Source organism: Lytechinus variegatus, chromosome 10 (assembly GCF_018143015.1).
Source record: "Lytechinus variegatus isolate NC3 chromosome 10, Lvar_3.0, whole genome shotgun sequence".
Taxonomy (NCBI): Eukaryota; Metazoa; Echinodermata; class Echinoidea; order Temnopleuroida; family Toxopneustidae; genus Lytechinus; species Lytechinus variegatus.
The window spans coordinates 3,717,166-3,789,254 of record NC_054749.1 but is presented as its reverse complement, the minus strand read 5'-3'; the positions used below and the strand labels follow the sequence as shown (position 1 = coordinate 3,789,254).

Below are 72,089 nucleotides of genomic sequence, written 5' to 3'. Positions count from 1 at the left end.
GTAATGCTTCTGATAATGCTACATGTACTTTCGCATTTTTTCCTAGATTGCAAAAATTGTACAAATACAAATAACCTGGAATTTCACAGCGTTTCAGCAACATTTTGGAATTGCTCCACTATCAAGACCCCACACACCCCCTAATCACTTCACTAGCCTTCATCTACAAACCATGGTTGTCTCTCTGCTGGTGATGAACTATTTATTCCCCCTGGAAATCTTTTAATAAACCTGCCAAATACCATGCATCTCGTGATAGTGTCACACTTGGTTATAATTATCATTGTCCTGGGACAGAGAGAAAAAACACATTCCCTCGTCTCCCCGATGAGCTTTATGATAACACTCTATGGTGTTAACACTGTGCGATATAATGTGCCAGCGAATAACGATGTTGTTACAGTTACTGTAATGTTGTTTGCCCATGTTTTGCTGATGGAGTCTCAAACTGTGATATTTTTAGGGACTTAACGCTTAACGTTTAGAGGACTGGAGCAGGAACGGGTCCAGGATTTTCCAAAGCGGGGGGGGGGGGCACATTTTCCAGAGGAAAAATGGGGGGGGGAGGGACACTTCTGTTTTAACGGCATTTTTACATAACAATTTTTAATTGTGCCTCTCAAAGTGGGAGGGGGCACGGGCCGGCTTTGCTCCCTTCCCCCGGAGCATCGTTCTCTTCTTGAACCAATGCAGCTATGGGTGGAATAGCGCCATAACAATGAGTTCTCGCTCCACCACATACCACGGGATCAAGAACACGGAGTAAATGTATTAAAATGCCCGCCAAATGAAAAAGGACATGAATATTGGTAAACTGGAAAAGCATTTTCGTTCTAAGTTTCGTAGCTGACGAAAAATGGCAAATTTGTCGTTCGTTTTGCTTTACCAATTTTCGACAAAGGTTTTTGGGTTGTATTTTGTTATGAAAGGTATTTGACAATACATTTCCTATGTTCTTGAACCCTCGTACTTTGTTGAGCAAAAACTCCCATCAATTACGGCATTTCGTTGTTTACAGGACGGGAACTTGGTGTTGCCTCGTTCCCTTCGCCGAACCAATGCTATAAGTGGCTGGATGACGCCATGAATGAGCGGGCCTGAATGGGGCAAAAATGTCCAAAGAGCTGGAAATACATCACACCATAGTGACAAGTGAGAATATTTTTTGTTGGGAAATTCTATTACCCCTATAATTATCGTCAATGAAGCTGGAGATTGCATTTATTGTAAATGCCTCTTTCATTCGGTAATCTGTACTGTACATGTATAATCATTTGCCTATAATCATTATACAATGTTTTTCTATACTCATCGGGTATGATTATTAATGTAATTACAATTGACCCATATTTTCTACACGTATTTTTATGTTTTTAGTGAATTTGGAAGTTATTCTCCCGCCTGACTGTACAAATCTTCCAACCACCATTAGTATGCATATACATAAGGTTTAGGGGATAGTTCGTCGTGGCGTCAACCTGGCATTCTGATGATGTGGGTCATTATGACATCATAATAACTCTTACCTGTCAACAATATGTAACGAGCCAAACAAGATACCTGACGAGGTATTAAGGGAGTATGGTAGTTGTCCCGCGTGGGGGATTGGTGGGTTATTAGATACGGGCGAGGGGTTTTCGATGATAGTCAGCGGAGAGGTGGGCCGTCCCCCGGGATGGGTCCGGGTGATGTGAATGGACATCCTGTGTCACGATCGTGGGCAAACAGAACAAGATGAACCGATCAATCTGGCGATGACAATGGCCGGGATAGGGAGGACGGGAGGGAGAATGAAGGCAGTTGTGAGAAGAATATAACGATGGAGAGAGAGAGAAGGTGAGAGAAACGCACTCACTCACACACACCCCCACCCACTCACACACCGATGGAGGGAAGAGGATGAGGGCGGAGAGAGAGAGATGTGAGGTTTGGTGAGAGACTTAAAGTAACATATCATGCATAGGTATATATAATAGACTAAAGTTTTATCAAAATCGGATATAAAAGAGAGAGAGTCATTGAAGTTCTAAGATTTTGCTTAAATCCACGGAACAGAACAGATCAGATGATTTGCAGATGTTCAGAGTAATACATTTCTTTTGCAGTTTATTGTATGATATATCAAATATTTCCATTTTTAATAGGTTGAAGAATAAGGAAGATATTGAAAGAATAAAAAAATTATAATAATGGCGATCTCATGTTTGACTTAAAAAAAAGAAGAAAAAAGTGAGTATGGCGTAAGAGGGTCTTTTGTTCATTAATCGTGATTTGTACTAAAAAAAACCCCTGTAAAATGTTGTTATATAAAGATAAATATATATATATGTATATATATGTGTGTATATATATATATATATATATATATATATATATATATATATATATATATATATATATATATATATATATATATATATATTCGATTAACCTTTCAGTGTTTTCCCCTTTTATACCTTAACTCATTGTTGAGTGGAATTCGGGAGAAATGTCTTTAGGATTATCACATGTAGGTCGGTTTGTCATTATGAATCTATTAAACAACATTCCATGTGTTCCATAAATCTGTTCGTGTCAAGTTACGACTTGAAGGCACAGGTCGCATGACTGAAACATGTTCTTCGGTGTTAAGTCAGCATAGTATGATCACAAGAAAAAGGTTACTAGTAATGTGTGAAGTTACTGACGAACAACTTAATGAAACACCCGCACAAAAGTACAGAGCACTGATTGAAATTTATCTTTGTGTGCACGAGTATATGGGGACTGTGTGTGTGTATTTGTGTGTGAGAGTTTGTAATTAATTACTTATAGGAACAGTTTCTTAAATTTACCACTTCATCCGGGGACTTGGTACGACCAGGGACGTTCCCGGTCTACAACACCGTGCCAATCTAATCAGCGTCTTTTCAAACCGGTTCATAGTAAACTCACGATTTATATAAAAAAAATTCCGTTCGGCTACTTAAACTAAAGTTGTGTATGTAGGGCGATTGGAAGTGTCCCCGGTTTCCGAACTTTGCTCATGTATGTCCGAAAATCATCCCATATTAATAGTGGATTGAATTAAAAATTTCGAGTATATGAGACCTCAAACACATGTCCCCACTTTGGCGATTAATGATAAGTGAGTCCCCGATTGTCAAATTACAAGGCTACGTATGGGAGAGAGAGAGATTGTTTGTGTGTGTGTGTGTGTTTATGGGTGAATATTAAGATACTCAGAATATTTGAACGCCTATGATTATGCTGGTGTGGTCCATCGTCTTTCTCTAAAAACTTGATGGTTCGAGCTATGCTGAGAATAGATAGTATGTAGTACTAATTATTGAAAATATGAGTTTGGTCAACAATTTGTAACAGATAATAAAGAAAAAAGAACGGGAAAGGGACTTGAAGTTGTATGGGAATCACAATACCATGGGATGGAATGAAATTCGTTTAACAATTAAAAAATTGACGTTGGAATGTCTTCAGGAACGGTATTGTTTCCAACAGCCTACACCACGTGTAAGGAACAATTGAATTATTCCCTATTACCCCCAATGAACTATATTTCAAATGTCAATTTATTCTTTGGGTATTATTAATCTGCAATATGGATTTATAAAAGTATTTTGGTGAAAGCTTAAAAGGCTAAAATTGAAGTATCGTGAGTATAAAGTTCACCAAAATAAATTAAGTTTTTGATATTTCCAATATTAAAACTAAATAAGGTATTCATATGAATTATTAATATTCGGTGTAATAATTATTATTGTGCGATCAATACAGTTTGAGTTTTTATTCCAAGAGAGAACAAATAAAAATGTCTGCATGTAAGAAGGGTGCGGCGCCAAGATATTTTACTATAAAGGGTCGGACAAGACGATCAAATTTTGACGTTATATTTTTCTTAATTGAGTTATAGCATGTATATAAGAGTATCAATATTATAGAGTTAACAACTCTGACCTCTCATTTTATACTCGTCTCCCTTAAAAAAAATCCCTTATTATTTTTCTCATCTTTTATTCACTACTCGAAAACTGAAAGGTGGCGATCGCCCCTGCCCTGCCCTGGACACAAGCCTTCGTCACTTTTCTGTCCCCCTTCTGCTCTATCTATTTTTCTCTCTCACACACACCATTTTTCAGCAAACAACAGAAAATAAACGCAATGTATAGCTTTTTTATATTTCAAAATGCATTTCATTTTTATTCACGTTTTCTTATGTTTCTTCCTTCACTGGATGATAAATAGAATAGATTTGATATTTTCTCCTTTTCCCATGATACAGAAGTTATTACATCTCACAAAAACACAGAAGTGGAATGTACAACAATACTCTAATCATCATATGAATGAGACAATGGATATACATTTAGTGCAGCTTCGATAACAACAAATGAGAATGTCTTTGAAATAGGAATACTCATATGAATATGAAAGAAATTCTAAAGGTTCGACGAACTTAATACTCAGAAAGAAAGCTAATAACGTCTACAATTTGAAACATTGACTAAAGTAACACTTCACAATAAGCCAATTCGTAATTAGCTCTAGATCAATTTTTCGCAAGTGACCTTTTCCCTTTTTTCAATTGGATATGAAATTAGTTTATTTATTATTGAATATTGTTTATTTTTTCTCGAAAGAAGATGTTATGCCACTTTGCCTGGTATCCGAGGAACCGCTTTGCCTGGTATCCGAGGAACCGCTTCGTAGACCAGGGGCCCGTAACATGAAACTTAGCAATGATCGTAGAACATTTTCTACGATTAATTCCATTGACTACAATGTACAATCAATCGTGAAAATCAAGCGTACGATTAATCGCTAACCTCTTCGTTACGGGACTCGGGTGGTACACCTAATTAAAGCCCCTTTCAAAATTGACGTACGACCATTTGCGACCTTTTGGTCGCGCGACAGGCTACAACAGGCATGCTCGTATTGTGCTCTTGTGATCACATGCGAGTGGTTTGATATCAGTCTCCATAGTTGCACGACTGATTGCATAGTCGTGATAATCGACGTGAGACAATGCGATTGCTCGTACGTTTGAATGAAACCAGTGCAAGTGTTGGATTTTGAACATGTTCAAAGTTCAGATGAGACCAATCACGACCTCCTCAAGTTCGTGCGATCGTCTACAACGACCGCGAGTGCTTGCAAGACACCAAGAGATCGATCGTGCAACAAGAAAAAAAAACTGTTGCAGGCGGTCGTAAAATGGTCGTACGTCAATAAATTGTGAAAGGGGTTATACAAATTCGGTATTATTTGAACTGTTGACAGATTGCAAACATGGTTGAACGCTGTTATTTTTAAAATGGGATCGAAACACATTTTGAAATAATATATCAATGATCATGCCAATCTCAGTGATTTAAAAAAAACACCATTCGTGTTCACGGCTAATGGCCTCCTGTTCACAAAAAAATGTGATTACAAAATTTCTATTATGCTACGAGAACCATCAGCCAAAGGTCTCTTACATTTCCATGTCGTTCTATTAATTTGAGAACGATACGGTGGTTTTGGTACTCAAGCAGTGTTATCCTTCTATTGTCTTCATTATTTTATCATGTAAAGTTTACAAGGTCAAGTTTATAACTCGTATACTATTTCCAGTTTCCATGCATCATTAGCTGGTAATGATTTGGACCCGTTTAATGGCAATTTACTACAACTCAAGAATATATCAAAACCTCGCTTTTGAACCTCCAGAGCAAAATATGTTCATCATTCTTCACTAAACCTTCGTTTAATAACACACGGGAACACGATTACTGCCTATTAAAGCGTACATAACTTGCGTACTTGATGATATTTTTTTTGGAACTATGCTTATAATTTCAAGATGTAAATTTAGTATGGTTACATTCTTCTTTACAGTTAATGATTATTTGTATGTGAAAAGAAGCTATTCAGTTTCAATTTGTTGGTGTTTAGTATGCAAGTCTATGTATAACTCCTCTATTATTATTTATCTTTTTGTGCTATTAATTGGCTTTTTTCGGAAGGCCAAAAATGCAAATTTCACTTTCAATGGGTGGTGTATCAGCCTTAATTCTGGCGGAGTGAATAATTGATACCAGACTCCTGATACAATCATGTTTCAATCATGTCAATTCTTTATAAGATGTGTCTTTATCCGTTGTGGTTTCTTACAAAATCCGAATAAATGGATTTAAGGTGTTGATCCAAAATACTAATTGCTTTGTGTGATTTATTTTTAGATGTAGTTAAGGCCCATATTCTGAAGTCAGCTTTAAGTTAGACTATAGTCTAAGTCTTATCTGAAATTATGGAAGGCTATGAGTGTAAAAAAAAATGTTTGAACTTTAATGCTCAATTATTAATGTGTTTATTAGGATGCTTTCAATGGTTAAATGGTGAAGAAGTCTGTTGTAATTAGCATTTCAAGATTTTTCTCTACGATTTGAATGCCAAATGTGATGATATATTGATCATCTAATTGTAGAAATTGATGTTGCATTTGGCATTCCATAGTTAAACCACAACTTTACACTACGGTTTAAGTCAAACCAGACTTCATAATACGAGCCATAATGTTGGGTCTATTTTAAAACGTATTACACAGATTCCCGATTGAATAACTTTTTTTAAATTCTAACCAGAGGCCAGTCACACAATGTTGACAAACTTCAAAATTTTCAAAATATATTATGATTAGATGACACCATGTCGTTAAAGATTTTAAACATACAGAATTTGTCTTGATTGTCCAATGCTATATATAGTGATTGATATTAAACCTCTCTGCCACGGTGCCTATATATATCACACAATGTTATGACTGCTTTACAATCTGCGTTAGGGTTTCTTTTGCAAGTGTGACATAATGATCGATATTCCGTGGCTTGTTGAATAACATACAAGAAATTGCCTTTCCTCGTGAGAATCAAAGGAAAACAAAACCGTCGGATTTAGAAAACAGCCGCAACCAACACCTACAAATTAATTCCTCCTTTGCGATGACCTTTCAACATGGCGGTCTCGTTTTCAAATTTAGCTAGACATGAACTTTACAAATAACTATTTTTACACCACAACATCGTATTATTATTCATTTCTTCTCCTTGCTACGTACGTCTCATCCTCATTGAAATACAGAGAAGGTCACGAGGATGCAGTAAACAGATAAGGAACGAAACTCCAGGGGAGATTCTTTTCTCACTTCTGTCAAAAGGTCGAAGAGTTCTCATTCTGGCCAAATTTACACATCTGCTGTCTAGGAGGAAAGCGTCTTTCCCCATGGGGTGCATGTACAGTTGAAATGTCAAAGTCATGAAAGTCGGAACCATTCCATATTCTCTTTAACAATATCACAGAATGTCGAAGGCGCCAACGCTATTCACACGATTTTTAACAAAAATATAGAGTTATTAGTTTGACGGGTAAATTTGATTTTCAGAAAATGCAATTTGTAACAAAGACACAAAACATGGAAGAAAATGACAACGCTAAAAGAAATGCATTTCTGATATCACTTGACGAAACAAGCATACCTACTTGAGCAATGTGGAATCTAGTGCGAAATTATTAAGCGGGAAAAAGCAATTCGTAAATGATAGTCAAGGAATCCGTAATTTGAACCACAGTTTTTCATCTCCTACCCCCAAAACCTTATTTCCCCCGATGAATCTTGCAACTCGAAGGAATATTCTTTCAAATACACCTTTAGCGACATAGAACGAAAACTAATTTACGGCCTCGAGTGCCAATATAATACCCATTCGATTCCAAGCAAAATGAGAATTATTTTTCGCTAACCTTCTGCATTGGGGCGTCATTTTGGAAATGAGAAAATAGTTATAGGACGCTTGCTGCATCCAAGGGAATCGGCAGATGGGTAGTCGTAAAAATGACGAAGCCCTCGAAACGATTAAAGAATAAGATACAGCCAGCTACATGGGTTTCCGCGGGGTCTGCTTCCTTTCAGCCGTTGAAACTTTATCCGTAAATAGCCGTCCGATTCGAGGCAATGCCTCGCTCTAATCTGGTGTTACTTGACAGCTTTGTGATAATTAGCTGAAATCAATACCTCAATCTTACCACCGTGTTCTTTCGGACTTCTAATAACTTGGAGGCGTAATTTGGCTCAACCAGCCTGTTCGCGTAAATCACATTTTCTCAACGTCAGTAGCAGGGAATAACAAATTTTTGCTTAAAAAGAAGCAACATGTTCTTCGTCACCGCGAGTTATTTGGATACCCTCTGAAACATATTTTGAAATAATACATCATCCGATAATACTCGCACAATTAACTGAATATCTGTTACATCACCAGACCTTTGTCTGATATGTTTAAGCGAACATCTAAAAGGGACTACGCTTGCAAGTGAATATTTGACATGATCAACAAAATCCGTTTCATATTGGGTTTCATTTTCAAAAATACGATTTTTTTTGTATTCTCTAAGATTTGTTATTTGGATAAAATCTACGATAACTTTTACACATCAATCTAAATTCAACATAATTCAGTATGAACATTTTCATACAGTATCATTAATCAAATGAGATGTACAATACTAATACTGGTCGGTCACGTGACACGGACGGGATGCATTGATTGGTTATAGTTTGTCACAAATATTTCAAGTGAAATTAAGACAAAAGGAAGGATAGAGAGAGAGAGAGAGAACATGAAAAACGAGGTTTATGGTCAGATAAAATAGAATCGTAGTTTTAGTATGTGGAATGTGAACAGATTTTTCACGGTGGAGAGGATCGACAATAATATTGTTACAAATAAAAGAAGGGGGAAACAGACGGTATAAAATCTGAATCATTACACAACACCGATATTATTGCTGAATTCTGTGAGATCCTATCCAACTTCTCCCTTCTTATACCCTTAACAGACTTTATCCAAAACATGTTCATTGTAGCAAAGCCGGAATATAAATATAAAATCTACATCTTAATCATTAGGTCAGTATTGTTAAAGCATTCAAGCAATTATTAAAATAGTGCAAATTCAAAAGAGTATTTATTGTGAATATGATACAGATAGCTAGGACAGTTGCTGGAAGGAGAGGGATTTCATGGCAGTTACTCTCAATTTGAACAAAATGTTGTGTTAAATAAAAATACATTTTAAAGGGTTTCACATTTTCCTGCATAATTCAAATGGTATGAAGGGCATTGGTAATCATTATCCGTACCCAATATCTGCATATCAGCAGGTGGTTTCACTATAATAATGGTGCATGATCAGACTATTGCAGTGTAAATTACATCCTCCTTTGTCACTAAGTATAAGAGATGAATATTAAATCAACAGCACCAAAATAAAGCAGTGTCATGTCGCTCCGACCAATTTAATAGTGGAGATAAAATATTTTTAGTTCAGAACCATTAAATCTCTTTGCCAATACCAATATCCGAAATGAACATCTAAATGGGATCCAATCCCGGCTTTCGAATGGAAAAATATCGTCATAATTTGAATTGATTAGGTTTGTTATTATCATTTACGGTGCTCTCAAGATTGCATCGCCTAGACGAGCGTTTCCAGCTATTCTTTTGCTCCTCCTCCCTTCCTCTGTAAGTATAGAATCCATTAGACCTATTCATATGGCCATCCTTATAACGTAAACCAATGCACGATTCTACCCCGAACTACATCCATCTTCATCATTCACCTATCCTGGTAATGTTCGGACTAAATTTCCAAGCGAGCGTTTCGTAAACAAAACTACTCTTTGCCAATTTCAAACGGTCCATGCCCAATTTTATTTTAATGTCTTGTGCATATCAATAAATATTGTGTCGTCATTGCTTTGAAAGCTCATTTCGGGTACGGCTTGCCCAGAACGAATACTGCGCATGCTGAGTGTTGCTAGATACATACATTCTACTGAGTGCCTTCTCTAAGTTTTCAACATGTGAATTTACTGGTTGTAAAACTTATTCACTGCGGTACAGAATATCTTAATGAGGTAAAAAGCATCGAACTTGTATAACATCAAAGGTATGCGTTGTATGCTCCTCAAATAATCAATCGAACACGACTTATGCATTTTGTGACATTTAAATTATTTCACACCACTCTCCACAGATAGTATTGCAAAATTAAGTTACCGACGAAAACATCTATTCTGGTAATAAACTTAACTGCGCTTAATGTCTGCATAGCTTTCATGAAGAAGGAAAAAATGGGATGATGATCAAAATAATCTTTAATTGCTCGTAATGGTGATTCAGCTTTACCATGGCGACTAGGGATCACAAGAACAAGGAAATAGAATAAGGTGACTGAGCTAGAGGTGTCTCATATATAGGTACCATTCAAATTAAAGGAAAACACAATATGAACTTAAAAATCGGTATGGTAATGACGTCCCTCGGTCCCAATTAGTCTTCGGTGTCTCATGAAAATACCTTGTCAGAGAAAATTGTCCGAAAAAGAATAAAGAGTATGTATGTACATGTGAGATTCGATTACAGAATATGCAATCTATGTACACTTCGACAATAAATGAACTATTATCTAACCTTCTGGAACACTGTCCATCTCACTCAAGAAATAGTTTGTACACATAACAATATAAACCTCCGGATTACTCGACTCCCGAAGATATACATGTAAAGATTTAGGTTCGATCGTCAAAATCTTCAGAAAAATATATTTCGAAATCTTTGGAGTGCACACATAGATTATTGTCAAAACGTGTAAAAATACAGTTGATGTACAGATGTGTCTTGACGTGACTCGAGTCCAACTGACATCTTCTGCACTTGAGATGACTTGATAAACAAACCGTAGTGGGACCTTCGTTTGATTCACATCGAGTCTGTAGGCAGCTCCCCATCATATAATAATTTTAGAGAACAGTTCATACCACTAAAAAATGCTGGCATATACTCGTGATTGAAAAAGCCACTGATATCCATTCTCGTGCTTTTCATATATATGAATATAAAATGTGTAAGTGCCAATGAGGAACCTGCAGCGGGGCAAGGTTTTCACAATTTGATGTACCTTGCTTTTAACGCAGTAGTACGCCATCACCGGTAGTTTTATCTGGTGGAACTGTTGTCGGCATCGCTCACGTTCGTCTCTTGTGCTATATGTATAACATTTTGACCAAAGACTAATGCGGTCGGCTGGGGTATCCTAGCAAAATAGATCTTTTGAACGGAGGTCTGTACCTGTTGAATTTTGCCAGCCTTCCATCTGAAGCTGTATCCCTCCATTACGGCAGTGACATATTTCTTCACATGGTGTGTGGAACGAAAGTATTAAGTTTTTTTAATGATAAATGAGAAGAAGTGTCCAAATGTCGCATTTAGTATTCGGTCCTTTTTAACGACCTTCAAGAACCGGGTCTTGCGTATCGTCCTTGACTGCTTATTATGCACAGACAATATTGAATCCAATCAGCTTTTGAACTAGCTCCATCCGACTCTAACCACTTTAAGAGCAATTCAGATCAATACGGGATGATTAATTGATATTCGGTTGTCATACCGGATAATTAACCCTTGTGATTGCGTCAAAGGAGATATGATTTCTTGACTAAATGTTTTAAATGGGATCCCTCTTGTTTAAGCCTTAGACGCCTTATTTTTGCTATTTTGTTTTGTTGTATTTTTTGTGAGTTATACGAGAAACAGACTGAGTGAATTATTTCTTAGTGTTTTCTTTTAAACCATTCTCCGCAAGAATACATATCACAAGGTGCCACAGTCAATAATTGAAAGGACTAAAAAGTTTTATATTTCTACTTTGAGTTGTTCCTCGAGCTCGTCATTAAGATCATCAGTACCAAGAAGTTGGGCGGCCGCAGCACTGGCTGCCTCTGTAGTTGGCTGCTCGTCAAGTAAAAAGTCTATATCATTGTTGTTATCTCCGATGATTTGCAACGCGCTGGTAATGTCGATTCCGTGCTCTGTTGATAAACGGTCGAGGTCTGCTTTAAGTCCAACTACCATATCAGACAGTGCTAAAATATAATTCTTGGCTAGAGTCAGAGTTTCAATTTTGGACAGTTTCCGTTCCGCGCGTACGTGCGGAATAATATTGCGCAAGTTCTGGAAGGCATCGTTAAGTGTGTGCATGCGCATGCGTTCTCGCTCGTTGCTTTCTAACCGACGAACGTTCCTTTCACGCGCGCTGACTCCTTTTCGCCGCCGTGTTCCGCTACCGCTTTTCCGACCGCTTTTTGACCGCTTTGCACCAGATTCTTCCATGAGGGACCCCGTCGAGGATTCACATTCCCCTGACCCATCGTTTGATCCGTCCTCTGTAGAGTTAGTCCGACTCAATTGTCGCTTTTGTCCTCTGCGTTTTTTCGAGCTCGTTTTATTGCTTGGCATCCCAGCGGATTCTGCGCACCATGCTTCTACGTTCGGCGGCGAATGGTCGACGATATCGAACTGACTCCACGACATCGTCCCTTTCATCTATGTATCTTTCTCACCAACAAATCAAGTGCGAATTCCTAGTTTCACGATTTCAAAGTGAATCGGAGCTAAAAGCAATTCAACAGATAACCGTCAGCAGAGCTTTGTGGTCCAGACAGCAGGCATGAAGAGTTCGGTAATCAAGCGTGTTGGTGTATCCGGCAATAGTCCATCCGGTGAATATCCTCTATGATGTTCTCAAGTTGACGAAATCTGAAACGAAAAGAAGCAAAAATTATATATTAGCAACTTCGCAATAATAAAAGAAGATGTACATCGTCTAACAATATACCAACTCTTCAAATGAAGATAAATGATGATTTATAAATTGTCATTTCACTTTTGTATGACACTGTATGATAAACTTACTATATCGTTTTAAATGAATGTTAACGGGAAATTAAGGTAATTACATGATCAATCCATCATTTTAAAGTTAAAAGTCATTCACAATCAAAAGCTTATTTACACGAGATTCTGTTTAACATGGTTTTTCGTTACCAAGCTTATGTCAAGTTTTATCCCTCCCCATTGTAGGATTCTCCTAAAATACTTTGATGTGCCCCTTTCCCTTCTTCTGAACTGCTTTAGGAACACGAGATTTTTCCTTCCAATTCTACCGGTATACTGCTCACTTATAATTTATATTTTTTATCATGTATATCACTGTATCACACAGGTATATGTGCGTACATTTCCAGGCTGCATTTGCAAACTTAAAAAAAAAAAATGAATGCGATGCTGAATATATTACGGATTATGCATATAGAGTATTAGAATCATCGACTGGACCTTTGCAGAGAAAACTAAGTAAACACAGCATGCGATACATTGGGTGTGCAAACACTGAAAAAGGTTGTCATATTGGGTATCGTGAGAGGCGTAACACATGGCGAAGAAAACGGAAACACAACTTCAAATATCCGCCATCAGTCAACATTCAGTCAAGAAGCCATTGGGAATGTGAACATAATGGGAGACAAAATGATTGTAGAGATCTTATGAAACGTTTAAATTGTATCATATCGCACCGTTGCGGTTCTCTTGCCCTGTAGTTTTGATAATAAACATTTCAGTTTGATGAGATTATGGGGCGCAATATTCATTCCAACCGTTATTTACAAGAGGTAAACATACTCAAATGAAGTATTAGCACCGGAGAACATTGTAAAACAAATGTTTTGGTGACCTGGTGACAGTTCCCATCTTCCCAGCGTATATTTGACTGAGAATAATACTGCATATTTTCTTGAACATAGATTACCGAAGTATCTAGCTACAATAATAAGGGGGATGGTCATAAATATTGATGTGTTCTAGGTGCACGATGTAGTAGACAAACCACGAAAAACATCCTATTTGACTGAATACAACAAGCGTGCATTTCCAATCAAGTTTCCGACCCATCATTTATACGCATTGATGACTAAAAAGAAACAATGAAGAAACAAAATTTTCCATTTTCTTTTTGAGTAGACACTTGTGATCGCCTGATATTTTTTTTTCTTTCTTTCTTTCTTTTTTCTTTCTTTTTTTCTATCTTTCTCATCCATCTATGAATAGCGATTACGGATATTATTCCACCTCATCAGGCATGTTTAATATTCAATGAGTACGTGTCCATTTCGCAATATGTCTGGGCCCATCAGTTTATGATTCATTCATGTCCAGTGCGCTATTAGTTTAATTGGTGTCACGGACTCTTGATCAGTATGATACACCGGATAATTACTGAGGGAAATAGTAATGACCAATGCCCTGGTAACGGGTGATATCCAGTGATATTGTACTTATAGTGATCAAAGGCAACCGATGAAATTATTAAGTTGGTGTCATAGACACTGATCGGATTGCTATACAGTGCGTATCAAAAAAAAGTTTACACTTTGAAAAAGCCCTGGGAATAAAAATACATACAAGATGTGGGTAATTTTTTCACATATAATATTTGGTTTGGGTCTCATCTATCCAATGGAAGTAAACGTTTAGACAGAATGTTACAATTGAGTGAGTATTGTCCATTTTTGTAAAGCTCGCAGAAATCTGTTTGCGCAGAAATGCTCGTTTTCACACTGTGTCAAGGGGAAAGAGCGAAATCAAACCTACCCTTCAACACATTTCTCATACATTTCCCTTGCACTTTTAGTCAGAAGAAATAAAACGGATACATTCAAGCATTCTGTAACAAGTTTGCCACCCAAGTTAAAATTTCAACACTTAGTAAACACATCCTTTACCCTTTTTGTGCCAGCTGGATCTGAGGACATAACTAAATCTGAACAAAAGTTTATATCAGACATCTCCATCAATTTTTTACTAAGTTTTTATCATTTAAAGTAGGTTTACATTTCATTTTCATTTAATACTTGTATCTCCACATTTTCCCTAACTTGACAATGATTAACAAAATTAAAATCAAGCCCAAGCCATTTCATGTAAATCACAGCTCAGTGTAAAGCAAATATCGTCACGATGGCCTCGGTGTGTGGGGGAGTAGGGTGGGGCGCAATGCACTCTTCGAAGTGTTTTGGGCAAGGAAACAAGTTTGAAAAGGTAAAAGATATCTTCGAATCAATTTTACTAGCTAAATTCCACGTGTTCTTCATTATTAATGTCTTCTTTTATTCGCATAACTATTTCAGAGTTCTGCACAAATCATTTTCCACTAACTTTTTATATGTAAGTGGTGCTCACTCAAGCGGAAATATTTTTCGTCAGTTATATCGTCATTTGCTGAAATGGAGCTGTACCAATGTTAAAATGTGGAAAAATCTTCAGGATATTACAAATGTATAATTTTACAGGATTTTTTCTAAGTGTAAACTTTTTTTTGATACGCACTGTATATATGTAAATGCATATAAATTTACCATCGCTGCAGGGGAACTAAACAAACCGAAATGGAAGTAGAAGGCCTATTGACTAAAATAGCATCATGAAGCTATAAGCATAAATCAAATATAGTCAATATCTTAAGCTTAATACATGGATGCATTACTATTGTAAAAAGCTTGCTTTTCATAATTGGAACTTTGGAAATTTTACTAAAAACTTAAGTAAGAGACGTCATGAATTGTCTTTTTCAAAATTCCAGCATTTTCATGACAATATCTCGGTAGAGTTTGATAGAATACATCCACACACCAAATTTGACCTTAATTAGTTAATGATAGCCCTATAATTTCATTGTAACGCCATCTTCGGTATATTTCATGCTGATAGAATGTATAATTTTCAAGTGAGTTTAACACATTTTGAGACAAAGGTATCACAGAATTTTACAATGTTTAGTATGATTTTTAAACAATAAATGACCTTGGATTTTACCAAGCATAATTTGCACGCAATAATTTTGAGAGAAAGAATGTCATTTTTATGTTGTCCAATAATTATTACTTGTATATTGATTATGAGCACGTAATGATAGTTTTCTTTAACATAGCCAAGGTACTTTAAGTGTACTTTATCTGGAATGGATGGAATGCCATTATAAAATTCGAAAAACTAACATCACAATGTAATCACGAAAATGTTGTTAACTTTTAAAATTTCTTGTTATAATCATGTTTTGATGGAGTTTTAAAATTATTTTATTTCATCATTTCAAAATCAAGACGGTCCTTACTAAACAAAAGAACAAGCTCATCCAAAGTAAATTGATGTTTTGTAAAATGTCCAGAGTTTACAGCGATTCTCGTACAGGCGTACGGTTCATAACCAAACTTAAATTTACAATGTTTGATTGGATTGTGCAGAAATAACATGAGCTTTAATATTTCAGAAGTAAGTCTTGCTTCCAGTATGCGGGTTGGCTTCCGTCATGCTATTACAGTCTAGCTGAGTTGATCGATGCATTGAAGCGCATGTTTCCGTATTATGACTCGATTTATCATTGATGACGCTTGAGGTTGGTTAGTGGGGAAGAAGGGAAATAAAATCACATTCAGCACATTAAAGACTGGGTTGCTGACACGATAAGAAGACTTAGGAAGATGGCCTTGGGGTTTCAATAACGATCCACCAATGGGAAGGTAATAAGATGATGTCAGCGCAGAATGAGACTTTAAAGGTATCTTATCTTGTTTATTTGACAAGGCAAATGAGGTCTCGCATTTTCACACACACACACACACAATCAAATTACGGCTTATTGCTTAGAGTAGGTATGGGAATCTAATCTCAATATAAAAATGGTCGAATTACGTCAGATATGCAACATAACACCTGAGGTCCGTTTTATAAAGACTTAGGCTAATAGTACCTTTGAAATTATGGTAACGAACCTCGAAGATTGACATATGACTGACTGATGAGCCCCGTTACTATAAAAGTTACCATGATTTCAAAACTCATACAATTGCAAGTCGTTTAAGACACGAGCCGCAGGTGTCGATTCCATGAAAAGTGTGTTGTCTTAGTAAAAACAAATTCTATTTTGAGCTAATCAGCAGTGGATAACAGAACTTGGCTTTTGATCTCTAGGATCGTTGTTCAGACGCAAGTTTTAGTGGCAGGTGCTTTACAAAGACATGCTGTTCTTTACGAACTTGGGCAATAGTTGGTGTAAATTGTCCCTGCCTATAAAACCGTGTCAATGAAGTAAATAAACTAATGGTAGAGTGTTGGGGCTTTCCCTCTTGATCGATAGCGCTAAATATCTTAAAGGGTTATTCATGATTTTGGAAGAAGAAAGTTCGTTAAGCCATGCACTACCATTACTGGATCCCACTAGACGTGCTTATTTCTAAAATGAAATCTATACATTCCTGCATGATTTTTATTTACCTTCAATTCCTGCTTTCATTCTATCTCTCTCTTACTTGTGGACAGCCTATTAGAAACTTGAATTTCCTTTATGATAAATTTCACATATATGCAGAAACTGGCACCAAAAAGCTGTAACCCCATTCTCCGTTTTCCAGAACGGCTTCAGGTTACAAAAACAACCGAATAGTTCTTTCAAATTTGAAAGACGTTTTTCCTATTTTCTGTTTGTGACAATATTTTAACCAAGCGAATTTTGGATGTCTTGGGTAATTTGATACGTGGGCATATATATCTGTTGGAAGTGACTAAAAATAGAGGAAGTCAGATGGAAATGCGGCTGAAATTAGAGCGTGGTTGGCGATTGAAGCAAGCCACGGAGCTTAGTGACAGGAGAGTGTAGTGCATTGATCAGTAGGAAACAGCAGCTATCCTGTTTCATTTTTCACCCTCCCGAGTCCATTTCCCTCCGGGGATGGGCATCGATTGGTCCACGGCACTTTACCACACATTATTCACCTAAATCCGAATGCAGCTGTTTTCATAAACACGATAGGGATTCTTTTCCTATTCCAAAGTGGTTTTAATCGCTCATTTTTCAATTTCCTCAACTCGGAGGATCTGCGCTTTGAAACGAGAAAGAGAAATTCCCTGTCAGTAAAAAGAAAAATATATCAAGAATATTCTTCCGCTTTGCAAGGATGTTACTCACAATTTATAAGTGATACTATATTCTACTATCTGATATCTCACATTCAAAAATACTCTTTCGTAAAACTGAATTAATTACTTCACGATAAAATTATGTGAAAAAGGATTGTCAATTGTGCTCATACGTGTTGATTGTTGATTTAATGCTATAATTATGGATATTTTACATGCATACTCTCTATCATAGTTTTGTTCAATTAAAGTGATTTTTGAAACTTATTTTCTTTATATGTTGCATTAAGATCATCAATACTATTTTCGGATTATCAATGTATTGATGATGAATTGATTTATGTTGTAATGTATCTTCCTTTTGTGTTTTTGTTAATCACTATTGTCACCAAAAACAGAACCTTGTAAATACGATACTGATTCGTGCTACCCTGTACAAATAATAAAATAGATATTCATTCAGCAAGAAATACATCTACCCGTCTAACGTGAGGTAAATTCTTCAAAAAAAGATGTGAACTTTATAGTCGGGGGCAAACATAGGAACGCCTTAATGATAATAATAAGTATTTTAATGCGCACTTTCTAATGGATCATTACTCAAGGCGCTACATATTAGATAAACAAAAACATTGGAAATAATCACAATTAAAATCATCAAACATAACATTCATATGAGGAAAAAACATGGCTTTCACTAATATGATTTTAACTAACAAAAAAGATGGATATGCGTGCAATTCAAGTACCCTACACTGTTGATAAATAAAGATTTATATGAATAGATGAATAGATTTAAGAAGTAAATTCGAGATTCAAGACATCCTGTGGCAGGTTTCGTTCGAAGATCTCAGAGGATTAGTATGTCATTCTTGAAATGGGATATTGTGGCCTGAAAGATTGTACCCTTAAAAAATAACTCTATTTACGTCTAAAGTAGATGTGAAAACACTGCGAGATAAGTGTGTGGACATCGAGGGGGATTGTGTTCGTGCGTGAGTATGTGTGTACGTGTTGGAATGGGTGTATTGGTCTGCGAGAGTGTGTGTGAGGGCGTGTGTTTGTATTTGAAAGGACATGTCGGGATGCAGAGACTAATGGGGTTGTTGCAAGAAATTTGCGATCAATTGCAAGTCAGTATTTGGTCCCTAAATCAATCATATGTCTTGCAATTAATTGCAAATTCATGATTGATTGCAGATCTGCTCCTTGAAACAAGGTGTGAAATCTGATTTGCTCTAGCTAACGTTGATCTATCAGTTTAAAAAACACAACATAATATTTGCAATTGATTGCAAATATTTTCTTACAACACCCTCTAAAACGTCTGCGACCGCGACTAGAGACATAAACGTTTGGGATTCCCGACCATAGCACATTTTTGCTAGATATTCTAGCATCTACATGTACATCAAAAAAATCTTTTACAAAACAATGAATATGTGAAAGATATACTTACATTATACCATAGGTGCAATGTGTGAAAGTGTTGTGTTTTTGCAATCGTTAGTCATTAATAGACTGCAAATGCCACACACAAAGATAAGACAATTAATGAGAAAGAGATACAGTGAGATAAAGTTATGGAGATAAGTAGAAGACAAACAGGACGAAACAACAGCTAATAGATTTTCGAATTGACAAAATACATTAACTTTCTCAAGAAGTTGTTTTTGCGAGGGCGTCTTCAAATTTACGAAACAGGCAACGAAAGAAAAGAAATGGTCCAATTTCTTTGGGAGAGAGTTTGTGATTTGTAACCATAATCCTTGAAAAAGGTTTTGGGCATTTGAAGAGCTTTGGTGAAGACGTGTAAGGATTGTCAATATAAAAAAAGAACGAATCTATTTCGAAGACTCTCTGTCACCTCATATATATACTGTATGTTTGATACATCTCTCTTCTCCTGTTATTTCCATACTTTATACCTCTTTCTTTTTTATTTTTCTGTCAGCGTGGTGATATTTCTCGTTTTGAACGTTAAGGTTCATATTACCTATCTCTGATGCCCAATATCACTGTTTCTGTAGCTATCTCATGTTTGTTTTCTTTCTTTCAAATCAAGATATCTAATTTAGCTGTCACTGTCTGGTATCCCATTTTTTTCTTCCATCCTCTACACTGTTTAACACAGCGTTATTCCACATCATTCTCAACCTGTATGCGACTGTAGACCATCCCTTTCTCATGCCATCTCCCTGTCTTTGTCCCTATCACTCTCTATCTCTTTCTCTCTTTCTCTGACTTTCTTTCTGTCTGACCTCAGTGGATTATAGGAAGGAAGATGACGTCGTTGGGTGTAGCATGCATGATCGACGATGTAGACAATGGTTCTCAGAAGAGGACTTGAAAGGGGGAAGGGTTCTAAAGAAATTAAAGGTATTCTACAACCTTTATACATGTCCTAAGACAATGATAAAAAAGAAAGTGTTTTGTTGTTGAAAGTTTAAGAATTATTTTTTATCTTTAATCCCCATTTATCTTCATCATCATATCATCATCTCACAGCATAATAAAATATCATTTGAAACTTGTTGATCTTTCCTCGAAATAGACACGTTTTGGATGTCATAATGGACCCCTGAGGATATAGGGATATCTGTCTTTGTTGTATTTTGTTGTATTCTCCATTTGGATATAAACTGGGCCATTCATCTGATATCCCACTTAAATATCATCACTTATCCTTGTTTATTGTAGTTAATCCGAGAACCTCGATAGACCGAGATTGTGTTTGCTCGCCAAAACCAACCATAATGTCCCTATCGAATCGTGGTCGATGCAACGGGAATACGATCGTGCAGTCGAGAAAACAAATCTTGTCCAGTTAGGGAGATTTCCTTAGGGGTTTTGATTTGGTCGCCCATGCATTTTTGATGAAAGAGAACTTAAAGCGAAAGTATAACGTTGTGATAGAATCATGAAATGACTGTCTAGACCCCCATTCATTCATATTGCAAAGCAGACGTGGAAACAGGGGGATAAACTTTCAATTTCTTAAAATTTTATTATTCTACGTCCAAAATTACTTTACTTTAGCATCCTTTATTGTGTAAAACGTTAAATTATGTTACCTAGATATTATAAACCCCGAATAATTAGGAGCAAAGATACCAGGATATAACTATGTCCCTGTCAATATATGAAAATTATCCAATATATTGCTGATTCAGCTTAATCCAAAATGCATTTGATTTTAAAAGCTTCATTTTTTTTTACCAGTATGAAAGCAAAATAAATAGAAATCGATGACATTAATCTGTGAAATCGCAAAGTCATTAATACATTGATATTTTAATTTAAAATTGTATATTTTGTGAGATGGTGATACTAAATCTGTTATATCGTAATCAAGATATTAAGCATTTCATCAATGAATAGCATAAAAATTTAAACAGTTTATCATTTTTATTCATCCCTTCTAATATCTTAAGCGAGCTGCCAGAGGAATGGGTGGGATTCGCCTGTCTTTTCCAACAATATATGGATTAATCATCGCTAGAAATAAACAAATCCATTAATAATTGCTGTTCCGAAATTAAGTGCATTTTGAAAAATTATTAAGTATATTCTTAAAATAATTCCAATCCTGCAAGAAAACTCAGCGAAAGCTTCTTTAAAAATGACGAACGCGCCGACAGGCTGCAGCGAACTCGGCGACGATGACGCGCTGCAGCACGAGTCGGTCATCGTCAGGACCAACCGGGTCCCTTCGATCAGCATTCGCCGGTACCGCTCTTCGTCACGCCCGGGGTGAAACACAAGAGATGATGAATTATTCACCGCGACCAAAATGTCAGTGGTAAGGCGATCGCTACGCTACCCGTGCGGAGTGGCAAAATCAGCGAGTTAGCTGAAAGTTTATTCCGCAAGTGCTAGAATAAGACGCGAAAAAAATATAGAAAACTGACGTTCGAAGTCAGTAATGGAACACCCCCTAAATGGTTGAAATAATTCAATGAATAACGCCACTGACTTGTGCATAGCATACAGAGTGACGTCCGAACGGAAGAGGGGATGAGAGGGTGATTGTGTGTGAGTGTGTGTGTGTGGGAGACAGAGAGAAACAGAGAGAGAGAGAGAGAGAGAGGGGGGGGGCGAGAAAGGGGTAGATGGAAGGGGAGGGGAGAAGGGGTGTTTGTAAATTAAAAAAAAAAACGGGCAGAAATCATTTTGAGAGTTCTTAGAGCTGGTAACTCTTCTGAAAAAAAAACCCAGCGAGCCAAGGTTAGGTTTAAAGATACTTCCAATGACATGCATTAATGACTAGTACTATAACCGAATTTATTAATCAACCCATGCCCCCCTCACTCTACCCCCTGAATATTCAAATTCTGAACGTCTTCTCTTCCCTCCTCTCCAGCAAATACATGCATGCTCATCTCTTGTCACACCTACGGCTTTATTAATGTATACATAATTTACATGCATGTCATTACGCAACTTGTTAATTTTCTCACTCAGTGTTTAGAACTGTAGAAAGAACCCGCTTACAGTTACAAAAGACAACCTTGATATTTTGATACCCCACTTCTTACTTTGAGTTAACACGGTCCGGTCAATGTGGTATGTGTGTATGGGGGGGGGGCAGTGTGTGATTGGCGCACAGACTTTTCATCATACGCCGTGAAATTAACATCGCTGTCTTTAAATTGCTCTTGACGAAATTACCTACAGCTGACCTATTGAAGTATTCTAGCATCGATTGAATAATATTTGTTGATGTTGGGTGACACATGTGTTGGTCATTCTATTATTAGATATTATGAGCACAATACGCCAGTGAATTCAATTATCCTACAAAATTTGGATACAAAACTTTTGTATCGAAGTAGTTCTTTATAACAGAATTTTGAAGTAAATCCAAAGGTGATAAACTTAACAACTTTATGCGGCATATCCATTAGAAAGAAACGAATAATTACTTATTAGAATTAAACTCCATAATGATAATGAAAAATGAACGAAATTGCTTCATCTCCACAAGTTGCTTTTTCAGATGCACTGGCTTATATTCACTCATACTATTTTTCCCCTCAAATATTGATGGAAAATGAAATGGAATGCAAGATGAAAGTAAATTGTTTATGATGATGATAATTATCTGAAATAAAGCACTTCAAACGGAACATTAACGTATCGTTATCAATACCGTCGTTTCCATGCTCTATTAACTCAACAAAATTACCTTGACATTTGCTATTACTTTCCGATATCTCATTCTAAGAAAAGATTGGTGGAGGGGGAGCCTATTCAAAGATACCAGACAATAAAGACTATTAAGATATCGATTTCTTTCAGACATTATACCTTGGGTACTGGTGAAAATAATAACCACTGATCAATGAACATATCCTGAATGTGTAAGTAGTTCTTGAAGAAAGATATTACATTATATCGTATCTTCCTCAACAGACCAGGAAATCATGGAAGGATTTGCCAATATTTTTTTTCATTCTTCAAAGCACTCCGATGAGTATCAGTTCATTTATATCAGGATAAACGGCATATTAAAAGCATCGTGATAATAACCATTTGTAGTGAACTGAATGATAAGATAAAAGAAAAAAAACTGTAATGCTTACAAAGATAGCAAGCATTTGCCATATTTTCATAGTCAATTTGAAAAAATGGATGCAATCAACTTCGTAAACCGATCTTGAGGATTGTCAACAGGTGGATTGCAATTTAATGCATATTAAACACAATTGCTTTTATGTCAGGCATACCTCGATAAAGCCTACCCAATCCTATATAATAGTTGTACGGAAGAACTGATTATATTGACCCCAAGGTTAAGTATATTCTTTTATTGTGAGTCATTCCGTCTTCGAACAGTCTGCTCGCAGTAGCCTTTACCCCCTTGACTGGCTAAGATGATGAATATTTCATCTTATTAAACACTGTAGTATCGTCGCTTTCTTTGAAAGGTTAGTGTTCGCTTCGAGCCGCTAGTGATTAGTAATAGAGATTCATCCGATTGGTAGAAAAGAAGAGAGATGTGAGAGAGAAAGAGATTGGAAGAGATTAACAAACATATAAACTGAGGGGGACAGACAGAGATAGACTGAAGGAAAGTGACAAACTGCTAGATAGATAGAAAGAGAAGGGAGACAAGGGAAAGGAGATATACTGCTGATGGAACATCATGCAATAAGTAATAGAGATTTTAAAGAGTTGGCATTTGCAAGAGTCATGGACATTTAGAGCAGTAACCGTTGAATGGCAAAGTTAACATAATTTTAAGTCGAATGGGGATACGAAACGGTATCCCGATTCCGAAATAGACTATTTGAAAGATTCCTGAAGCTATTCCGAAAATAATAGGAGCGATGCATTTTAATGAAATAAAGAATAAAACGGTGGTCACGGGATCACTCAACTTTCCTCGGTTCTATCTCGTCTAGATGCCAACCACCAACTGGTATGAAGCCTTGCATTATGCAATAACATACTCTCACTTTCGATACATGTGCTTGAAGGGTAATGAATCTCCAAGGGAATGCGAGATTGCTGCCGAGTCAACCTTGTACTCGAATTGTTCTAGAAATGCCAAGCGGGAAGGTTTTAAGGTAGTATATCTGGTGTAATATCCTGTGACATCAGTGTGACAGTCGAAGCCGTCTTTTCTCGGTTAATCAACATCAGTTGGATTCCAACTGACATGTTTTCATGCCACCTTATCCTCATCGTCCTTTAAAATGGTCGGATGACTGCTTGCTCCGGATGTTAAATCGGATTTTAGGTTCCCGACTTTGTCGCCGTCCTTACGAAATTCCATCTTAAAATCTCTTCTTAGGCCGTTCCTCTTCCCAGTTATGTCATTACTCTCTTTTTAAAATCTCTTGTAGAAACCATTCTTAAAGAGACGGTAGCTATAGAAACCAATCTTGATAATTTCTCTCGTTTGTGTATCTTGAATAATAACTTTTGTTCCTTGCAGATTTGTATTTTAGGTTCTTCACTTTTATGAATGTTTATTGCTTTGTATCTGACTTTTTCCGTCTCCCATTCCCAACACTTGATTTTATTTCTGTTTTTTTTATTCTTCACCCTTATCGTTTTAAATGGACATTTATTCAGCTCTGTTCAAATTTTGAGAAAAATTCAACTCTCTTTTTTTTTCCTCTGCAATTTTCTCGCCACTGAGTCTGTCTTGCAAATCCAACTTCCACGTTCGTCACCTCATTCTCAAAATCTCCTCCTTATTCCTCCCTCTCTTCACCCTATTATTTCTACTATTCTCTCGTAAAGCATCCCATAAATCACTCCAGAATGTTTGTCAGTCCATTGGGATGGTTTATTTTTAACACTTTCTACATTACCTTTCCTTCGCTATCCTGTCAAGTTCATCTCATTTATATCTCTTCAGCTCATCTTTATTCGCCATGGAAACGGTGTAGTTTGGACCTGCAGTTTTCTTCTGCATGTTATGTGTATGCACGCAGCTACCGTAAATAACGAAAAAAGGGGCGGGAAAGTTTTTATGATGGGGATTCGGGCAAACAGACGTCAGCGTAGGAACGTCAGACAAAGTTTAAAGTAAAACGCTTGGGCTGCAATGCCCGGCAGGAAAACTCGGGCATGTAAATAGCAGGGAGATTCTAACGACCAACTTGTGTCTTAGAGAGTGTTTATTAAAAGCTTTTCCAACGTATTAGTCTACCCTGGAGACACTCTTATTGACGTGCAATCCTTGTTGAATGCCAGTGGAGGGAGGTGATGTGTCTCGGTGCAACTGGTGCTTGCAAAAATACCCCATAAATTAATTTCCGTAAATTGGCAACACGAACCTGTTAACGAGTTTCGTGTCAAATATCCAATCCATCTTCAATTCGGATGTAAATAAAGAATATGTGTTCATTGCATTTTTTTTATGTATGTATGTATGTATGTATATATATATATTGTGTGAAATATCACTACTCATACGCTTCCAACCGGTAAAGGAGACGGGAATAAAACCAGAAATGTTAATTCCTTCAACTTGCTGCGATAATAATGAAACTTGACCGTTTGAAAATTGGCGCTTTATATCAGATCTCAATTCATGGTTCAAATATTATTGAACACAGTTTCTACCTGTATCTTAAAATTTCATCGTATCGAATACAGGAAAAAAATGAAATATTCATTGAAATAATTTCTTTATCAGAATTTTGATTGATATTGATCATATTTTTCGGTCTGATACATACCTTTACTACTCAGAGGCTACTGATGAAAATGTTTATGTTACATTGTTCGAGCCTCAAGCGTCAATCATGAACAAAATTAAAAGTATGTCAATAAGACATTGCTACCTTGACCGTGTTAAATCGTGATGGATAAAAGATGAATGAACTTTACCCTGTTGCTTGTTATGAATAGGCCGATTTTGCTGTACGGTATATACATTTTAAATTTTCCATATATTTCTAACACTAAACCATTATACATGGCTCGCTATAATTTGAGAGAAAAAGCACCACTCCCGTACAAACACTGCAAAACAAGATCGAATTCTGATATTTGAACCTTTCACACGTGCTTCCGAATCTATAGAATTTTCCTTCAGCAAGACGAATATTGTTTCCCGCCATTGCCGCAAAATATACTCCGTGATGATCTCTCCTTTCTCATTCCTAAACTCTCCTTTTTTCTCTCTCCCTTTCACTCAATCTCTCTATTTCTTTCTCTAATACACTCACTCTGCAGCTCTATCTATCCCTATCTACTTATCTAGCTATCTCTCTCCTGTTTCTAGACATCACTCTCTTTATATAAAGATCTATCCTTGTTTCTCACGCTCCTCCCCTCACTCCCTTTCGCTATTTTGATTCAATTTATATCCTTTGTTTCGAAACCCTTTTACAGATTATTTTCCATGACTGTATTTTACTTTGACTATCACTTTCCCCTTCCTTTGCCTTATTTCATCTTACTTATTACTTGTATAGGTATTATGCTTAATTCTCATGACTACTATCACAATACTCTCCATGACTAGGAATTTGTGTCATAATGATCTGTTATTTTCATTTACAAAATCAATCTTTTCTATTTTTATTCTAGGTAATGCCTACCTATCTTCATATATTTACTTACACACTCTTTCTATTGCGAGATCAATATTTCTGTTTAGCTCCATCTGCTGTGTGGTGTCTATTATTTCGATTTTGATCACGAATCATTTGACCTGATTCAAATATTTTAATTGTTTCTTTGTCTTAGTCTCATTTCATAATTCCTACATGTGAGTGGGTGAGTGTGTGTGTGCGTGGTTGTGTGTGTGTGTCTTCCTCTCTGGCGCTTTCCTTCTCTATTTTCTATTTCTCTCAAATGTTTTTTTTTTCATCCTAAATTTAGGTTTGCATTTACAATTCTCTATTTATCAAACGAATGTTCTTTGAGAATACACCCCGGGGTCATATGAACCCATCTTTATATCAACACACACACTCACTCACACCCACACACCCTTGCACACATCTTCACTCTTCCTCTCCCGCTTTCTTTCGATGTCTTTGGAGTCTCTCTCCCTCTCTCTTCTTCTTTCCGATTCTCTCTATTTCTTCCCCTCCTCCTCACAGTCTCCAAACATCCTTACCTGTACCATATCTTCTGTTTCCCATTCCAATTTATCAACGCTTTGTATCTGTGATGTATTCTGTCACATATCGCATTTCATCTCCATCATCTTTGAAATAAAATTTCTAATTTTGTGATTGCAGGAGGCAGTGTAATCTATCTCCCAACCCTCTCCCAGCTCCCCGAATGCAGCCATTTATCATTAATACGTGGTTTCTGATCACGTGATTCCGATGAGGCATTGAACCAAGCTTTGCATTTTAAGGCTACATTTTCAATTTTGGTCCCCATGGTTACATGAATAGCAACGGGGTGCGAAATATTACCACTTCTTATTCCTGATAATTAATATTTTCTTGGTGACTGTTTACAAGTAAACTATATTATTCTGGGTTCTTTTTTTTAACTAGATTTAACTAGATAACCAGAAAGCGAACGTTATCTAAAACGGTGATATTGGAATTAAAAGGACTTATTTTGGAATTGCTTTTGATATGGATATGTATTTATAATATTGCTGCTAGAATATCATATAGCTTACTTTCATATATGCTACATTATAGAAAGCTATAATTCTGTTATTTTTTCGCATTCATTCCGTCAAAGATAATACTTATGTAAATTGATTTTCTCTAAACTGCATTAATACAGTGATACTAAAAATAAATTCATCTAATAAATCTCTCGAATAAAATTCAGTCAGCATATACCATACACATTCTATCTATATTAATCTGTATTATGGAAAATATAATGTCAACTTCGGAGAGAAGGTCATGGGAATAAAGGGGTAATGAATCCGTAATGAAAATTATTGTGTCGATTGACGTAATAAAGTAGTCATTATTTACGAATAAAATTGGCACAACACAGGCATCACTTCGTGAAAACGGTTGGCATAGCACTACACTAGACATGCTATAGGGCTCTTTTTAAAGCCGAAACGTAAATCTCACTTTTGTATTATTTTTTTTTATTCAAAGCATAATAAGTTTACTTTTATTATTCCATATTGTTGATCTTAAATTAATTTAAGTTTAAGGATTGTTATGTTTGCTTTCTGCTTGAAGGGAAATAAAGACATTAGGGAGGGTTAAACCTGCATTGTCGAGAAAGATGGATATTCAAATTCGCAACTTTATTAAAAAACAATGCAATATGACATCGCTCTTGATATAATTTCCATCATTGTCAGTATGGATGCTATTAAGAATTTTCAGCCTCCCCCTTTCTCTCTCACACACACATGCTTACTCGTTCAATATCAATCTGTTTCCCCCTTCTTTCGCCTTTTCGTCTTTAATAACACGTTCTTTAACATTTTTTCCTCCCCTCCGGAGAAAATTCTAACGCCATTGCAAAGATATTGATTCGTTGCAACCGTTTGCATATCACATTTTATAGCACAGAATATGAGCATTTGCTGTATTAATTAACCTTTCATCAGACAATGCAATGTCGGGTTTCAAACATTTATGTAAAAGGGCTTAACAAGATTGTGACGTAAGTCTCAAAGGAAGGCATATAAAATGTCTTGGAAGTCTTTACAAAAATAAAAGAAGTACTGATGCAGCGAAAAAAAAATCGATGTTTTGAAAAGTGGAAATATTCATGGGAAGTATTTTGACGGATGCATTTAAAGTTTCATGCCACCGCTAAGCGTCTCTGTGAGTTCGATATTTCCATAAAGGGATTTGATATCGCCATTTCATGGGTAAATACGTTCTCGTCTGAGAGATGAAAAAATAGATTTTCCTCATAACCAAATCGTATGGGGAATGGTTTCACAAAAGTGCAAGAAGCATTCACGATATTGTGATTATTTTTCTGCCAGTGGGAGGATAATGCTACCTTGCCTTACTTTCTTCATCGAGACATTTCCATGATTTCAGGGATGAGAAATAGGTACACGGGCTTCTACACTGAAAAAAACTCCGGTGTTGATTTAACACCAGCCCAGAATCTACATATGTCCACATCAGAGAAGTGTTACACAACACCAGTTTGGTTTTGGTCTAACACCAGATATGTGTTTATACAACACCAATTAGTACTAAAACAACATCGGTTTGATTCCAAACTGGTGTTATTTCAATACTTCTCTGGTGTGGACAGATATAGATTCCGGGCTGGTGTTATATCAACGCCGAAGGTTTTGCAGTGCAATTTTTAAACAAATTATTGCGATTTTCAATTCTAATAATATATCATGTGTTGTGATATGTGCGAAACTTTCGGAGACGGGGAGTGTGCTTAACACTTTCACGCATTGCTTTTTAGCACGTTATTACTATTGTTTTTTTTTCGAACTCTGGGTTATGTCGTTCAGGGTTTTCAGTGTTTCTTACATCCTTTTGAAGTTGATTTTGCCCTTGGTAAATTGATATACTTTCTGCTATAGTGGGAAAGAAAACAAAATAAGTGAAAATGTTTGACATAAGAAAGAGAATTGACTAAAATGTAAACACGGATCAACAGTCACATTGGTTTTGTTTTAAACATTTATATTTGGTGTTTCACAACCACCTTTTAATTTCGATTATTTTCGGCAAAGGAGATTGTAATGTGGTGCGTGAGTGTAACAGAAACAGGGATTTAAAAATGTGAAAGAAAATGAACTTATTTTCACCCCCTTTCATAAAAGAACTTTATTGTCAGACAATATCAGTGTTTAAATGCAATCACGTCCCCATCATGATTCAGCTCAACACATCTCGCCACCTCACACCAGGAAACACGAGTCACTATGACGCCTGTAATGGCTTATAACTCCGTCTCCTTTGGTATAAAAATAGGTCCGAAGCTCACGGGGTAAACACCCGTAACGATCCGCAAAACGACAGCCACTTCCTAAATATGGACTGGGTCGTTTACATGAATACTTGCATCAACAACTGGCTCTTTGGCGAAATCATCAATATCTTCCCTCGAGCCGCGGGAGAGAGGGGAATATGGGCATGATTAGGGTTAATTGTTTTGCTTTTTACATCCATGGGCTGGAGAGCGAGGTTCAGAAAGGAAGCGGGAGGTTTGGGAATATTGTTTACAGTTTGTTATATTAGGAAAGTAGCATATTATTAGGCAAGGTTTCATGGGGCAGAATAAAAAAAAATATTTTATGACTTTAATGTCATCAAGCAAATGGCACGGATTTACTGAATAAAAAAAGGAGTTTTTTTTTCATAATGGCTGTTACCAGAAATGAGTTTGTAAATTATGATAAAACGTGTTATTTACAAACAACACATCCATTAATCGTCACAATCAGAGAGCCCTACGTTTCGATATTTTTTCCTTACGGTTCGAGAGCATTTCATTCTGTCTGTGTATCAATTTCTTTTTTTTATGTAGCTCGTCACGTGTTCAGAAAACACAATTTGGTGGTTACTAAATATAACACAGCCAATACCTATCAAAGAAATTATGTTCTCTATGGATATAATGCATTTATAATCCTTTTTAAAGTATCATTTCTAGTTTTTAGATAGTTTGTTGTCATGCGTGCAGAAAACATGCTTTTGTTCAAACTTAATATAACAGCAAAATTTTTTGAAAGAAATTGCAGTGAGTCCGGAAATCGTATGGATGCCAAACTTTAAATACCTAGTCAATCGGGTGGGTTTTTTAATGTTTTGGCAAACAAAAAAGAATTGACTTCTCTCTGAAAGCATTATTTCTTGAATCCGTGGGTAGACTGAAAGGCCAAATCTTATTCAATATCGTGGAGGGAGACAAAGGATTCTTCTACAACATCAATCTGGATACAAATGTGATGTAGGTTTTGACTTGTACAATGACCTTTTTCCTATCAGGTGTTGCCAGTCTTTCCCCATGGACGAGTGCCTTCGAGCTAAACCCGTAAATGTCATCGGTTGCTGTCATCAGTAAAAGCATTGTTTTCTGCATGAGTGTGAATGCATTACCGTCCCTTTAAAGCATGATTAGAACTATGGCAAAGCATGGACCTACTATGGGCAAAGGTACATGAAGTACATAAGGGTACAATTTAACATTCCAATTTTGTAAGAATAGAGTGACCTTAGGGGATTTTTAACCAAACCTTTAGTAAAACGTTCAGTCCTAAGAATAAAGTATTGGAAACAGTATTCACAATAATGAAAAAAGAAATATGTGGAAAAGAGGACGGAAAACCGTGATGAATAAGAAGACACCGGAATTCGAAGATGAATAGGAAGAAGGAGGAGGATAAGTTGTAGCTTACAGCAGAATAAAAGGATGATGATGATGATTGAAAAAAATGAATGACAAGAATTATTATAGATTTTCTTTCATTTAAACTGGAAATAACCTATATAGAGACTTAGATAAGGACATCAAACTTAAATTCAATTATATACTCAATTTTTTCAAAACGTATTCATCATACATTTATCGTGTCTTAATTCCGTATTTCTTTATCATGCAAGCAATTCATTCTCTCTGTTTCCATGGTTACCGATCGAGTATAATGGTATTAAGGAAAACCATATAGGATATAAGATGTTTAATGAAGCTGAGAATATGGAATTGTGGCAACGTCCATTGATGGCAGGAAAATAACCTTCCGGGAGGAAGAGTGTTTGATGATTATGATCTGGGTCCCGTCTTACAAAGAGTTACGATTGATCCAAACGATCGCAACTCCATGGAAATCCATCAGTGTCATAATTTTTTCTACAAGATATTTGCAAAATACCCGTTGTAAACAAAGGAGAACACACCAAATCGTCAAGAAATCAATGAATTTATAGATATACATTCATATCTCAAAAAAAGTTGAACAAACATGCATTTTGTATGTTGACTTTAATGGCTTTCCATATATGCGATTGATCGGATCAATCGTAACTCTTTGTAAGACGGGGCCCCGGAGAGGATTAAACGGGAGGTAGAACCTGTGCAGACAATTGGACATAAACAATAAAGAGAGTGGAGGGAGAAATAGCTAGAGAAACCCGGACAGAGAAAGAGACATTGACAATAAAACGAGAAATACGTAGACAGACGCAGAGACAATAAAATAAAGAGAGAGGGGATATTACGTAGAAAGGGAGGAAGGTATAAGAAATAGGGCTTCTTAAGTACGAAGGACGATGGTGAATTACCCGAATAAATGTAAAATAGAGGAGAGAGAGAGAGAGAAGAGTAAAGGACAGAGATAAGAAAGGAGAAAAGAGAGGAAGAATAGCAGAAAAGATAAGTAAGAAAAACAAGGGGAAAAGCAGAAAGGGGAGTACAAGAAGAAGAAGAAAAACAGCTTCACATGGACAGGTGAACATTGGAAATTATCAATTATTTACTACTGTCGCGCCCTAACACAAACATGAATCACAAGATTGCGTTCCCTTATTCTCTATTTTCATTGCAGGTGTGTTTGTATTTCATGCATAGCAGATCACACTGCACTTTTATATATGAAGGAAAATCGTCATTTAAAGCCCAGTTTAATAAAACATGTGAGATAGTTTGATATTAATTTTATTTTAATCATTGGATTTGGATGAAGTTCATATGATTTTTTTTTTGTTTTTACTTTTTTCAAAATCGTGTTTTGGGTTTGTTTTGATGATCTCTTTTAGTTTGAAACCAATTGATTCATTGTTTAGATTTTAATGGATATTTTCAACTATTTTGGGGTTCAATATTTAGATAGATATGTATACATGTGATAGTTTAATTACGCTATTGAATATGTAAATATTACTGATTCAATTATATTAATTATAACGAATTGTATGTTATGCGGACAAGGCTGTTGTGGTGGGAATGTTTTGAAACTGACAATGCTACCCTGTTTAAATAAAACTACGAAAAAATGATAAGAATAAATTAAGCAACAGTCACACCACAGAAATTGACTCCAAGTCGATCTAAGCTATTATGATATTTTGAATGGTATATCATCGCTATGTTTGAAGTCGCTTCCGTTGGTTTGATTATAGTCATGATAGCATTAATGTCAACCTAAGTTCCTAGTGGTCTATTGAGCAATGAACATGATGATGATGATGGCGATAGCGAGAACGAGAGAGAGAGAGAGATAGAGAGAGAAAAAAAGGATTGTCTTTTGCCCCGGAGAAATAATTATGTGAAATGGACATCCGGTACACATCAAAAGGGACACCGTCAAGATAATGATAATTGGTTTGTATCAACAAGACCTTAGCATGATGTTGCAAAGCAAGCAACATGTTGGTACGAAGGGGTTTGAAAGCTCTCTACAATGACTGAAATTGGTCTAATAGCTAAGAGCTCGCACTACTAAGATCCAAATGTCATTATCTCCATGTTGCGAATAATGGCTCGTATAGCAAACACCTATTACTTATAGAAGAGATAGGGGTAACGGCGTCACAGTTGCTAGGCAAAATTTAAACGTGGATAAAAGTGGACCCTCTTTTCATTTAAAAGTGTACTACCCGGAGACTTAAAGCATAAAAAACACCGTCTCCTTTGATAAATAATACCCCATAATCAACTGTTCATTAGATTTGCTAATGAAGAGATTTTTAAAGATATTTCCATCTCAAAAAATAGGTTTTGGAATGGTCACAGTTAAGCACCATGGTTTGTTTTGCAGTTGTGATAGTGTAGGTAACAAGTGACAAAACGACCCTGGCAGCAATTTGCTACTTCACTGGGACATCTTCATCAGAAAGTCACCCACCAACCATGTTAGTGCCGCAGTCGCACTTACTAAACAGACTCCAGACCGACAAAAATATTACGTTGTTAGCCATAACAAACCATCGGTCGGTTTGGATTAAGATTCGTCGGTGTGACTGTAGCCTCATAAACGAGATATACAAGGAATTACCAGGAGCAGGGGAGCAGGAGTCCTTACCGGTCCCTTGCTATTACCCCTGGTAGGTTGCAAACGTTAATCCACTGTTAGTCTTCATTGTCTGCGTCTTATCCTACACCCTTGTGACATCCGAAATGAGATAGGAAAGCGACCCGACTGTCTGCGTATTAGCATAGCCATCTTCGTTCACCTACTTACAGTTTGGGGTCAGTGGTGAACCCACTCACCCTCTCTCACTAATCTTCTAGAGTTCATTGCCCTATTGTTTGATGGATAGGATGTTTTCCTCTCAGTGTTCTATATGAGGAACAACATATATTCATTTGAAAATCATTTTTTATGTTTTCTCAAGTTATATCATCGTATCACACGATATCTACCGTAGATAACCGATACATTAGACACAACTCGTATCACGTGTTTATACCTCCATGGAACGACTATTAATGATTCACATTAAAGGCCTGGTCACACCGCCCGAGCGTTGTTGGAGCGGTCGTGGAGCGGAGAGAAAAAATCATCACCGCTCGCTACCGTTCACCATTTTCGATTTCGATTGTTGTTTTTTTTTTCGATTTTTCCCCAATTTTGTGAGCGAAATTCGACCCTCTCTCCCTACCGCTCCACGACTGCTCCAACAACGCTCGGGCGGTGTGACCAGGCCTTAAAGTAATGATACCGTGTATAGAGAGAGATTAAGTGCTAAATCGCACTTTTTATTATGGAAATTGGATAGAAATCTAACACAGAAATTACTGTATGGTTATGCATCAAATCAAAATTACAATTATTTCATAAAACGAAAGCAAAATGTACCATTTAATCTCCCATTCAATCAAAGAAGGGGTTTATCCATAAAACGTGCCTGAATTACGATGATACAACCTTTGAATGGATGTATGAAGGGAGGAGTTTTTTTCTGAGAAAGCATGATATATTTCTCTTTTTTTATTCAGTAAAGATACATAACTGCAAGATGAATCTTCACTCGCAAATCCACTCGAGAATACTGTATATAAATTATCATGAAATTGCCATGAATTTATTGACGAAAACTACCGTTTGTATAACGAAATATTTCTCTACAATAGCGATATTGCCATTCAAATATTTACATATCTGACGCTAAGAATTGGCAGCTTTTAGAGAAGGATCGATTTTGATTACAATCGCATAGAGGGAATTTGTTATTGCTTTTCTAGCTCGCTCAACGGTCGATATCTATTCTATATTTTCTCTCAAAATTTGTGCGTATTTTTTTCCCCTTATATTGCTGGGAAATGTTCACGTATGGTACGATTTTTTGGTTTATGTCAACAACGATTTACTATCTATTCTATATGATATTTGTTTTTTTTTATCCAGAGTGATACGCGCCACTCTATCCGAACTACAATGAAATGATTAAGGTGCATGCTTAAATTCTTCTTTTGTAATTGAATTTTCCTAACGATTGTCAAAGAACACTGAAGGAAAAAGGTTTCAACCTAACACCTTTTTACAATGACACATTGGCAACACTTTTTGCAGGTGTTATTATGCTCCTGTCTTGTTTGAGTAGATTTTTAAGATATAAAAGATGCAATGCTACACCAATGTGCCCAACAGTGGCATTTTGTTGCATAGTCTTAATCTGTATGTATATTATTTACCTTTTCACTTTCTTTGGAGGAAATATACATTAATTTTTATCTTTAAGTAAATGCATTCAGCGGTCCATTACGTAAAGGACTTGCAACTGTTTTAACTTTGCCATTATGGCAACTACCATGGTAACAGGGCTCGGCAGCCAATCAGAATCAAGGTTTCCATGGTAGTTGCCGTAATGGCAAAGTTACAACAGTTGCAAGTCATTTATGAAACGGGCCCCAAGTCTAACATAGATATTCATTCTGCCTTTCATAATCCTCTGTATTATGACTATAATATTAATCAGCATTCCAGTCCTAAGAGAGAGATGCTATAGAAAGCTTCATGAATGCCCCCATTTTCTAAAGGGTTTTAATGACAATGAGACATATGCCACTGTCAGAGTCCCTGGTATCTGTGAGACAATAGCTATTGATTGGAACACAGACGTGCTCAGATATATTGATTAAGAGAAGAAAGCAGTGACCTGGAAATAAGTTGCGCTGATTTTTAGATAGACCTATTGTTAGAGCAGGAGTGATTGTGTTTCATAATTATATATAGATAGAGACAGGGGAAGGTGGAAAAGAGAGGGAGAGATGGGGAAAGGATACAGATATATCAAATAGAAAAAGAGCTGGGAAGAATGAGAGACCTTGATATCTGTAGTTTTCTCTGTTAACGCCTTTGCAAATCATTTGAATACCTCGTTATGTTATAACGGGTTTGTTCATATCTACGTAAGAAAGCACAGATTACATTTTGTATTAGGTGATGACGGAAAGACCGTAAACATCATTCTGCCTTTATAAAAGGCCATAAGCTATACGTTCTAATTGCAGAGAGAAACGCACACATACTTTTGCGCATAGTGTGTGTGTGTGCGTTGGGGCGTGCGCTCGTGTGTTTGTAAATATAAAATGTATGAGTACACGAGGATGCGCGCGTGCGTGTGTGTGTGGATGTATGGGTATGTATAATTACAAAGTATTATCCCTATGAAATTTGAGCTACATGAACTTCATTGTTATGAAATCTGAGCTATATGAACTTCATTGTTTCGCGTTCATTTTATATGCAAGCTTCAAAGGGCGAAGGTTTATATTTTTGCTTGGTGTGTAATAGATTCATATCTCAGTTAGATATCAATTTCGCATGGAATTGATCAGAATCATAACTTGAGTGAACAAATGAAATTTTGTCACTTTAATGATAAAATTTAGCATATTGAAAGACGTTTATATTCATTATATATTGTATATTATATATTGTATATAATATTCATTATATATTGTATATTATATACAAATCAATTTATAAAAACGTAAAACGGTTCACACAATGGAGTTGAATTCATCAGAACTGATTCTTACTAGTCACCACGAATCTAAAGTGCAACAACTACTTGATATCGGTAAGGTCTGAATCATGAGACTACTGTATCCTGTATATTGCACTGTTGATAACCGTTAAGTTCCCAAGTTGAGGAGCGTTGCTCCGGGCCAATTCCATTACGTTATTTATTTGGTATACAATCTAAACCCAATTTTTCGCTTTCTCTTTTTTGAGGAATGTCTTTCATAACGCTTCTCCTTATTCCCTCACGCTCCAATAAGCCCAACCACCAGTGTTTTTACTGCCGCTCTCTAGATCCGATTCGCTTTTATGCTTTTATTGTTTGATATGCACTACCTAAGCATGACTGCATTTGGATACGACAAGGGACTTTCGTCATTGCAGACCTATAGGGCAAGATGATCTGTATCTTATATTATCATGAAAGGTGTTTGTGGGATGTTTAAATTTCTACCAAATATGACTCCCTTTGAAAGAAAATTTTCCATTCTTGATCTTGAATAACACAAGCGCATAAAGGTAATAACTCAACTCAGGAGACACGAGAAGATTACCGACCTCGGAACAATTTGTATATATAGTTTCCCTTATCATTCACTTTTAGACACCTACTTTGTACTCTGCAAAAACTCCGGTGTTGATTTAACACCAGCCCGGAATCTATATATGTCCACACCAGAGAAGGCTTTACAACACCGGTTTCATTTTGGTCTAACACCAGAAAGGTGTTTATATAACACCAATTAGTATTAAAACAGCATCGGTTTGATTCCAAACTGGTGTTGTTTCAATACTTCTCTGGTGTGGACATATATATATTCCTGCTGGTGTTGAATCAACACCGGAGGTTTTGCAGTGTATCAGCAACAACACACTCCACCACAATAACCACAACATACACAACCAGATGACAGAAAACAATAACAAAAATTTTCTAAAAAGAAGATAGTAATTGGTATTTCGCTTACCAGTGTAATGTTGTATAACGATCGTCTGCTAGATGATTGGTGTTTTTGAAATCCACATTGTTACAGTCAAGGAATCTGAAATGAGAAGTCGGTAAAAAATAAGAATTGAATTAATTTTCGTATGTAAAGGAAACGACAATAAAAAATACAGGTATGTCCATGAGCATATGTATATCATATTTTTATCATCATTCGTATATTATTGTTGAAATAAGAACATTAATCTTAAAGAAATACTCTACTGCATGTTATATACAATACGATTCTTTTTAATCCAAAAGGCTAAGTGAAATATGAAACACTGCTTTTACTATTATACTATTATGGATATATTATACTATAATATATCAATCTATCAAAATTGGCTTTAAGGCACCTTGAATTATTTTTTTTTCTATAAAGATGTGCATTTTACCATCATAGCCTTTTTAGATTTGATGTTCATATTGAAATGTTGAATCCAAAATGGATAATGTCACTACCATAAAAGACCTTCGGTCTCTTACAGCATGAAAAACTGAAGTTACCGACCATCCAACAACACGTGTAGCATCAATCGATGGTGGCCTTGAAGCGTAGCCAGCCATTGTTTATGTAGAACAGCGAAACCATGGCCAATTCCATGAGAAGTGTTCAAATCAATAGAGTTAACTGGCTTGAGTACACTCCATTAGTAAGCAGATATGCTCTGTCATTTTCAGATTCAATACGGGGGAGGTTTTCAGCATTTTTGGTTGCTTGAACAGAGAGAAAGTTGGAGGGGGAGGGGTAAATGTAATTTTGTAGAAGGCGAAGGAAGCAGGTGCCACTTATCGTTCTGAAGGACACCGTGTAAGAGAGTCTTGAGGTGGTGTAACCTTTGAAAAATACTTGTGCTAACCTCAGCAGTCGTGCTTATTTCACTGTGAAGAGTGTAGGTAGAATGGAAGCGATAATGAGATATCAAGAGCCGGGGATAAAAGAGAGACAGAAAGAGAGAGAGAGGCTGAGAGAGTTTGAGAGAAATAGAAAGAAAGGGAGTGAGAAAGACAGAGTGGAAGAGGGGAAGGATGGTAACAGGAATTTTCATAATAGAAGGGGTAGAGACAGCGGGCGATTAGAGAGAGAGAGAGAGAGAGGGGGGGGGGGGAGAAGGAAATAGATGATGAGAGAGGAAAAATGTTAACAGGAATTTCATTGTAGAAGGAAAAGAAAAAACATGTGAGGACTCAATTAGCTTAAGTTGTGATGTATGAGTTTTGTAACCTTCATCTTTTTGCATTCAACCACTACACACGGGCATTACCTCACTCTGAATTCTCTTTAATACTCAATTCAGACTGCCATGATTTTTTTCGATAGGATTTCGATACCATTGTTTATCTCTTCTATATCTGTTTTTATTAAATAGAATTGGTGTACAATAGGCCAACGTGAGAATCAAAAATGGAAAAGATGTTGTTGTAGGCCTACAGTATTCAATGACCAAAGATGCTTAGCTAGGAAACGAGATGCAATGTTACAGATTCATTCGTTTTATTGTAATTTCTACACGATTGTTTACCCTGAAACCAATATCATTCCATTGTAAGAAAATAAAAATCAATCATTTTTGTACTTTCGAGATATTTCTGCTAATACCTAACAAAAAGTTTTTGATTTAATATCATAGATGGAAATTATCGAGCGCATAAGTAATAACGATGAGGTGAAAATATTTTTTTTCCGGTATATGCCACCAAGCAGTGTACTTCACTTGCACTATATCGCCTTGGGAGTGTGTGCAGCGTGTTTTCTGAGGACTATTTCATTTTCTTCTATATCATTGGGGCGAGTTTCACCGCTCAAGCGCTTATCATAATTGAATTTGACTGAAAGAGAAATCATCTATCCAATTTCAGCTCGATTTCCGCTGTTATTTGCAGCTTTTCTTCGCGCTCTAAGTTTGCTTAGGGTTGAATAAATCTGGGCAAACGAGCGCACACGAAACACTGTCGTCAGGGCTTATTACATTAAGTGCCACCTCACAGCAATACATTGGCTTAAGAAAGTAACGCACACATTAAAGCTTACATGTTTTATTTACATTTTGCTCCAGCTATCTTTAATTCAAATCCTTGTCTGATTTAATAAAAGGACTGAACTACTGACGTACATGCATGGATATCGATAAAGCAAAAACCCGAAAAATATCTTGGCCAGAGCGAATTCAGTTCATGAAATCAATGAAAATTACATTTGCATGAAATGTTTTGAGAAGACAAATTACCAGTAGAACCAACTATTTTGCAACTTAATATTATACATCAGCCGTATACCCATATTCAAATTAGTATCTACACCATAATATATTGCGTTACTACCTCATTCACGCTAAATTTGGTTCCGTTATTATTGCTAAAGTGACAATATAACGTTACCGACTCCAGACTGATAACAAATATTACGTCATTTCTAATGAAATATTAGGGAGTTTTAACATCGCGACGCAGAACAAATTCAATAACTTAGTAAAAGTATTAAAAACGCCCATCCAATGACAATGAACAGCTGTAAGATTGGTGAACCAAAAAACAACATTTTTGTCAGAAGTTTCAGACCTGACGAAAAAAAAACAAACAAATAAATCGTTTGTCCACAGTTCTGGACGAAACTGCCGTTTTGATTCAACAATTTTCGACAAAGACTTCGTGGTGACAATAGATTTTCTCTGTTCTTGAAAGCACTCTGCGGCGCGTTTAAAAAATTCTTTGTTATCGGTTGGTGTGAGAGAAGCATTAGACATTTTGTGGTCACATATCCAAATTCTTCGGGTTATCACGTTATAGGTTCAAATAGAATACGATGCATTGCAAACAAGCCTGTCATAACCTCTGGAAGGAAAAAAAGCAATACAGAATTCCACGCACGGTCAACAGCAATGTCACGTCAAGCAGCAGTTAACAAAAAGCGTTGAAAATGTGTGACGTGATGGTGTTACCGGAGATATCATTGGTCTACCAGCATGATTCACATTATCGTGATTTCATTAATCGCACGATGTCATCGACTTACATAATTGTCCTTTTCGCGTTAAGGTAAATAATTGCCTGAAATCAATCTCACCAAAATTGCTTTTAGTCTGTTTTGGGTGATGATGAAGTTGTTTGTACCTGTCATTTGATGCTGGAAATATTGATACGACAATGCTGTTGTCAGACATTTCGGGTGCTGAACACCACAATGGACCTTTCTACTGTGCTCAAATATGCCATGTGATACTAACCAAGCATCAAGGCATTCATATGGGAGGAAATCTTTTGCTCAATCGCCAGACCCTTAATTCATCGCTTAGTTATATCCCCCACCACGATAATTTGCTTTGTGCTGTTAATCATACATAATCTGCGTAATACTGGCTCACATTTTTGTTTTGCCAAAAGTATAATAAAAGTAATGGTAAAAAAATGATCATGAATTTATTTACTTAATCTCCTCGTATGCATTTGTGAATCGATGTAACATTTATTAACAGGGGTAAATTTCCATGTTGAAATCAATAAAGGGAATAATGCTCGCTATCCACTTGTTGAGATACCCAGTTTTGCGGAATGGCTTATCTACATCTATGTATCACATCCCTCCGACATCATGAAACCCGATGTCATACCGGAAATTATTTGACATATTTCACCTCCCCCAAAAAAAGACTTTAAAGATTTGCTCCCCATCTTTGTTAAATGAAACAGAAATGGAATCGTGGCTAGTATTCATTGTCACAAGTCAGCTAGCGAAAATCTTGTCCTATAGACAGTGTTGTACCCAGGCCAAGGCCGGCAAAATTGCGGCATCGAGCCTGGCTTTGATTCCATTTCTGCAAAAAACAATACATGATGATAATACCTTTCGATATGACCGAAAGTATTACTTAAAAAACTACGTGTACATTCATAAAAAAGAGGTAATCCTGAATGCTAATCTTGATTGGTATTCATGACGTCCTACTCCACCCTCTGTATCCTTTTAAAACTCAAACAGACTCCATTTTGATTGAGATATGATGCGAGTTACTTGTAGTCGTCGGATTACTTTTTCTTTCGATTTCCCGTCGCCCCACATCAATCTCCCCGATCAATTTCCAGAAATTGTATTTGTCTAACGATCGCTGTTTCATTTTAAAATCCAGTTACCACAAACATTCAGGTTTTTCATCGATCCATCCCGCTCAGCAACCGATGGCGATTCAATTGCTACACGATACTTTCCCCGCATTCTATGTCTTTCGTGTGCAAACATGGCGCTCTACTGGTAATGGATGGGGATACTACTTGTTGTTTTACCTCCATATTATGCTAGCACGAAGTGCAAAAAAAAAAGATATTTCATTTTTGCGTTTATAATATTCAGTCTTAGTGGAAGGCTAATCCATCCCCGTCTTAGGAAGTGAAAATGACTTATATTTTACCAAAGATTATGTGAGCTATTGAAACGTGTAAAATCGATGCTTCCTATTTGGAGAGCTGCGTACAATATTGTACTCAAAGGATTATACATGTATAATTTGGTTGCATTTCTTTTAAAGTTTAGTTTGAACTAAGTAATGTTTTTGGCAAAGGCAGTGTTTGATACACGGAAGAACTTTTTGTGACCACAATGTAACAGAATATAAGACACTTTTCTTAAACCTATCCTCCAATTAGCCGCCTAAGAGTAATGCGGATAATTCAATAAAAATTGCGTTCATAAACTCCGAAAATAAGCCGCATTATTTTCACGAGCGCCCGTCCTGAAAAAGGGGGATAATCGCCATGACAACTGGACACGCCCCCTCCGATGCGGTTGTGTTGGAAAAGGGTGACCTTGTGACCGCACCATGGCAATTATCCGCATAATTTGGAAATGCGTTCATAAACTCAAAATCTTGTCCCGATGCTGCTATTATGCGGATAATAGCAGCATCAGAGTAATGCGGATAACTCTTGTCCTCCTCCAATTTTACGACCAAATTATGCTGCTATTAGCCGCCTAATTCATTTTAATGGGGTTTATGAAAGGGGTATAAGACACTTTCCTTATCATCAAGAGTGGCTTCCAAAGTTTACCGAACAAGTAGGATGCAAATACCTTTCTTCCTCTTGCGATGAAGTTGGGAATTATTTTTAGAATAGTCTGCGCGTCAATCCTGGCTTTCGTAATGGGTTTACTTTCCGAATGAATGCAAAAGGACCTGATTTGGGGGCGAAGTTGTTTTTCTCTCACTTTCCTCTTTCATTCTGACACCAGTGCGCTTGATTAAATGCTAGTTCTCCTGGGAATTACAAGTGGAGTTTAAAGTAGGACTTTCATTTTACTATTTTCAAACCGAGTATGTGCCTGTTCGAGATTTCCTTAAAATTTGTCTGGAAGTTCATTTAGTGTATATGCTGTAAATACGTATGTTCTGTTCCTCGCAACATTTGCATGAATTAGGAACGAAAGAAAATATTCTTCTCACAAATAAATGTTTACTTCAATCATAAGATAATTATGGATGAATTCTTCGTTCAAAATGTAGTTTATTGAAATAAACATCAAAATACAACCGAAACAAAATGGTCAATCATTCTTTACCAATGTAAGTTAAAAAAAGAAAAGATTTGATTTGTATTTTGAAATAAGACTGACTGCGAAGAGAATTTCAATTCAGAAATCTTTCGCATTCTTGATGACTTATCCTTGTAACAACTTCAAATTCATCAACAATGAAATGAATAGTATAACTACTCTTCAGAGTCGGTAACCGTGACATCTTGAAAATGAAAACAAATCACTTGCCTCTTACGGATTCTACCGTCTTCTAAATCATAATCATCAAGGAGTGAAATGCAATCGTAGGGTACCTTTAGGGACTACTTGAAAAAACGTGATGGCGTGTTACCTTGCGCGAGCTTCGATCTGACATTTCAGCCCCAGGGCAATAATGCGAATAAGATGCGCTAACCTGTTAACGTGTCCGTCTAATTACCCGAAAGCGCGCGAATAATGCACCCATAAATTGGATTCCATGACAATCAGTCCCTTGGGTTGTCTGCACGTACAGTTAAGCGTGTTTATAATCATGAACTTGTTTTGCTATATCGTAAAATAGGCTATCTGGATGTAATCGAAGACGAAATAACTAATAATGCATGAGGACCTTCTAACATCTCAAAGAAGATAGAGTGTATGAGTCTAGAAGGCTAATGGTATATTGCATGTTGCATAATATTATGTGTGTGTCTATCATTGAATAGAAAAGTTACGTAATTATCGATGATCAGTTGTGTATTGATGAAAACACGAAACACTATGAAGACAAGAATGTTTAAACTATGTATCAACACGAATCTTAGAAATTCACGATTTTAACATATTTTGAATTTATTGTATATTTGGATGTAATACTTCATGTGATAAACATGAATCAATACCGGAAAGTTCTGACATTTTCTGTAACCCGGAAGAGATGAAATATCTAATCAAATACCAAGCTCTCCAGCATTCTTATTTATTTTTTACGAATATTATGTCATTTAAAAAGGCATGTGTAAAGATCATTGAAACAATTGTAGAGTGTGGGAGATGGGGGGTCTATAGCATTATTTACACTAAGACTACATTTAAATATCATTGTTGCTTTACGGCATGTTCACGGTTTCGAGGACAAAAGCATGTTAGAACGTTTACAGCTGTGCGTTTTTCATTTAACATTTACTCTAATGACACCTTACATCATGGTCAAATGTGATGAAACAATGAATAAAACACTTAAAGCGCTTACATGGATAAAGTACCATCTGCGGATACGGGATACATCCACTGTTTGACAACAGCGACTTTTATACATGTGAGAACATGTTTAATTGAACAAGACATTATATTGGCTAACATTCTTGCATCTAGCAATAGTATCTTATTCAACCCAACGTTTCCCATTGCCGATAACATGATAAGTCATGAAACAAAACAAGAATAATACGGGCACATTGCACCTGATGGCGGGCGGGTAGGTAAACACACGTGGAACGCAATAACGCGGATAATGTACGGAAGTGGAAGGGGACGGGGATCGTGGTTGGGGTAGGCCCGAGGACACGGATGCGAGGCGCATGATTGAAAGGTCTTTCACCTGAACATGGCGTCGTCGTCAACGGTAGTAAAAACAAGACGGGGGAAGATCACGGAATGATCTCCTTATTAAAGCTCCATGATGGGTGACGATGGGGGTGGTAGTGGGATAAGGGGATGATGAAAGAGGAGGATGGACCGCCGAGAGGAAGTGAGGATGAGGTCACTCTGGATGAGGCGTGAAGATAAAGTATGCAGGAATGGGAAAAACGTGCCATGGCTGATGGATTTTAAAGGGGAGAGTCAATACACTGCAAAATCACCTAAAATTGATTTAAAACCAGCCCGTTATCTCTATACACCAGAGAAATATTAAACAACACCAGTTTAACTTTGGTCTAACACCAGATAGGTGTTTGTGCAACGCCGATTAGTATTAAGACCGCATCGGTTTAATTCCAAACTGGTGGTGTTTCAATAGTTTTCTGGTGTCGACATTATATGGATTTCGGACTGGTGGTAAATCAACACCGGAGTTTTTGAAGTAAAGGCGATCAGTAGGATGATACTAAAGACACACGAATGAATCCGATACCAATCCGATCAATGTTACGTTATTGGTATTAACGTAATAACTTTTGTCTGTCATGGGCCGGTTCCTATGGTGTGACTGTATGTAATATAATCACGTAAGATACACAAGTGACACTTTCCATTTGAGATCATATCTAAAACCATAATCTGTCAAAAATCTAACCGACCTAACTTTTTTTCTCTTTGGCGAGAAATGTGAAAATAAGTTCAGCCAAAGGCTTCGTGTCGTCGAGATGCGTCCTTATAGTTTGCGCCGGCTAGAATACCCGTCTCAACACTCCACAAATGTGTGGTCCTAAAGTGAAGCCATTCTAAATTGAAATGGAATATTCTTTTTTTTATTACGTTTAAGAAATGCGTACAAGAAAAGTATTGTAGATTTTTTAATGTTTATTCGTCAAGCTATTGGACAATTTCTTTAAAACAATTCCCCTTTAATCATTAAAATCGATCGTGGAATAAACAGAAATATAATATAGGCCAGTTTTTAATGAAATGTTTACAGTATATTACAGTCATGTGCTATTCACAAACATTTTTCAGCGAACATCAATAAACTAATTTTACCTTCTCTATCTATGCAGGTGAGTGCTATGCACTTAGAATCACGGCCTTTCAATCATAGGCAATATACATGTATATATTATTTTTATTAACAACCAGCTTCCAAATGGACAGTACATACCAACTTTCTACACATCATCATAATGTTATATACTAATTTGAATCTAATCACAACAACCCACTCCTCCCCCTTTCTTGCTCTTACAGACCCCGGCCCGGGGGAAGTGAGCCTAGATGGATGCGACGGAAGAGAGATTTGAACATGCATCACTGGTGCTGGATGCCACCAGCCTCGAGCTCCTCATCATACGACGCTATGACCTGCATATACCGCACCAACCCTGAGTGATTATAATTTAGGTAGAGTAATGGCTTTACGATTGCAATTTTTTATTCATTATCCCAAAGCACCCTATAAGAGCTCATGTACAACGTAGCTATATATCACAATTCATCTAAATTGCTTTATTGCTTATTTACAGCGACACCCGTGTTCCGTCGCATTATGTTTACCTTAGACAAAAACAAGATGTACGCCAGTTGATAACAGAGAAAAACAACAGTATATTTAAATTACTCGGGTTGATATCAACTGCACTCTAAAGCACACTATGATTTCAATTCAGTTCAAATTATTGTTTAACCATCATTTACAAAAACAATACAAACAAATCGACAACAAAATGTTATTATGCGAAAATACAATTATTGTAAGGTAACACCTGAAAGGCAAGGCATATAAAAAGTGACCACCAAGTAACACAAATTATCAAAAATACAAACCTAATGTTTAATACACTCATCTGTAGATACCATTCTCATGCATAACCCCCCAAAAAGAATGATATAAATAAAACGCTCTCATTCATCGACACTTAAAATGCCATTTACCAACCTCTTTCATATTTAGAGAGTAATGCTCTGATATAAAACTGCTGTCTGTAAATCGGAAATCATTTACCCGATTTCGCTTTAGGAATGAGTATCAGTGTCATTAAAAAAAAACATTTCCATTTGTTTTGACCACTGCTACCCACACAATTAACGCAACGATTGAAATATGATATTTCAATAAATATGCATCAAGGTAAGCTTGAATTATTGAGACCATAAAGCAATGCCCTAATATTGTGTACCTATTCCAGAAAATGGTAATCCAAAATTACCGCAATGCACACATATCCCTCACCGCAGTACCATACTATGCCAATTTTAAGCAGTGATTAAAATGCGCACGGACGAGGCGTCTAAAAAAGCAGACTTTCTGGGTAAATTCTGTCCAAGCTGCTATATTTCTCAAGTTTTATCATTAAACAAGATCTCTCGTGTTCCCATTCTGTAGAGAGAAAGAAGTAAGCCTTTAAATGTCACAGAGAGAATTTGCGTAGGCGACATTTCATTTTCTTCTTTCTGCGTTTCCTTTCCATCCCCGTGGCTATTTCTACTTATAAAGCTAAAATTAGCCCAGACTCAACATTTTGAAGCCGTCTTTCTGTTTTGACTTTGATCTCCCAATCAGCAGCAAAACAATCATGGTGCAATATGATTGCATAAAATAATCACCCTCTATTGTATTGAATTTGATCGACGGAAGTCGAACATTTTCTTTTCCAATGTTTTCTGTGTGGTTAATTGAGTTTGCTACGTGAGAGTAGCAAACAGTCATACGAAATCCCTTGAGGTAAAATAAAAAAAAATGTCTTACAGATTAGCTCATTTCCAATTAAATGACAACATAATTATGTTTAGATCAATTCAAAGTGTGTTTGGAATAACAATTTAAATTTAACTCGATACATCATATATCGATGTGAAAGCATGCATGGCTTGTAAACTCATAATCTTTATACAGCAACGTCCTTCTTCCTCTTTAAAGGTAGCCGAGGTCCATAATATTTCCCATTTTCAAACCAAACATCGGAGTCCAATCATATAGGAGACCAAATGTCACGTGATCTTACCAATAATGCCTGCAATCAAACGCGTCGCCATGTTCACCGTCCGTAGGGGATCGCATTCAATCATAACATGTTATTACTCATCAATAGTTGTCTACTTGAGACTAATTGAAGCATGGTTGGAGATGATCCCTTGAACATTCACAGATCGAATGTTATTACTTAAAATCCACTCGTGGATTGACGTACGTGAGAAGTCGACCCTCCGACTTCCTTACATAGATGAAACCTAACAGAGCTGTCATGACTGTTTGAAAGTTTTCCTCATGATCTGTTTAAGAGGTCGTATTTTTTTTTACATATCTTAAAAAGTACAACACTGGGAAATATTCTTGTTTACTATATCTTGATGTATTTCTTAAAAATATTAAACACAAAATGAGTAATTAATGCACTCACCATTATGAGAATAAAAAGAATGCGAGCTTAATGCACGACTTTAGAAGGGATAAGGATAATGATAACGATGATAGTAGCTTTCAATATGATTTTGATCAAAATGATAATGATAGTAGTTGTAATGATGATAATCATACCAATAATGATGATACTTGAAAGATGCTACATTTTAAAGTACTTAATACAATGATTCCAAACGCTGCATATTGTTACCCAGGCTTTAGCAATGTTACCGTGACCAGGTATTCCATCATTCAAGGTAACTTCCCTTACTAAGAAGCTAAATCGCAACAATGTTTGTAATCTGAAATCACACTTACCGCCCTTTCACACGGTAAAAAATATCGTTATTTGAATGTTGATAATAGTGAAAAATAAGGCTAATAACGATTATTTAGCACGAGTAAAAACAAGCTAGAACATGATTAGAATCACGAACACTAATCATTATTACTATACTGATTCAAGATGCACGTGTGAAAAACGCCCTAGGTTTTCCCTTCGGCCAGAATCGACTTTGAAAGAAACAACACCAAAAAGATGACATCATCTATACCTCTGAAATTAATTGCAGTGATTATCGTTTGCATTAAAAATACATAACCAGCGCTATCGATCATACTTAGTCTTTACTTTTAATAATATATCCTAGCCTTGACCCCAATAATCATCAATAGACACAACCCGCATTTAAATTGATTATTTTTTGGATCATAAAGTCATAATCAAGCTCCACTTGCTGTGCGTTATATGAATATCAAACTCCATGCACACAAAGTAAATTATGGAAGTTATACTTGGTCAATTTTCAGAAAATAAATTATTAAAACCCCATAATCTATATCTAACAATGCGGGCACTTTTTCCTTTGAATATAAATCGCTCATAATGCAGAATATAAATTATTATTAATATGCCATACTCTTGATGAATACTCGACTTGGTGAACTTGTAAGGCTATTGAAACGTTTGAATTTGCTATGGAATAGGCCATGATGGTCAATTTAAATATGATGCTTTCCCACCAAATTGAACATGTTGAATAATAAGTCGGAGTATTTTTTTTTTTCAAATAAAAAATCCCTCCTTTCGATTTATTCTTTCCGTTGACTGAATGATTTTAATGAACATAATGTTTGCAGATGAAAAGAATGCTCTCATTCCTTGACCAACAATTAGGTAGAATATGGTCGAAATATGGAATTCCTTTTCAAAAGTTTTAATCATTTCTCCTTACCCTTCTTTCCTTCTTTTTCATTTTGGAAATGGTATTTCCCATCAATCTATCCTCTTACCCATCTCTCTCTCTTTCTCTCTTTCTGCGTTCTTTACACTCTAAAAAATATTGGGTAAAAATGCTCCATGAGGGTAATTATGTGTCCAACCAACATTGGGCATTTCTTTTGGGCATTTTTATTTATCCAGTGTCATGAGTGCAAATTTAGCCCATTCTAAAGTAATTGCTGCTTATATTTTGACCTTACTTGACAATATGCTCCCCAAATTGGGTAAAATACTGCCCCAAATTGGTTGGACACATAAATACCTTATTACTGGTTAAAATTTTTACCCAATATTTTTTTGCAGTGTACTCTACTCCTATTACGTTTTTGCATTCCCGGTATTTTCCTCTTTTACATCTCTTGCACTCACCCTTCCATGAGCAATACTGTATATCTCAATATCGACTGTCACTCGCTCCAGGATTCAGTCTCTGTTATCAGGCCACTTTCATTGCACAATGGCGATAACCTAAAATGATGCATATAAAACGACTGGAATACACGTCTAATGGCCTCGGGTGATGATGTGTCCCTGCACTACTTTGAAACACAGTTCAAATGTAGGTCCACCAGGTATGTGTGGCCATCTCGAAACTTTATAACGTAATGATAATGGGAAAGGAAGGGTAGTTAACATGGGCGGAAATCCTAGGGGGACAGGCGGGGCGTCCCCCTACTCAAAATAGTAGGGAAACACAATATCAAATGCCCCCCTACTATTTTGGTCCTTTGTGATGAAATGAAATACACTCAAAATAAAAATAAAGCATATATTTTGGACGAGATGACCTTACTTTTGGGGTGATTTTTATTTGTGCGTGTGTGTGTATTGCCCTGAATTATGCGTGTCTATTAATGAAACTTTTGCTATTGGCCAGAAAAGAAAAATTTATGCCTATTTTTTAGTTATTTGATTATTTGTAGCTACTGAAGTTTTATATCGCCTGACATCTGAGTAATTTAATTCATAATTTATCGTGACGTTGTCCAATTTCTTAGACCCCTTTCTAATCAAGATACAGTTCAGTCTCTCCACATGTGGCATGATGTATTACCGAAAAGGTGTAATAAGCGCTCGGGTTATATGCAGGTGTCACACACACTGCAGGATAGCTCTAATGTGACCCAGTCACCTTAACATCGTATGAAGAGTGGTGCATTGTCACTTGTGTACGGTCCTGGAGTGCATGACCCCTGTACGGTAGTAGGAGAGATAGGGCAGGATACCATCCATTTTCTGCTTGTTACTTCAGCGAATAGTAGCTGAGGCTATTTCACGGTCAGGTGGCGTCATGGTTGAACATTAGAAAACAAGCATTACTTCTGCTTGATCTAGTATCATGGCGCTACTCTGTAATGTCATTATAAAGTGTAAAATACAATACGAGTAAGGGAGTTGGCATGTTTAAAAAAGTGTGAGCTAATGTTTCAATACCATGAAATTATGTATACATATCAGTCATATCAGACAACACTGTTTAAGTATTTTTTTTGTTTTATCGCCTTATTCGACAAACCAAAAATGATAGGGATCTATGGAAAATTTGTTTCTAAGTTTTTAGGATTGCCCTTTTCCTTGATATTACTGAGCTTAATCGGTATGCATAATGATACGTAAGCATTACAAATTCTACCGAGATGGGATTGTCTATTATTTAGTTGTTTATAATTTGCTCAATAGAAATTTAGCATCCCTTTTTTGACATAATTCAAATTTAGGGTAGAAAAGGTATATTTCCTTGCTCCACATGCAGTCTTATTTTGCAAATAGCTATAATGATTCGCAATTTAAAAGAGAAAAAAAACTTGGATTTCATTCATACACGACTCGAGCACTATGACTATAATTCAGATAATAAAAATAGTACCCCCTCAATGTCAGTTCAAATACTATGTAGTATATTAACTGCTTCACTATGAAATACATATGACAAGATGTAAACTGTTAAGTGTATATTTAATGAACCTATTTTCTGGTTATGAAGACGAGGTGCATGATGCAAACAGTCATAAATTTTCACAGGGCAATTTCTTAGAACCTGGGGGCCGTTTCATGCTGTTCGTAAGTTAAGAGTGACTTTAAGAACGACTGGTAATCCTATATTGTGGTAAATGGTATATTGATTTGCGATGGTTACGCGCGTAAGAAGGGATCACCAGTCGTTCTTAAGGTCGCTCTTAACTTACGAACAGCTTTATGAAACACCCATCAGGTCTCTTTACGAAATACTCTATGAACATGACAGAGATCAAATAGATTTATTGCGCTACCGTGGATCGAGAACTCACCGTGGCAGTCTCCGGTTATTAAAGCTACCATAATGGCTTGGTTCATAAAACTTTTCCTAAGTTTATGGGGAACATTTTATGACTTTCCCTTCAAGTGCCTAATCTTCCTAATGTCTCAGTCACAAAAAAGGCTGATTACAAACCGAACGATGACATGCCAAATGAAATGATGCACAACAGAAGCTTAATCGCTTTGGAGACGGTTTCGTTGGTGCGACTGCAGTAGTAGTCAATGCTAGATGTGATTTAGACCTTTAAAGATATTTTATAGGATCACATGAATATATGGAATAAGACGCATTAGAATATCCTGCAAGGAATCTAGAGAGCAATTTTGGTATTTATCTAAAATGATAATTTATATGATTTTTTTTCTGAGACCTTTATATGTATATTAATGATTTATCGGAGTTATTGACAACTAGGCCACTTAAGTTCATCAATTCTATTACTGGCATTACATCTCATAAAATTAAAAAAAATCAGATATATTCACCATCACACATCAAAACCCCCTAATAGAGTGCGAAAATAAACAATCTTCAGTATGAGCTATTCCGAATAGGCATGGCGTTTATTAATTAATTTAAGTTATCACGCTAAAATATATAGGTCTTGTGTATTATACTCATATATTCATAGTTCTAAACAAATCAACAATGCATCATATACACAGATGCATGGGAGCTTGATTTCCCCTCCCGAAGCTTCGAAATCACATTATGCACCGGCGTAATTCTATTAGGAATCTATAAATTGTCGTTTGCAGAGCAATTTACCCGACTTTTCCTCCCCGCTCTATAGAAAGCCATAATTGCAGCGGGTCTCCCTAATGCTCGTCAACCACCGTTCAACAACCTGACCTGCGTGATTACTCTTCAGAATCTGGCCATCTTCATCTGTATCTTTGTAATCCCGATATGATTATCTTGGCCTCTTCAGTCATCGTTTATTTTATTTTTGTGCAGGTCTATTATCTTTTCTTCTTGTAGACCCGCTCCTTCCATTAACAGAAGGGAAGCTTCTTTTCTGTCTTGAAGGTTTGCTTTCAGGTCATTATGCCTGAGTAATCTAGCCTTGTGTTTGTCCGTCTCTCGATTCTCGTCCACATTTCTTAAATCTCCATTCCTGCTTTCATTCATTTTCCCTTTCTCCTACTCTTATGATTACATATCTCACCTGTGATATCGTGGTCATAACCAGCTTCCCATTGCCTCAATCACACAAATAAGCCGACTCCAGACACCGATTTCAACATTTACATCATTTCCAGTGACGTACCATCGCTCGGTTTGGAGTCTTTTTTTTGTTTGTTATGACAGCGACATGAAATGAATAAAAGCACACTTATATATAAAAAAGAGGTATCCAGCACAGTAAATAGATGTGGATGGCGCGAGTGGAAAGGATTACACTATTGAATATCTTAGACTTCAAGCAAAATAGGCGGGAGGTATGTACTTGTTTTAAAAATGGTTAGAGGGTAGTTTTCCGTAATGATTCTTAGATATGCTCCTGTAAAACTTTACTCGCCTTCCCCTCTGTTTTTCGTCAGCCTCATGAGCATATAGCGGCTATCAGAATGACTCATGTAGAAAATTCATATTTCCGACTGTCGCTTTGTCACACCGCCGTAGAGTACGTTGTGTCGGAGCTCATATTTCTATCTTCTTTTTGTGTATCCGACCTGTCTCTTGGGCTATTTTCAGTGTGTCATTTTCTTTCAACATCCTCCCGCTCCTATCTCCCTTTATCTCCTGCTCCATTATCCACCGGCATGCAGAGGTAAATTTGGGGAGGGGGGGACTTGAGAGGCTTTATCACCCCTTAAAATTTTCAAACACCGAAATAAAAAAAAAGAAAGAAAGAGGATATGAACCTCCTTATGAATATCATGTTCATTTTTTCAATATTATAATATGTTCTGGTTTAAAAGGTATTTTTTTACTTGCTTGCGTCTTTGTGTTTCATTTTTCAAAAATTTGCCCGACCCCACTTCACCCCTCATATTTTTACTCATTACTCCACTGGTTAGACCACTTGTCTTCGTTTCTCCTTTCTCTTCTTGTCACAGCATTTTATACCATCCTATTTATCTTTCTAGTTTTCAAGTTATTGGTCCACCGCACAAAAATTGCACTTCCACCCCTTACTCTCTCCCTGCCTTCTTTCTATCTTGGGGCGGGGGGGGGGGGCTCCACAAGGGGTAAGGGGGGCGGCCGCCCTTGTGATGTTTCAAATTATAGTGAGAACAAAGAACAAAAGGTCCGGGCCATGTAATTTTAATACCCCCTGTAATTCAATTAATGAATATATATGACGTCACCATTTGATCATTTTGCACCCGCTCCTAGCGAAATATTCTGGCGTCACTATTGTGCTTTTCTTTATTAACTCTCCCTTTTCCCTCTCTCCCATCTGTAAAGGACCTTGCCCCCTTTTTTCCACACTTTGTTCTCTCACTGGCAATCGATCCATCATTGATCCATCTTTTTTACGTGATAAAGATTGGTTTCCTATGTTTCACCTGTAGCCCTATTCGTTTTTTTCACTCCCCAGTAGTGTTTGTTGATGGAAACGATGCCAGATTGTTATTTATGGACTAATGAGCCCACACAACATAGGGACAGATGAAATGAATAGACTGTTATTATCCGACATTTGAAGCTGATTAATGTTCAGTAGTCATTTAGATGTCATGAAGCTGCACTTTTTACTGGTGTTCAAAAAGTAAAAGTGCATGCGCGGACATCAAATAGTAGTTGCAGACAAATGTCGTACACATAGATGTAGAGGTGGTAGGTGTATATATGTAGACGTAGAAGATGAAGACGTATAGTTGATGTACACAACGTACATGAAGATGTTGTAGATAAAAACGCAGTAGATGCATATGTAGTAGATATAGACGTAGTAGATATAGTTCAATAGACATAGTTGGTTTAGAAGTAGTAGATATAGACGTAGTAGATAAAGATGTAGTATAATACACGTAGTTAATACCAGACATAGTAGATATAGACGTAGTAGATAAAGATGTAGTAGATATAGATGTAGTAGATGTAGATGTAGACAAAGTAGATGTAGTAGATGTAGACGTAGTAGATGTAGATGTAGTAGATGTAGATGTAGTAGATGTAGATGTAGTAGATGTAGAAGTAGTAGATGTAGATGTAGTAGATGTAGATGTAGTAGATGTAGATGTAGTAGATGTAGATGTAGTAGATGTAGATGTAGTAGATGTAGATGTAGACGTAGTAGATATAGATGTAGTAGATGTAGATGTAGTAGATGTAGATGTAGTAGATGTAGATGTAGTAGATGTAGATGTAGTAGATGTAGATGTAGTAGATGTAGATGTAGACAAAGTAGATGAAGACGTAGTAGATGTAAACGTAGTAAATAGATGTAGTAGATGTAGACGTAGTAAATAGATGTCCAGTGGCAGTCAGCATTCTTTGAGTGTACTTTACACTCGAATTTACACTCGGGTCCAGAACAATAGAGTGACCAAGCCAGAACAATAGGAGAACAATAGATTCACTGAACCATTTCCTTTGTTCTTGCTCGAGGGTAAAATCGAGTGTAAACTATGCTCAAAGATTGCTGACTTGGTCTGTAGTAGATGTAGACGTTGTAGATCGATGTAGTAGGTGTAGACGTAGTAAATGTAGATGTAGTAAATGTAGACGTAGTAAATAGATGTAGTAGATGTAGACGTAATAATTAGATGTAGTAGATGTAATAGACGTAGAGGTAGTAGATGTAGTGGATGTAGGTGTATAAATGTAGATGTTGTAGATATATTAGATGTTAATGTATTAGATGTAAACATAATAAAAAGATAATAAACGTAGTAGATGTAGTAAATAAATGTAATACATGTAGACGTAGTAGGTGTAGTAGATGTAGACGTAGTAAATAGATGTAGTAGATGTAGAAGTAGTAGATGTAGAAGTAGTAGATATATAATTAGAATGCCACGTAATAGGTCAAGGAATATGTAATGTAGGGTAGTTCATACCAGACGTAGTAGATGTAGACGTAGTAGATCGATGTAGTAGGTGTAGACGTAGTAAATGTAGATGTAGTAAATGTAGACGTAGTAAATAGATGTAGTAGATGTAGACGTAGATGTAGTAGATGTAGACGTAGTAGATGTGAACGTAGTAGATGTAGTAAATAAATGTAATACATGTAGACGTAGTAGGTGTAGTAGCTGTAGACGTAGTTAATAGATGTAGTAGATGTAGAAGTAGTAGATGTAGAAGTAGTAGATATATAATTAGAATGCCACGTAATAGGTCAAGGAATATGTAATGTAGGGTAGTTCATACCAGACGTAGTAGATGTAGACGTAGTAGATCGATGTAGTAGGTGTAGACGTAGTAAATGTAGATGTAGTAAATGTAGACGTAGTAAATAGATGTAGTAGATGTAGACGTAGATGTAGATGTAGTAGATATAGACGTCGTAAATAGATGTAGTAGATGTAAACGTAGTAAATAGATGTAGTTGTAGTTAACAGATGTAGTATATGTAGACGTAGTAGATGTAGTAGATGAAGACGTAGTAGATGTGAACGTAGTAGATGTAGTAAATAAATGTAATACATGTAGACGTAGTAGGTGTAGTAGATGTAGACGTAGTAAATAGATGTAGTAGTAATAATGTAGAATTATAGGTTGATGTTTGGTGTTTTGTTACAGCTCGGAAAGTCTAACTTTCTTCAGAGAATAGTTTCGTCCTGTCAAGTATATATCCTTCTTCTGTCGTCACAATGTGAGGCATGATAAATGACAGCGTATGAAGACAAACAAATCAAATAAACCACGGTCAGGCAATATTGCACGAATGGACGTGGGTGAAAGAAGGGATGGGTTTATTGCAAAATAACATTGACCCGACTGGATTTCCCCTCTCTCTCCCCGGCTTGCCATGCAATAAACCCCGGCAAGATCATATCAAGTATTATGCATTCATAGTGTCAATAGTCTCTGTAATACGCAGAAGGTATCACTTTCTATCCGAAGCAATACAAGGGCCTTTTATCCATCCCCCGTTTATATTGCACGCTTTATAACATGATCTTAAGGTAAATAGCTCAAAAGTAGCGGCTTTTCCTGGCTTGTTTACCGTTGGTTGTCGATTACATTTATGGAATGCTCCCTCATAAATATCAGAATATTTCATTATTGGTGGACTCGTGGTGGAGATTTTTATGTTCATGGGGACAGTCCAATTCATCAGGTCAGACAAAGAAGAAGATATGTACACGTACCTTTAACATAAAGTAGTTTCTTACAATGCATATGCAGTACAAACCACCGTGAGTAAAGTAGACCTCAGTGGATATCGGTCATTTTCTTGAATAATATTGTAATTATATTATGAAACAGGTGATTGAAATGCTATTCCAAAGGAAGAGTGTCACAAATGAGACTATTGTCAGTGCTATTTTTTGATGCATGAGTAATAAAAACATTTTCTAACACGGCGTTATTTAAAAAAGATGAATTGCAAACAATCATTTTTCCTATAAAAATCTCCGTGAATTCCACCACTAACATCACGTGATTTCGTGACATCGATAATTGTCATAATAATAACATTATGCTTGTTCCCATCTGTCTCGGGCATGGTCTATATGATATCTTGTTTCTGACAGTCATGAAGTGGAATGATCAAAAGGTACTTAACTTTTCACTCCTGCACACCTGTCATGATAATTTGACAAGAATTTATTCACCCTTTATTCCCTCGTCGTTATTAGAGCACGACAAATAAAAGGAGAAAAGGTGAAAGGGGGACTTTAGAATGAGGTCGAGAGGTTTAAAAAAAGTGGGAAGATATATTGTATATAGAACGAACATGAGCATTGTTGGGGGGGAGGAAAGCATCCAAAAGGGATAACAAGAGAAAAAAAATATGAAGACAATAGAAGACAGAAAGAGACAGATTAACGTTGAAACAAAGCAGCAAAATACTAGAGTAAATACTCTATCATAATGCCATATTTGGTGCATTTGTTTTTTGTTTTTTTCAATTGTCAAACAGCTGGTCACATATTCATGATAATTAAGTTTATCTGAACAGTTCAAGAGCTGGAAATTGAAATGCTTTATTAATCTTGCTTCGCCCCATGTATCGCACAACTACGGAATAGCACCACGAACTATAGTGGGCCACGGCGACTTGTACTTTCGTGACCGGACCTTTTTCATTTAGATAAAAACAAACCTTTAAGAAAAAAAATAAAAAGGAAATGTCCCGTTTACCCTTTTAGGGGTCCCCACGACCACGGAGCGGACTAATTCAATTGTAGCGCAGCACGCCGACTTCTTGGGCCTAAGTTTACTCCCGGGAGAGCCGTCTGTCAGCCTCATCAGGCGAATAGCCGGGGTGATAATTGGCAAGAGATGCATGCACAGGTGATGCTAATCTCGAAGAAGGCACGCAATTATGAATGACGCTCTAATGCGACATGACAAGGGACTTAAGACACACCTGAGGCTGCACGTTTCGGCCATGAGGTGCTACTTTTGGACCTTCTGTCAATCTTTCATTCCATCTCCTAGTTCATCCATCATTCCATCTAGCTGTTCATCCGTAACCTAGCATACTCCCAAAATGAGCCATCCATTTGTCATCATTCTTAGACATTTCTTTTAATCTGTGAAGAGATTTACCTTCTATTTTAGGTTTCTATATCATCCGTCCCTAAGTGCCATCGAGAGTTCATATACCAAGAGAGTGTTATCTTTCATGAATCGATGTTCATATTTCATATAACATATCAGTCTGCTCTGTTTCTATTGTACCCTGTTTTCTGTACAAAAAATCGGTCCCTGTGCATATTTTCAAAATCATCCAATGACACTTACACATATTAAGCCGTACGTGTACAGGCTTACATTCACATTTGTGTTGGAATATTTATTTCCTATTGCGAGGATCTGAAAAAAGGTAATATCCCCTCCTTTTTCCATTGCGTGTACTTTGTGTGTTCTCTCTTTATTTCTTTCTGTTTTGTATTATTTCCTTCTCCATCTCTCTCCCTATCTTCCATCCCTATCATGTCTATATTTTCTTATTATTGTCATCCGACTCCCCTTATTACCATTTTCTCCATCACCAACTCTTCTTTCTTTCTTCTTTCTTTTTTTCCATTCTCCTTATACCCTTCTCATCATTTCTCACATCACTTTCCCTACTTCTCTCTCTCTCTGCCTTCTCTATCACCCCTCCTTCCATCTCTCCACTTATCCTGCAAGTCCACCACTCGAGAGGTGTTTCAGTCTCAGCGAGTCCTGTCTCTTCGTTTAGACATGTCCTTTATCAAGTAGGATAATGGGCGACTACATTAGGCACATGCATTTTTAAGGAGCCCCTCAATGGGTGGCGTATCCAGAAAGAGAGGGCACTTTCATCCCACTGCTTTGTTTGAAAGGATCCAGACATGCGTGAAGCAAAATGAGGTTCTATTTTTCATTATTTTAAGACAGTGAAAGTGATTAGGTCATTCTAAATGCGTTTTTTGGGGTAAGATTTCATTTAAGTTTTGTCCTTTCGACAAGCTTTCCATCTTGCTTTCATAACAATCTGATACTATGTTCTCGTAGCAAGTAAGCATAATTCACTTTCTATAGACGCATTTCATACATGTTTTTACATTTTCCATAACGAATGGATTCTTTCATTGTATATAATTATAGACATATACATGTATATTTATAAAATATCTTGGGCCCGTTTCATAAAGCTTGTTATGATAACAAAGTTGCAGTAGCAGTTAAAAGCTACTGAAATCCTTCAATTCGATTGGCTGATATTAAACTTGTTATATTAACTGTGTATTTGTTAATATAACAAGTCTTTTTTTAAATGGGACCCTGGAGGCAATCATGGACGATAGAGATGAAGTCAGTAGAGCCTGAAGTTGTCGAAGTTTAGTTAATTAGGTCCAGGCCAACGGACCCTCTGCAATTTTAAAAGCGATTGGTCATTCTTTAATCTATTGAGATTTGCAGATGACGTGTCTGACCCAAATCCTGATCAAGCAATTAGTTTGATTAATTCAGAACCAAGATTTATTTTTCATTCCGGTCCGTAGACGATGTTTGACCGAAATCCTCTAAAGTAATTGAATTCGCTGTCCATCTTTGACCGCTGGAACATAGGATAGTCTGAATTTATCGGTGTTTATTAAAAACCAGGAGAACTCCATTGCCCAACCACATCAGAATATTGAAGCAATTTCTTACATCACCGTATTATAACAGTGATGTTCAATCATTCATCTGCTATGAGACATTAATGTGTTGTAAAAGTAATATAAAATGTAAAGTAATGTAAAAGTGGTAAATAGACCAGAGAAAAGGACAGAGAGAAGATATGTGACGACGCAGCAACAGAAATCCTCTATGTACTAAAAATGCACCGCAGTACCAAGAACAAAAATAACAAAGCAAAACAAAACACCCACATATGAACGATCGCAGGCAAAATACAATACTCTCAATTCATTCTAGCATATTTATATCGTTATATTGATGATGAGTTTAATATTGCACATCTAAGACCCAATCTCTGAGCGGTTCACCAGAAGTAACCAGAAAAGAAGTTTACGTGTGGTTACAGAAACGAGGGTGGGTCTATACCCATAGCCATGTTACAGTCGCACCACCGAAAGCAACTCAAAAACGATGTGTTGTAATGTCGTTGAAAATATTGTAATAGATTCGGTCTGTCTGGAGCCGGTATCGCCGGTGAGACTGTGACATTACCTTTGAAGAGTGAATAAATATGCACCCTCAAGAATACACTCCATTGTGACGTTTCAATGCCAAGAAAATGTACCCCCTTCATTACCGTGATGCTGTTGACAATATTGAGGGTAAGTCCCAATTCAAGACAGTCACAAGGGCAGATAGATAAACGAAATCAGGTGTCCAGGTACTCGAGATAACCTAATCTGCCCTTCGACACATCACTGGCAGGTAGAGAGTGGGTACTTCGATAGAACATGGAATGAGTTCCACATTTCTTGTTGCACAAGACAATGATCAAGAGCCGAAGCTTATTAAACAGCATTTTATGTTAACCTCTTTACATTAACATTAGGTCTCCAGGAAGGCAAGATAATTTGGTCTCCCCTCCGACATATCACTGACATAAAGTGAGTTCCCCTCTGTTTGTTACACAACACGATCAAGAACAGATGTTTAAGTCTTTGGGGGAAACTTCTTACATCAGAGCGACAGGGATATTAGTCCCTTAATGAAAAATTATTCAAGATGCTTTTACAAGGTAATCCAGTAATTATAAAACCAAAGTTACACTTCTGTTCCTCTGTGTCAGGTGGTGTCACTCACTGCCGTTTTAAAATCTAAACTTCTAATCTTATCTTAGAAACTTTCTGCAGGGGTTCCAATCCGTTTTATTTTTGGGGAAATTATTATTCCTTGGCAAAATTTATCTTCTCAGTGATTGCAACAAAACATGCATGTATGTTTGCTTCCTGGCTTGTCTACAGCGTTAACTAAAAACTGCAGAAAGTCCGACAATACAGTATATCCAAGCGGATTTCCCCCTTCAAAAAGACATTTCGATAGAAAACTTATTTGTTTGTTCCACTTTTGTAATATGATCGTGATAATCCAAGCGGGAATTGCCCCAATTGTCGTTATATTTAGATGATCATGATGGGCTATTCCTAGCAGCTATTAGCATTATCTTACAAAAGTAAGATCACGTACGTCCGATAGCTCTATTAATAATTTTCCATGGAAATATCCCGATTGAATCACTATTGAATTTTCTAGTAAGACGGAATTTTATAAGAAAGACAGAATAAGAAACAACACTTTGAAATTTTATAACTTTATGCTAATTCCCCAGTGGATTCTATGGATTTATGACCCTAAAAACGTGTTCAGCTACATGTTTTTTTTGTGTGATTCAAACCGATTAAAGTAATTTCAATATTAATCAGTGATTTGTAAGTATTTGAGTGTAAATTTCTGCGACGGGTACAAAATATAAGTGACAAAGACGTTATTTTTAATAATACGTCCACAAGACGCCCTACTTTGGGACGCACGATTTTGTTTCGTCCTTTATCTAATTTGGTTTCACTCATTCATACCTTAAGTATCAAACATGAGAATTACACCTAATGAAGAGTTTACGCTTCACGAGTATGCATCATTTATTATTTATCAAAGTATTTTGTCAAGTTTTGAAAAAACCATGTTGTAATTATAGAAGTACAATTTATTTTCCGATTCAAGGATAATTTTTGGTTTCGTAGTTTTTATTTCTTACGCAAACGTAATGCATGCTTATTCATTTCCCCCCAAACAAACAAAACACTTGATCGTTGAAGATCTAATATTCTTCGCTGGGGAAACCATAATGTGCCAATATGGCAAAACATTGCCCATGAGCACGATCTGTCATCAAAGTCCATAGATCCCTAAACGGTATGGTGTTTGCTGATTGTCTAGTCACACGACAATCCTACTGGTTATGTCAAAATTGAAAAAGGATGAGAACGGCGACATGGGAATCGTTAGTCCTCGAGAACAAATCCAAACATCACATTCCCTGGCCTTACAATGAAACAATTTCTGGAGCCATGGCTTGAAAATAAAATCAAAACGGCTATTGAGAGATTCGTCTATGTATTTTCGGAAGAATCGCCAGATTGCATGGGTGATTGTCCAAAGGCCAAGGCCATCAAAGCCATCAGCGTATTCAAGATGACATTTCATGAAAGAGACGGCGGATCGAAAATGGCGTTTATTATCAAAACAAGCCCAAGTGGACGTCATGAATCGCTTGAAGATACATGTAGGTATTGGTGTTTACTATCGGATTTAAATAGGTTAGGAGGGAATGCAGCGCCAATGCAAATGAGATGAGGCTGTCATGACAACTGCCACCTAATTTTGTTGTTTGGGCCTTGCAATGTGTCTTTCCGAAAAGGTAAACAACCGCTACGTTGAATGTTACCTTCTTACGATGGGTTGATATTATCAGGATTATATCTTATGGTACTTGAAAAAATGATATTTCCGAGATATATAGATTTTGTGTTAAATGTCGATGATTTTAACCTTTTAAAGAATTAAAAAAAATCAGTACCCAATGTAAGAATTGGAAAAGATGCTTCGTATTATTTTCTCCAATCTTGTCTCTTCCGGACTCCCCTAACTATCCCTCTCTCACTGTCTTTTCCCCTTCCATTATCACTCTCCCTTGTCCATTCTCTCTATCTGCCTTCCTACTTTTATCTCCTGCACAATTCAATACCTAAGCTTAATATGAATAACACCATTTCTTAAAACAGTCGAATTTAAAACAACCTAAATAACACCTCTGCATCACACCTGTCAATGAATTTACTCTGAAATATCAGGAATTTTTTAGTCTTAAAATTCCGATGATTGAAGTGCTTACGACCTGTTCAATCGCGGAATGTTCTTAAAAGGCGTACAAAGTGGAAAATCTGAATTCTACTCACGTCTGTTTTGAAAGTGTTTGAAGTGGCGTATACCAAGGCTGGCGGGCCCCAAGTGCTGTTAAAATCCCGGTCGGAGTCGGGGGAGGAGGAGGAACTGGAAGGAACGATGTAAAAGGCAGTGGAGTATACCTAGGATGACGTGAAACGCAGTCCGAATACGTCAAAACATTATGTTGTCTGGTCTGCAGATGTAAACGAGAAGAGAGACAGAGAAACAGAAAAAGAAAAAAAAAGAGACATTAGAGCTTAATGTACAGACCATTAGGAAAAGTAGCCCTTCAGTTTGGTTGCTTACGGCGGAGGCATTAGGGTTGAATAATGCTTATTTTGTCCAGTGCTTTCACTTCAACTGACAAAAGAAAAGGGTAAGTTGATGTCGGGACTTATAAATACCCCCTGCCCACACACCCTTTCAAACACTGACAGACCTACATACTTTACAAATTAACAAAAACTGAAATATGTAGAGATTTTGAAATCTTTCTAGATTCGAAAAAGGGCATAAAATATGAATTCTTTTTATTCGCCTCACTGCTTACATCTAATCATTAAAATGATTATGATTATGAATAATGACATTTGGTTGAAAAGGAATGATTATGATTATGAATAATGACATTTGGTTGAAAAGGAATGATTATGATTATGAATAATGACATTTGGTTGAAAAGGACGTGGAGAACACATTAATTTTCAGAGTATTCCTTGATTGGTCATAGCAGAGATTGACATAGAATTATATCAATTTTCTCATTAAATCGTCTTGCTAATCGCCAGGTCGATCGAAAATATACAACAAAGTGTATTTTTTATTTTAAATACCATTATGACATACAATGCAACGCTTGCACACTTGCAACTCCTAAAAGGACGTAATTTAAGAGAAAGGGAATGACGGGAAAAGAACAAACGAGTGCTAACAAAACGTTTACAAAATTCGCAATAAAAAACCCCCAACAGATTATGAAAGAGCATAAGAAATTGTACGGCGACGGAGAAGAAGAAAAAGAATATTAAAACGAGAAAGCGAAGAATATCATCAGAGATAAATAGAAGAATATAATGTAGTTCAATGACATAAAATTAGATAAAAAGAAAAAAAATCTAACTATTGCTCACAACCGAATATAATAAAGTACTGGCTCTACTCTCATGCATATTTCACATCTTTATCCAAAATTTGCGAGTTTTCTTCCCACGGGTTCTATGTTATTTCTTATTCATGGCAACCTCCTCATACCTAAAAAAGTTCAACGCAAGCAAAATACGAGGGAAATAATATGGCCTGACTTCAATCCAAGGCAAATTCTTTGCGAGGAAACGAACATTCCGTCGACCGTGCACGAATATTCCCTTTCTAACCATCACGACCGCATTGTACCTCACAATAATATTGATAAGCCATATCCGCCATTGCCCTCCTTCAGACATAGATGATCGTGGCATTTTAAAATAGGCTAAGATGGATGGTATGTATTTCTTGCTACCCCTATGGGTATATCACTATCCTAAATATGGTTGTCTGATTTCACCAGTACAGGATGAATAGGATCAACTCTTGAAAAGGGAAAGCGTCTCTGTATACTTCATACATGAATAATATTTCATACTGAATGACTACCATGGTTGAATTTTGAAGGGTATAGAGGACTTGTAAGGGTACTTTTTTATTACATCCTTTCTACATTCAATACCAATTGCATAAGTATAACATATTTCCAAAATATTAAAGTGGTTTTTACTCAGATGTTGTTATTTTGCGCAAAAAAATTGTTAGTTTTGATGTGTTCAATTGTATAGTACCACTCTCACATTAACGTAATGATGATCTGCAATATCAGGTTCTTGATTTTCTTCTTATTGTATAGAGTGCATGTAAATATAAATCCGAATTATAAAAATTGCATTTGATTCACAGGAGGTGATATTTCTGTAAGTTACTTTTGTTTATTATCACTATTATATTTTGTTGCATTTTACGTAGCCTCAATCGGGACACGTGATGATATCATTTTCTTTGCATATAAATAAAAGATGACAACCTACTTGCATTCTGAAGTGGTTCCTTGACTTTTGCTCCGACGACAATTGATACGCTCACAATTCTACAACATTAATGGAATCGCCCAATTCAACCCTTGATTTAACAATATACCCTACCCTTAACCTAAAATAAACCCCAATTGGAACCCTATATCTTAGACGGAATAAAGCCCGGAGCAATTGTCGCAGGATAAAATGTCGTGTCCTTTCTGAAGTAGCCCTGGCGAGAATCGTTTATGAGTGACGTTCATATCTAACGTAGATCTTCCTGGGCCCAGTGTTTAAAAGATTACAATTGATCCGATTAACCACAACTATGGAAAGCCAGCAACGCCAACATCTAAAATGCATTTTTGTTAATTTTCTTGTAGATATGACGCAACCTTATACATTTATCGTTTTCTTGACAATCAAATATACCTTCCATGTATTTACAAAGGATATTTTGCAAATTTCCCTTAAGGGAAAAATACGACAATGATGGATTGCTATATAGTTCAGGTTCAATTACAACTATTTGTAAGATCGTACCCTGAACTGTATTTTTCTTTGGTTTAAACGCTGGAGCCGAAGCGGCGGCGACCTGTCCCGTCGCTGTCCGAGACACACCCACGTACTTTTCCCTCTCCGTACCCCCTAAAGGGTTTGAGAGCACGTGTTTCTGGGATCGTTCCCGGAGGAAAAAGTGGTAAATAGACTAGAGGAAGGGATAAAGAGAAGATATGTGAAGATGCAGGAACAGGAATGCAGAATAGAAAGAGAGAGAAAAAAGAATGTGTGTGCGTGAGTGGGTGGGATGGGTATTTGACGGTGTGGGTGTTTGTGTATGTGTAAAAGCAAAAAAGACAGTGAGTGTAGGTGTGCGTGTATTATCTCGATGCGCGCGTAAAGGAAAGGGGTGAGAGGGGAGAGACAAAATGGAAAAGAGGGAGACAGTGAAAGAGAGAGAGAGAGGGGGGGGGGGGGGGAGAAGAAAATCAGACAACATTAAGAGTGGATCAAAGAACAGAGACTTAGATAAAGGAGCGGGTAGCAAGGGGTTTAAACAGTTGAGACAGACATTTCAAGGAGAAGCAGAGCTCATCAAAGACAGTTGAATTATAAAGTGCTAATAGATAAGCGAAAGGAGAGAAAGTGAATGGTGCTTGTGCAGGACGACATGTGAATCACGGCGGAAGAGAGAATGGAACATATAGATTGAAAAAAGGGGCAAAACTTGAGGAGAAATAAACAGACAAGAACATTCGGGAAGAGAGACAAGAAGAACAATATCCTCTCCTTAAACTACTTGAAGGGGACACTAGGGGCTCATTCGCTCGAGGATTACATGGATTTTGGAGACATTCGAGATGAGATTTGTTAAGTAGACTATACAACGCGGCGTCTTTCTAATGGGGACACTTTGCTTGGAATATCCGAAACTCGAATCATAACATCGATGGGAGCCTCTGACTGCGGATTTAAATGCCGGGTATTATTCATCTCGTGAACCAACCATAGTGTACGGATATATATTCTCTTTTTTTGCTCTCTCTCTCTCTTCTTTCGTCTGGTGTAAGGTAAAGATCGGGGACGTGGCGTTCTCGCGTTCCATGCGTAAAATTGAAGTAAAGGCGAAGAAACACGAACTGGGACGCTGGCCGTGTTCCCTACATATAGACATGATTACTTCATCCGATCGTAAACACAGCGTCATACATATTTCAGATGATATCAACGAAATCTATGCTTGATCAAATATTAACTCGTTGCCAGGTCTCCCTTCTTTACCATCCACTTTTATTCAATCCAATCGCCTGACAAGAATGGCTTGCCGTTGCTTCTTTATACTGAGTATTTACCTTAGGTTTGGATGGACGAAAAGGCCACTGTCCAATGGCTATGCTTAAAGACGACATACGTCCGCTATCTATAATCCAGTAATTGATTAGAGTCTAGAGAGGACTATGATGGTTATCTATCTTTATCTTTTCCCCATAAACTGCTTTATTCAATCTACATGTATCTCTTTCATGATCATTACAGACCACCATAACTTAGGATTTATGCGTAGACATTTGGCACAGTATATCGGCCGCCAACTCACTGAAATTGATTACCCTATATTTCTTCATTGATGCATATTGTGCATGATTTGCCTTTTCATCCATGTGAAATTGTGTTACTGTACGTGAACGTTGTTCTATCACTGTCTTTGTAAAAAAAAATGTATAAGAACATAATATAAAGAGCTCAGTTGCAAAAAGGGTTAGGTCCATTTTTTCACATGGTAGGGTATCATAAAAATGATATTCTTGGAGTGGACATAACACCTTTTGCAACCAAACTCTTCTGAAGAGCTCGTTTGTAAAAAAGGATTAGGTCAATCTTTCATTAATTATATTATTTTCTGTCTCAAACCCTACAAATTTTTAGCCGCTTTGATGATACCAAACTAAATTTGACATTCACATTAAAACGTGAATAAGAAAGAGAATAGATTCAGTTCAGTTTGCTTGCAAAAAGGGTTAGGTCCACAATGATAATATTTGAAAAAATATGCAGAAAAAATTGAAGACTTGTAGAATTCTTCTATACCCAATTTTATATTCACATGATAGTGTAGTATATCATGACAATATCATGAGAATATTGCAGTATGTGAGGATACAAAGCACGATTTTTTTCTGAATGGTCCAAAGTGGACCTAACCCCCTTTAAAAACCAAACTCTTCATCGGAATTTTGGATAAAGATGGTAGATGTAATTTTACATTTCATGGTTCTAAATAGGAATATATCTCATTACCCTTTCTTCTTATTCTCCTACTGTGTTCTTATAAACACTGAATTAATTTACTGTGATGACTGTTTCTCTGAACTTCATCCTCTCTGCATTTTAAAGTGAATTCTTTTCCAGCAGTTTATGGAAACAGTGTTGCATCCCCCCATTCTATTTCATTATCCATCCTTGATGGTGCTTGTCAACTTGTGTTTGTATGTGATCTTTCTGGCATGCCCCCACCATCCTACTTTCGACAACCTCTTCGCTTCCATCACCCCATCTTAATGTCCCATGTTCATTTTAATGTTTGACCAGTGGCAGGACTGAAGGAGCGAGAGATAGATGGTTAGTTGTTGTAGTCCTTATTTGGTCATCCACTCGTCATCAATCAACGAAACGGAAACATTGCGAGACGGTGGAGTGGAATGTAATGAAGGCATCGCTAGACGTCCAAATCAACCCAGTACAGGTCCTGCCAAGCTCGAGTGTTTACCCAATTATATTATTCTTCATTTGCACTCTCTCTCTGTCCTAACATGCCCAACCTTTCCTTCTATCGTCCATCTTCCCTCAGAGACGATGTGACCATTGCTTTGTTCTAGTGCTGCGTTCTATTTTTCGCCGAAAATGCAACCAACGGCGGGATTCGAAATGATTACGATAATGAGACCGTGTCAACAGTCGCAGGAAACGTGTCAAGTTTGATTATTAAATTGGATTTGCAATGTTTTTCGTGATGTTACCCAGACAAGCTTTGGCAGTGGGGACGGAACCCTTGAGTCTTTCCTATCTTGTAAGATACAGTAACAAGCCTTTCACCGAACCAATCAATCCATCACTTGCTCCGTATTTTTAGAAACAACCTGTTTTTTCGGCGACTTATCGGCAAGCGCTGGGATTGTTGTGTGCACTCTTTTGACACCGCTGTCGTACCGTAGTCTCCCTTCTCTCTTTTCCTCTTCCCATCTAATCTCTCGGTTTTTATTATACCCGTTATAGACTAAACAATACCACTTCTTGTTGGAACTGAATTACTCTAGATGATGGGATGTGACGTTAATTTAAGCGTTAATTAAGCGTAGGATCGGGTCAGGACAAGCGTAATGATAATAATGCTAACTATAATGGGTAACGGTAGTACCAGCTAATAAGGAGAGAGAGATAGATAAAAAAGGTGGGGAGAGAAGAGAGGGAGAGCTAGAGAAAGGATTGGGGGAGAAGGGGGAGAAAAAAATGAGATAGGGAAGGGCAGGGTTCTTCAAGCGCAGGTTCTTGATAATACTACGGACACACTAAAGATCCAAATCCAAACCGACCAATAAAATGCGATTATGACGGTCGCCTAGGACAGTGGACTATCAGTATGCTACGTATAGGCTATGCTGTGACAATACCATTATGATTCGTTTCGTAGTGTGTTTGTCCTTATGTCAAACATGCCAAAAATGAAAGATTCCTTGAAGAAAAATTCATGCAATAGAACAATATTTATCTGTAAATTTTCATTTCCAATATATAAATACATTATTAGAATTTTTCTTTAAAATAAAAGAAGTTCCTGCAGCAGAGTCTCGAGAACACCTGTAATCTTACCAGATTGCGTAATCTTACAGGATATTGGTATTTGGTGCATGTAACCTTACAAATCTCCTTAAAGAAAACACCCTTTTCCCCTTTGTAAAGAGACCTGTTCTGTTTGATTGCAGAAAAAATTCCTATTTTATGAATTCCCAGAATGATTCTGCTATTGCTTTCTGCAAAATCTTCCTTTTTGCCAGTATAATCAGGGTTTTTAACAGTGTAGAATGTATCACCCCAAAAATCATTTGAATACAAACGTAGGAATCAAAGCTGGTGAATAGTTGGGTTTGTTTGATTCCCTCTTTTTTTACAATGATTGATAATTTACATTTGTAAATTTTCAAAAAGACGGTGGATTGAGGGTTACACTTCGTAATTCCGAAGCTTCGTAATTCCGAAGGTTCTTTATTCCGAAGGTTCGTAATTCCGAAACACGTAAATTGCCTATACCTCGATGTTCGTTAATCCGAAAACGAAAAAGGGTTCGTTAATCCGAACATTTGTGGCGTAATTCCGACGGTTCGTTATTCCGAAGGTTCGATAATCCGAAAACGAAATAAGGTTCGTTGTTCCGAAGGTTCGTTAATCCGAAAACGAAATAAGGTTCGTTGTTCCGAAGGTTCGTTAATCCGAAAACGAAATAAGGTTCGTTGTTCCGAAGGTTCGTTTATCCGAAAACGAAATAAGGTTCGTTGTTCCGAAGGTTCGTTGATCCGAAAACGAAATAAGGTTCGTTTTTCCGAAGGTTCGTTAATCCGAAAGCGAAATAAGGTTCGTTGATCCGAAAACGAAATAAGGGTCGTTTTTCCGAAGGTTCGTTAATCCAAAAGCGAAATAAGGTTTGTTTAACCGAAAACGAAATAAGGTTCGTTTTTCCGAAGGTTCGTTGATCCGAAAACGAAATAAGGTTCGTTAATCCGAAAACGAAATAAGGTTCGTTAATCCGAAAACAAAATAAGGTTCGTTAATACGAAAAATGATAAGCGGGAAAGCAGAGGCAGCGGCAAGGGGAGGGGGGAGGGGGGCGGGGGACATTGTTGCCGTTCAATTATTATGAGGATGGGAAGGCAAGGGCGGCCGAACGAATTTTCGTTGGGAGGTAAAGCCAAAAAATGAAACTCATACGTCAAAATGGGCACTTTGGTGATATTTTTACGTTAAGATTATCATCTGCTTGAAGTCATTGTGTGTTTGATAGTGATTAAGTAGAGAAAAACTATGTTAAAGTGACTTCTTATTATGGCAAAATGTATATTTAGGCTTTATTTTTCGGGAGAGAGTATAATGAGCGAGCGGCTTGGTAAAACAAATTCAAAGGTGAAGTTGTAGAACGTTTTGGGGGTCAATTATTCTTAAAATGGCAATATTGCGAGGCGTTGCGAGCGTGAATCACAAGCTAAAACTTTAGGGTATTGCAATAAAAAATGAAAATAAGTTTTTGAAAATCCGAGCAGATTTCTGCTGTCATTAAAAAGATGTGCATCTAACTAAAGAATTAACACGAGCGCAAAACGCGAGCTTAAACATACTGACCAGAAAAGGAACCTGTTAAAGAAAGCATTTAGTGACCTCTTTAGGGTGCATATTTCACCAATGGAATGAGAGTGCGAAGCACAAGCTGAAAATTTGCAATATTCCAGCCTGAAAACTTAACTTAACTTGTATACTTTAAAAAGAGTATTTCATTTCGAAAAAAACATGAAAAACGGCATGTTTATTTTTGAAAAAGGAACTTTCCCATTTCGGAAAATATTAATTTCCCTGTTTTTTATTTCATTTTTGGGGTGCAAGTGCCCCCTGCCTCCCTCCCGGCGGATCAAGCTTTCGTCAAATAGGGGGGGGCAATTTTTTTCAGCCATATTTTC

General features: G+C 36.8%; 1 long non-coding RNA gene across 1 annotated transcript; it reads right to left on the bottom strand.

Moving 5' to 3' along the window:
- Window positions 1-12,316: 12,316 nt before the first annotated feature.
- Window positions 12,317-64,014, bottom strand: LOC121422472. The gene is made up of 3 exons (XR_005971169.1): window positions 63,838-64,014; window positions 38,180-38,254; window positions 12,317-12,637 (listed from the first exon to the last, which is right to left on the bottom strand). It is a non-coding gene; the product is annotated as an uncharacterized LOC121422472 (long non-coding RNA).
- Window positions 64,015-72,089: the final 8,075 nt, after the last annotated feature.